This window comes from Phaseolus vulgaris, chromosome 11 (genome assembly GCF_051622355.1).
Source record: "Phaseolus vulgaris cultivar YP4 chromosome 11, ASM5162235v1, whole genome shotgun sequence".
NCBI classification, from domain to species: Eukaryota; Viridiplantae; Streptophyta; class Magnoliopsida; order Fabales; family Fabaceae; genus Phaseolus; species Phaseolus vulgaris.
In genome coordinates, this window is record NC_143508.1 from 45,077,564 (window position 1) to 45,139,896 (window position 62,333).

At 33.7% G+C, this 62,333-nt stretch overlaps 2 protein-coding genes and 1 pseudogene across 7 annotated transcripts; 2 read left to right on the top strand and 1 right to left on the bottom strand.

Moving 5' to 3' along the window:
* The first annotated feature begins 15,997 nt into the window (after positions 1 to 15,997).
* On the top strand, positions 15,998 to 19,940 carry LOC137831242 (beta-glucuronosyltransferase GlcAT14A). Of its 2 annotated transcripts, none has more exons than XM_068638842.2 (5): positions 15,998 to 16,213; positions 17,023 to 17,726; positions 18,122 to 18,197; positions 18,319 to 18,434; positions 19,225 to 19,940. In XM_068638842.2, exons 2-5 carry the CDS (start codon positions 17,150 to 17,152, stop codon positions 19,725 to 19,727), a joined length of 1,272 nt encoding a protein of 423 aa, XP_068494943.1. In that variant the 5' UTR covers positions 15,998 to 16,213; positions 17,023 to 17,149; the 3' UTR covers positions 19,728 to 19,940. The 2 variants fall into 2 exon arrangements, with proteins under 2 accessions (XP_068494943.1, XP_090153806.1); XM_090297680.1 differs by lacking the exon at positions 15,998 to 16,213 and adding an exon at positions 16,339 to 16,888.
* Positions 19,941 to 25,785: 5,845 nt separating this feature from the next.
* On the bottom strand, positions 25,786 to 36,277 carry LOC137831337 (protein SPA1-RELATED 3-like; annotated as a pseudogene). Its single transcript, XR_016517801.1, has 7 exons — positions 35,650 to 36,277; positions 35,333 to 35,490; positions 28,147 to 29,080; positions 27,148 to 27,303; positions 26,758 to 27,069; positions 26,532 to 26,591; positions 25,786 to 26,291 (listed from the first exon to the last, which is right to left on the bottom strand). The product of XR_016517801.1 is annotated as a protein SPA1-RELATED 3-like (transcript).
* A 17,445-nt stretch (positions 36,278 to 53,722) lies between these two features.
* Positions 53,723 to 60,248, top strand: DRP5A (Dynamin related protein 5A). 4 transcript variants are annotated; one of them, XM_068635331.2, is made up of 9 exons: positions 53,776 to 54,234; positions 55,467 to 55,658; positions 55,751 to 55,957; positions 56,469 to 56,897; positions 57,244 to 57,471; positions 57,560 to 57,755; positions 58,470 to 58,781; positions 58,860 to 59,130; positions 59,821 to 60,248. In XM_068635331.2, the coding sequence occupies exons 1-9, from the start codon at positions 53,827 to 53,829 to the stop codon at positions 60,005 to 60,007; spliced, it is 2,430 nt and encodes an 809-aa protein (XP_068491432.1). In that variant the 5' UTR covers positions 53,776 to 53,826; the 3' UTR covers positions 60,008 to 60,248. The 4 variants fall into 4 exon arrangements, with proteins under 4 accessions (XP_068491418.1, XP_068491432.1, XP_068491425.1 ...); XM_068635324.2 differs by having other exon boundaries at positions 53,800 to 54,234; positions 58,482 to 58,781; XM_068635317.2 differs by having other exon boundaries at positions 53,723 to 54,234; positions 58,470 to 59,130.
* The last annotated feature ends 2,085 nt before the right edge of the window (positions 60,249 to 62,333 follow it).

The window sequence follows — 62,333 nt, forward strand, 5'->3', positions numbered from 1 at the left end:
ATTCTCTCTATCCCTTGAACTCTTTAAATTCAGTTTATATTTGTGAACTGGTATAAACAACTGATTGTTTTTCTAGTGTTGTGCTAAATTGCTTTGTGTTTTTTGGCAAACTGATTTCTTAATCAACTTTTCTTGAAGTGATTTCATTCTAGAATTAAAAGTTTGCGAAAACCCTCTTTAAACCGTTCACCCCCCCTCTAGTTTAAAGCCAAACATTCTAACAATATTTTCACCTTTACGTGTATATTTCATGTTTGAACTTGGACGACATTTGGGATGTTAATCGTTTTGTGTATCTTAAGCCTGTGACTTCCTTTTTAATTGTGCCCTTTTTAGGGCATTGATACCTTTGCTTATAACATATAAATGAATGTTAAAAGTAACTTCCAAAATAAATTTTCTCACACTAAGAGTAGCACAGTTAAACAAATTGCGAATTGCTAACCTAAGTTTAAATGAAGCACCCAAGGTGACAAGAATAATTCTTAGCAGCAAGCTAGGTCGTTGTTGGGTTGTCCCTTTCAGGGTCAGCCCAAGGTAACCATCCCCAAGTTAGTCTGACCTTACGGTTCGGCTAATCGGGGTGTATAACGATATGTAGAAGGCGACAGTCCTCGGGTTAGTCTGACCTTAGGGTTCGGTTAATCAGGGTGTATAACGATATGTAGATTTCCAAAAAAAAAATATTTCATGGCGACCTCATTGAAAGACCCCCTTTATGGGAAAAACAGTGTCACAAAAAAGAAAACATAAAATGTTTAAGAAACATCATAAATAAACATCTTAACTGAAATAGAATTTGATACTTGTCGCGTTCCATGTTCACAAGATGGTTCCCTCGTCCAGAGTTTCCAACCTATAAGCTCTGTTATCAAGCACCTCGATTATTCGATCCACTTGGTGAAATATTCAATGGCAACGATGAGGTATATCATTTGACATAAGGCTAAAGGGAATGGGCCCAAAATATCGATACCCCGAGTATGAAAAGGCCATGGACTGGAGATAGATCACAACTCTTCTAGCGGTGAATGGATCTAGTCGGCATGCTTTTGACATTGTTCACATCTCTTAACATATTTCACACAATCCTCCTTCATCATCGGCCAGTAATACCTTGCTCGAATGACTTTCAAAAAGAGAGAGAGCCTACCGATGTAACTGACACAAATGCTCTCATGTAGTTCTAACATTATCCGCATGCATTGGTATCCACTTACACAAGTGAGGAGTGGATAAGTATAACCGTATCAGAGGAGATGACCATCCACCAGGGTGTACCGACTAGCGTTCTTCTTGGTAATCTTGGCCTCCGCCGGTTCGGAAGGGAGTAGTCCATCGGTGAGATATCGAACGTATGATGTTAGCCAAGTGTCTACCGCACTGATCTGCATGATCTCAACGTGGTCATCTTCGGGAGGCCCCTGGATGGTCGTCTTTGGTGACCTCAGGGTTTCCTGGATCACATATCGATGTCGTCCCCCTTTCCCTGAGTTGGCCAATCTGGACAATAGGTCCGCTCAAGAGTTTTGTTCTCTAAGGACATGAACAAGGTCAAAAGTAGAGAAAGCAACTCTTAGAATCTTTACATACCTGAGATATGAGGCTGGCTGCGGGTCTTTAGCTTGATACTCGCTGGAGACATGCCCTGTTACGAGCAGTGAGTCGCAATTTACTAACAAGTGGTGAGCTCCCAATTCCTTTGCCAACAACATTCCTGCTATTAGGGCCTCATACTCGACCTGGTTTTTACTCGCCTTAAACGTGAACCTAAGGGATTACTCGATTAGAACCCCATTTGGTCCCTCCAGGATGATGCCAGCTCCGCTTTCTTGTAGGTTGGAGGACCCATCGACAGAAAGGATCCATAGGAAATCATCTGGATCGGGTTCGGAGCCTTTGGGTGAGAACGTCGTTATGAAGTCTGCATATACCTGGCCCTTAATCGGTCCATGCAGCTCATAGTGTATGTCAAATTCTGATAACTATATGGCCCATCACACCATCCTCCTTGCAATATTGGGTTTCTGAAGGACCTTCCGAATAGGTAGGTCGGTCAATACCACTACGGTGAAACTTTGGAAGTAGTGGCGTAGTCGTCGAGCTGTAAAGACCACTGCTAAAGCCGCCTTTTCGATAGTCTGGTACCGAACCTCCGCACCCTACAACACCTTACTTATAAAGTACATTGGTCTTTGTGCCTTCCCTACCTCTTGCAAGATAACCGAGCTTATGGCTCGATCGGTTACTAAAAAGTACTAAACAAATAGGAAGTCCCAGAGTAGGTTTGCTGAGAACGGGCGGATTAGCCAGGTATTCTTTTAACTTGATAAAAGCCTTTTCACACTTGTCGATCCAAATGAAGCAGTCGTTCTTCTTGAGGCAATGGAAATAAGGATACCCCTTATCGCCACTAGCTGATAAAAAAATGATAGGGCGACCATGCGCCCAGTCAATCGTTGTACCTCCTTTACGTTGGTTGGGCTTCTCATCTCCATGAATGCTGCACAATTATCAAGGTTTTCCTCTATTCCTCTTTTAGTTAGTAGGAAACCAAGGAACTTCCCTGCCTGGACACCGAAAACACATTTGTCAGGTTTTAAGTTGTGTCTTGCTATAGTGGCGAATAACTCCTCCAGGTCGAAAATATGCCTATCCACCTTCGCTGAGGAGATAACCATGTCGCCCACATATGCTTGAAAACGGGATTCAGTCCATGAGTCTCTGGTAAGTTGCCCCTGCATTCTTCAATCCAGAAGGCATGACCTTGTAACGATAACTAGCGGTTTCGGCCATGAAATTCATCTTACTCTCGTCCTTCAGGTGCATCCGAATCTGGTTGAACCCTGAGCACGCATCCAAAAAACTTAATAAGCGACAACCCGAAGCGCTATCTGTTAGGATAGATGGCTAAAATAAGAGGGGGTGAATTGTTTCTAAAACCTTTTCGCAAATATATGTTTAAGAATGAAACTTTACCAATCAATATAGATAAGCAATTCAGAAAGAAAATTCAACAAAGATTCAAAAAACAGTTTTAGTATTTTAATCGGTTAAAAACACGATATAACCGGTTGTTTATGTTACAGATACAAAAGCAGTTTGTAAGGCAGGAATATCAACCGGTTGAAAATACGAAATAACCTGTTGTTTATGACAGAATATCAAACAGTTATGAAGAGAAGAGATAGAGAGATTTACATACAAAGTTTATACTGGTTCACTCAATCCCATAGCTACATCCAGTCCTCAGTCAAACCACTGAGTATTCCACTATGTAATCAATCACAGATTACAACAACACACACCACAAAGAGGTGACTTTGAATCCCACAAAGCCTACTCACTCTCTTTGAACCAGCACACACCTCAAGCCAGAATCACACTGACTTTACAGGATTTTACAATAACATTTACAATATGTAATTTGAACAATTACAAGAAACTAAGAAAGGGTAGAAAACACCTAGATTACAAAAGACCAGAAACCCTATGATCAGTTCTTGAATCACAGCAAAGCTCAAAAGCAATCTTGCTAGACTTGAAAACTTCTTTTCACAAACAGATTGTAATCTCTCTTTTTAATCTCAAATCTGAGTGTTAAAACTTGTATGTTTCTCTATTCATTTGTATGTTACACATTTGAAAGAAGACTATATTTATATCCTTTGAAAAGCTACCGTTAAAGGCAGATTTGAACAACTGAATCAGTTAAAACAGGTTTTCAAAATACTATTATGTAAACTCACTTTTAATCGGTTGAAACCACAATTTAACCGGTTGAATGGTTTCAGCAGTTACACAACTAATTCAAAAAACAGTTTTAAAACTCATTTTCCAGATAAGTGACAAACAACCGATTGTCTCGAAACTTTAATCGGTTGTTTTTCCCTTTGCATGGAAAAACACTTAGTTCTTTAAAACAGATTAAAACAAGCTTTGTGTAGGAATCAAGACTGATCTTACATAAATTCTAAACACTCTAAACTATACCCAAACCAAAACAGCAAGGCTTCAAGCTTCATCTTGGATTTGTAACATAAAAGCTCATATCTTCAACAATCTCCCCCTATTTGATGGAGACAAATCCTTGGTTGCTTTGGGGAGTTGTGTTTAGAATTTAATCATCACCTCCAGTCATAGATAGAAGCAAAAAAACACAGAATATTCTTTTCCCGAGGTTAGAGCACCATAAAATAGTTTTCACAGCCAAACCAGAGTGAAAAACAAACCATAGGTGCAACAGCAGAAGAACAACCGATTAAAACGCAGGATTAACCGGTTAAATTTATCAGAGCAACAAAATAGCTTCTATCTAATGTAGTGATTAAAAGCAAATAAAGGTGCAGGTTATAAATGATTACATCCCAAAGCACTAACTAATTCTCCCCCTATTTGTCTTATCAAATAGACAAAAGGAAGGATTAAACAACAACACATAAGAAACAAAGATAAAGCATTCATGAAAGAAAGCTAGTACACTTTAAAAAGAAGGACTATGGTCCCTGCCAAACTGTAGATCTGAAATCTGGTTTTGTATGACCTCAATCTATTCATCCAGATTTTCAAAACGTACATCTAGACCCTGGAAGTTCTGATCGGATTGCTGAAATCGGTTTTGGCACATCTCGTAGAGATTGTTTTGTTGTTCAACAAAGTTATCCATCCGGTTGAGCATAAGTCTTTCAAAGGATGTCATTGAGGTGATTCTTTCTCCCCCAACATCAGTGCTAGGTCCACCATAATCAGTAGCAGCAGGTTCAGCAACTTCATCTTCATCATTGATTCCACTTGGGCCAGCTTGATCACCATCCTTGCTCACCCATCTCCCACCAATTTTGGTAAATCCCATTTTGCATAGGGATCCATTCTTGATCTCACCTGAGGGCTTGATGGTTTCAGCTAGTTCTCCCTTAACATCTATACCAAATCTGGATATATGTTTCCAGTAAGCTCAAGGAATCTCTTCAATCTTTGCTCCTTGAGGAGACTTCGCACAGTGAACAAATTATGTTGCTTCATCCATATGAAGGAGACAAGCTTGGGTGTGTTGATAGTTTTCCTACTTGTTTCAAGTAGAAATTTGTTGATTTGTTCTGATTCTCCTGAGAACCACCCTTCAATCTTCCCACCACTCCTAACAGCCCTGGTTTTCATCCTTTTTGCCGATCGAGGAGTTCCAACCATTGCTCAAATCAGTGAGGGACTTTGGCACACTGCAGAGAAAACTTATACCAGAGAAAAAGAAGAACAATAGGTTGTTTGTGAAAAACAGCAGGTTAAAATCTTTATTAATATGGCCAGAACCCCTGGTCAAAGATGACATAACGTTGGTTGTTTTCAATACTGAAAAACAAATCAAATCAGAGCCATAAAGTTGTTTGTGTCAGTCAAAACAGAAAGTGCAGAAAATCACATGTTGATTTGACCAAGCTTTAAAAGTAGTTATGATTTCCAAGATTTGAAGGAATCTAAATTGTAAAGAGCAGATACAACAGATGTAAATTGTATTCAAACAAGCAATCAATGCAATATTGACCACATATATCAATGGGTTTGAATAGAAACACAAATCAGATCTCAGAGATTAAATGCAGATTTTCCCAGTGCTAATAGAGAGCAAATAGTCGGTTGTTTCGAGGAAATAACCGGTTAAAATTTTGGGATAGCAAGGAACAACCAAACATCTTTCAAAATGATAAGAAGTGCTAAAGACATTCATACCTTTGCCTTACCTCAACATTTCTATAAGCTCATGAGGCCAAACGAAGCCAAAACATAGAATGATCATGTACTACTTACTTTCCATAGGACATGAGCTTGAGTAAGTTGGATGTTTTTGAACCATAGACATTGCTTTGATCAATTTTCAACATAGCCTCTGTTATTTTGAAAAGTTCTTGCAAAACAGTATTTATGCATGTACAAGACAGGTATAGCAGCAGGATAACAAGTTACACATAAATCAGTGAAATCAATGTTGTAAACCAATGCAGAGTTATTACAAATCAGTGTGTGCACAGATTATGAGAGCGGCATATTTAATCAGAGAGGAGCATCATTTTTTAAAGCTATTAAGATAATCAAAACACATATAAACTTCTTTCTCTATATGACCAACAACGTGATTTAAAGGCAAATAGGTTTAACCATGCATAAGCAAACTTGACAACATTATACAAAGATGTCAGAGGAAAAACAATTGGTTGTTTCGAAGAAACAATCGGTTGAAATTCTGTAATAGCAAACAGAACATAGAAAACCCAAATCCTTCACCAGAATCTGAGAAACACATATACATGTTAAGGAACACATCATTTCAATAATAATAGAGCATATATTAAAAACTTTATGGACACACCAAATTGAACTCAAGAAATATTGTCCAAGCAAAGAAGAAAGATAAGAACATATCTTGTTAAGAACATAGTGCACATTTGATAAATAATTCTACAATCCATAACATCAGTTCTAACACAAGAACCTGCATCCATGAAAGCCAGTTTCAACATATTCTTCATTATGAAAACAAAGTCTCTTGTTGTTTTTCCTTTTAGTAGTCATTCTTCAAGCACACAAGTAATTCTTGGCTGCCAAGGAACCCTAAAAGAAAATATTAAGAAGCAAGATTTGGTCCCCTTATGAATTTGGGTCCATGAGTGTTAGTAGCAACCTTAGGAACCTTCAAAATCTTAGGCACCCATTTTAAAATACCTTTGGAAATAAAAACTTTTCTTATTTTACAAAATCTAACAGAATGACCCTTTTTCATGCAGTAGAAACAACAAACAACTGGTTGTTTCGTACTTTTAACCAATTGATTTTTAGTAAGGTTTTGCTTGAAGGTTGTTTTTGTACTTTTAAAAAGATTCTGAAAAGCTAAAGTTTTTGCTTTGTGGGTTAAAACCCAAACTTGATTTCCCAAAAACACATTGTTGAGAAGCTAAAACATTCTCAAAATTTGATTTCCCTTTAGAAACAATATCAATAGTTTTCACAAGGTATAAAACTTTTTCTTAAAGGGTTTTACAATTTTTACAGCAACTTGAATCACAATTGCAAGAAGAGTTTTGATACTTGAATCACAATTGCAAGAAGAGTTTTGATAAATCAGTTCAAGATTTTCGAAATCAACATTTGTATTACTCAAATCATTTTCCAAAACTGAGATTTTCATTTTCAACTTGTTGTTTTCACATTTCAATCGGTTATTTGAAAAATTTAATCTCTTAGCTTCTTCATGAATTTCTTGGAAAGCATCAAGCAATTGAAAATAACTTTCAAACTTATTAGAGGAGGTTGAACTTACTTGACTCGATTTTGATTCTCCCTTGGTCATTAGGCATACTTCTAACTTGTTTTTAGAAGAGATTGAATCAACAAATGACTCTTCTTTATCCATCAAGTCACTCATTGGATTCTTGTGCCATTCTTCAAGGGTATTCCACATTTCCTTGGCAGAACTGCATTTTGAAACCTTGAGCAATTCATTAGAGTCAAGTGCAGATACAATGATGTTCATAGCTACACAATCAAGATGTTCTCTTTCAAAAGAAACAGTTTTAGATATAGGCATGAGATAGTTATTTGTAATCATATTCCAGATTTTCTTATTTATAGATTCAACAAAGAATTTCATTCTTATGCACCACAAATCATAATTCATACCACATAACAAATGTGGTTTGTTTAAACAAGCACCTTCCCTAAACGAAAACTTTTCAGCCATTAAAAAAGATTTAGGATCAAAACTTGAATAACTTTCAAGAACCTTGCTCTAATACCAATTGATAGGATAGATGGCTAAAACAAGAGGGGGGTGAATTGTTTCTAAAACCTTTTCACAAATATATGTTTAAGAATGAAACTTTAACAATCAATACAGATAAGCAATTCATAAAGAAAATTCAGCAAAGATTCAAAAAATAGTTTTAGTGTTTTAATCGGTTAAAAACACGATATAACCAGTTGTTTATGTTACAGATACAAAAGAAGTTTGTAAGGTAGGAATATCAACCGGTTGAAAATATGAAATAACATGTTGTTCATGACAGCATATCAAACAATTATAAAGAGAAGAGATAGAGAGATTTACACACAAGTTTTATACTGGTTCACTCAATCCCAGAGCTACATCCAGTCCTCAGTCAAACCACTGAGTATTCCATTATGTAATCAATCACAGATTACAACAACACACACAGAATCCCACAAAGCCTACTCACCCTCTTTGCACTAGCACACACCTCAAGCCAGAATCACACTAACTTTACAGGATTTTACAATAACGTTTACAAAATGTAATTTGAACAATTACAAGAAACTAAGAAAGGGTAGAAAACACCTAGATTACAAAAGACCAGAAACCATATGATCAGTTCTTGAATCACAGCAAAGCTCAAAAGCAATCTTGCTAAACTTGGAAAACTTCTTTTCACAAACAGATTGTAATATCTCTTTTTAATCTCAAATCTGAGTGTTAAAACTTGTATGTTTCTCTACCCATCTGTATGTTACACATTTGAAAGAAGACTATATTTATATCCTTTAAAAAGCTACCGTTAAAGGCATATTTGAACAACTAAATCAATTAAAACAGGTTTTCAAAATACTATTATGTAAACTCACTTTTAATCGGTTGAAACCACAATTTAACCGGTTGAATGGTTTCAGCAGTTACACAACTGATTCAAAAAACAGTTTCAAAACTCCTTTGCTAGCTAAGTGACAAACAACCGATTGTCTCGAAACTTTAATCTGTTGAAAAACATTTAGTTCTTTAAAACAAATTAAAACAAGCTTTGTGTAGGAATCAAGACTGATCTTACATAAATTCTAAACATTCTAAACTATACCCAAACCAAAAACAGCAAGGCTTTAAGCCTCATCTTGGATTTAAAACATCAAAGCTCTTATCTTCAACACTATCAACCATGGAGTCTATGCTTGGCAGAGGGTAGGGATCCTTGAGGCAGGCTTTATTCAGATCAGTGAATTCGACGCACATCCTCCACGTTTCACTTGTCTTTTTTACCATGACAACATTCACTAACCACTTAGGATATTGAATTTCCTTTATGTGGCCAGCTGTGAGGATTTCTTGAGTTTCCTCCTACATGGCGAGGCGTTTCTCTTCATTGAACTTCCTTCGCTTCTGAAGTATGGGTTCAAACTTCTCGTCCATGATGAGTCGATGGCACAGAAAGTCTAGTCAATCCCAGGCATGTCGGGGGATGACTATGCAAAAGCATTCATATTCTTTGAAATGAATTCAACAACTTTATCCTCCAGCTTGAAAAGCATTCATAGGTGGTGATTGTGTAGGTCCCCCTATGGTTTTTCAGACTGCTCTCGTAACATTTTCGTGCCTTCTTTTGTTCTACCCTCATCATGATTACTTTTCCTTCAGGTGAAGATAGCTTCATCTTCATGTGGGTGGTAGAGGTCACCGTGCCCAACCTGTTTAAGAAGGGTCGCCCCAAAAGCAGGTTATACGCAGAAGGGGTATTAAGAACAATGTATTTTACCGTTATCCTCCTTGCTACGTTTTCATCAGAGAAAGTTTTCCTTAACTCGACATACCCTCACACTTCCAATTGGTCTCCTACAAAACCGACAAGGCAATTGTAGAAAGGCCTCAGTTAATCAGGGGAGATTAGTAAATTTATGAATGTTCCCCAAAACATTATGTCATCCGAGCTTCCTTAGTCGATGAGGACCTTGTGTACATTTCGTCCTATCGTGATGACTGATATCACCACAGGATCATCTTCGTGGGGGAACACGTCCTCCGAGTCGAGCGATGTGAAACAAAGAGAGGGCTCGGGGACTTCTTTATGTCCAGGGGCATCACAGCTCGGGCATAGCATTTGTGGCTAGACGTCGAGCTCCCTCTCTAGAGAACCCTCCCATGGTATTCAGATCACCAAGGATCGGAGTTTCATGGTTTAACTTTTGGGGTGTGGCTTCCCCCTCTGGTTCCTCTTGGCCGTCTTCGACGTACCTTGTCAAGAACCCCTCTTTGAATAGTTTTGAGAGTTGATAAGCTAGGGTGAGGCATTGTTCGACATTGTGACCCCATGCTCTGTGAAATTCACACTAATCCTCCTTTCGTGATCCCAAAGACCGATTTGTCTTCCTTGGAAAGTTTAGCTTATCTACCACGTCGGCTTTGCCCATGAGCACCCTATAGGATACTCAGAACTTTGGTATGATTATCTTTTCTTTGCTAGCCTGATTCTTTGGCTCATCTTTCTTTGCAATGTAAGGGACGTACCTCTGGTCGAATCGCTTACCTATGGACACATTGTCGCTCCTCGAGGAGTGATCATGCCCATTCTCCTTATACCTTTGTTGTTTTGACCACGAATTGCCTTTTTCCTGAGTATGGCTTCTTCTGCCTCAATATGAGCTGCAACTTTGTCCCCTACTTCGGATAACGACTCCGCCCTGTTTCAGATTAACGAGTCGCTGAAGGGGCTCGTTACCATCCCTTTAATGAAAGCAGTGACCACCATCTCCTTGTTCGGAGTCTAAAGCCCTACCGAGACTTCGCATAAACGATTTAGGTATTCTTTGAGCAACTTTCCTTCCCTTTGCTTGATGTCAAAAAGGTCAGGCAATCACAGGGGGTCAACCTTATTGCCTGAGAACTGCTCCTTAAACATTCTAGAGAATAATGGGAAAGAGGTGATATGGCCATTTGGGATCCCGCTGAACCATTGCAGAGTAGTTCCTATGAACGTGCCCATGAGCTTCTTGCACTGGATGGCGTCTGACCCACCCGAGATGATCATCTGAGCCCTAAATGCTTTTAAGTGGCTCTCAGGATCTTCCACGCCACAAAAAGAGGTGATCATATGCGTGATATAGTGAGGTGGTATAGGTTCTTCCATGATTTGATGCGAGAATGGTTTGGGGTCATCTCTCGAGGATATGTCCGAGGAAAGTGCTCGGACATGGCGTCAGCCATGTCAATGCATGTTCCTCTGCAATTCCTCATTAGCTTTTCGCAACTCCTCATTAGCTTGTGCGTGTTCTTCCATGGTTCTTTGGGATGCCTCAATTTCCTCCATAAGACGTGCTTTATTAAGTCGTGTTTCCTCCCAAAGGCAATCTTGATCAGCTCGGGCTTCTTCTCGCAGTCGTTCCTGCTCGGCTTGAGCTTCCTCCCGAATTCGTTCTTGCTCTTGTTGATATTCTTCATTTGCCTACTGGAGAGCTCTCATGGTCTCCATGATTTGTTGCAAAGCTGGGACCTCGTCCCCTTCAAGCACTTGCGCCCCTTGCCTAATGTTTCCTCATTGCGTCGGGTTACTCGATGCTTCGCGTCTCAACTGTAGAGCGTTAGTGGGATCAGTTTTTACCTGGCCCCATGGTGGGCACCAAATGTTCTCTCCAACTGACTTGGGTTGGATTTTTGGTGGTGGAATCTGGGTTGAACTTTCTTTTTCGTTGCTACTGCTTTGAGATGCTAATAATTCACAGTGAGGGGAGCTCCACCTATTGATGAGACTCCAACGATCAAGTCAGTAAGAGCATATAAATATGAATATGGTGTATGAGAGTGGGTGCAGTATCTCAAAATTGCACTTACCGTTGTTTAGGGTCTTGTGGCCCTTTTTATAGCATTCATATATTCTGTCATTATATCTCCTTTATTTTAAGAGTACATGTAGAACATTATCTCTAACTGATTATATTGTCTATATTTTGTCATGGTTTTTTTTAATAGCTGATTCAATTATTCATTCAATTGTTTTTATTTTAGTTGCCTTTTTAATATGTTTTGCCAGTTGCTTGAGTCGACTACTTGATGCGTCATTGAGTCTATTATTGTTTTGGGCCGAGTTAAGTATTTTGCCTTTATATACTAGGCGGGTCAAGATAATGCGCTTAAGTGTTCGGGTAGGATCTTGAGCACGTCTGACCAGTACAATTATTAAAAATGTTATAAAGTATAATCCGTAGTAAAAATATTTTTTTAATTATTTTTACATTTTGATTCCATTATTAATAAGAAAGAATTAGTGCTTTTTATATTAATTATTAAAAATTTCTATTTTAAAAATTTATATAGTTATTAATAAAATAAATTTTCATTTATTTTATTTATATTTATATTTACTTATTTTTAAATTAGTAAAATTAATTTAAATTAGTAGTAATTTAAATGGATTTTTTAAAAATAAAAATAAAATAAAAAACTCAAATAGCTCTGCCTTCGATTATCAATTTATTTTCAAAAATAATATACTTCATTTTTCAATTCACTTAGTGTACCAACAAAAAAATGTTTTTTTAAAACCAATTTCATTACATTGATGACAAAATATATGTTTGTACCACCGGGTGACCGAGAAGCCGACTAGACGACAAGAGGAACAACTAAACACGTCATTAGACATAAATAAACCAATTTAGGTGATAAACACGGTTAAGGCACAATTGGGCCTTTACTTGGACCCTAAAGCAGGCTCATAACAGTCAGAGCCCATCTAAAGTAGTATAAATAGCAGAGGGGGCACAACATCCAAGGTAACTAACTATTCACTCCCTACTCCTCGGTACCTAACTCTCGAACTGACTTGATCGTCAGAGTGTTTTCGCAGGCACACCCCCCATCGTGTTCAGATCAAGGGAGATCCAGCCGAGAGAAGCCCTATTGAGAGACCAGAAAGACGAGAAGATTGCAACAAGAAGAAGTGTTCTGCATGGTTCTAGCTTTGTAGGAACAATGTTTAAATTTATCAGCACAAGTACATAAACATAAACAACCTTCAACGAGTAACTTAATTATCCTAATTTGCTCAATTATCATCCTTGTCACTTACTATACACTTGACATCATACACAATGGCACCCTAACTTAGATTGAGGGTACAATACAACTTGTTAAGTTCTATATCATTAAGAAATCTATATCTTTTGATTCAAAGTTAATAGCGAGCAATTATAAAGGATTATGAAAACTTTAGGAGAAGCAGCATCAAAGTAGGCACCTTCCACATATTATTATGTTATTGTTCTTCGTATGCACAACTACTACAATCCAGGTATCAAAATTCAATGTATATTTAAATGCCTATTTCATCAATAATGATACTAATCAATCCTATTACATTTTGTATTTTTTTGTGAAAAGTAGAATTTAATTCCATTGTGTTATAATTTATACATGTACAACTCACACTAGAAACAACGATGAAGATTATATTTGTCATGATCTACACATAAGATTCATCTCACACTGAATGAAATAGTGTTCATCATCAGATTTTGTTGAACATTGTCACAAATCATTGATCAGAGTATATCACCCTAAAAACAATGATCAAGATTAAATTTTTCCTCATCAATGCACAAGATTCATCCAACATTGAATAAGACATTTTAACTATCAAATTTGCTAAACATTGAGACAAACCATTGATTAGAGTGTCATCGTAAAGAATATATATTTTTATTATTGACACACAAGATTTATCCCACATTGAATGAGATACTATTAACTATTAGATTTTCGTAAACACTAACACAAAACATGGATCAAAGTGTCACACTAAAAGCAATTGTCAAGATTATATTTGTCCTCACTAACACACAAGATTTATCCCACACTAAACAAGGCACAATTAACTGTTAGATTCTACTAAGCATTGACACAGACCATTGATCATATTTCTAACCTAAAAGCAACAACTTTTTCCTCATAAACGCACAAGATCCACCTTGCACTAAATGAGAATTTTTTAGTTAGATTTTGATGAACACAAACCATTGATCATAATGTAACCCTAAACTCAATAGCCAATATTGCATTCATCCTCATCAATGCACAAGATTCACCCTGCACTGAAGAGACAATGTTCACTATTAGCTTTTGTTCAACATTGACATAGACATTTGATTAGAGTGTCACTCTAAAAGCAATGAGTAAAATTAGATCTAGCTTTATCATTAGTGTATCACCCAAAAACAAAAATTTGAACTAGATCTTACCTTACCTACATACCAAATCAGACTGCATTGAAGGAAACACTGGCGCTATTGTTCAATATATCCATTTTATATAGACACATTTGTTGGATTTTATCAAATTTCTCACTCCATATTTGATATTCAATTACTACTCCGATATTATTATACTCTTACTAACTTGAGCGTGGAAGAGCCTTTTACAGGTGAACTTCCACTCAGATTTATCAATAAAGTTCGACAATCCTTAAAGACGGAGATCAATCATCACTAACAACTTAGATTCACCACCTCGGACGACTCAACACCAAGAATATGAAGGTTTAATTATATATTTAGTCATAAATTATACAAATTTAACATTATATTTTAAAACTTTCAATTTAGTTTCTATATATTTTATTTAATATTTTTTTATAGTACTTGTTCATATTATTCTTAACCTTTTCAGCTTTATCATTTAAATTTATAAGATTAAAATAAATTAAAAGAATGTATAGTGATTAAAATAGTCTTTAGCAAAAATTTCTGTATTCGATTTTCAGTGTGTATGAAAATCTATTAAGTTAGTGATATTCAAATTAATATGAATAAAATTAGTTTTTTGTGAAATAGGGTAAGATACTTGCAAGCAGAAGAAAGAAAAACTAAATAAATAATTTTAAGTATATCAAGTAAAAGTATTTTTTCTCAATCATGAGAGAGTAATTAACTGCATCTAAATGTGATAAGTTTTCATTGAATGAAATATTTACCACTTTTTAAGAGTTGTTAATGCGATTAAATGTATAAGTTTTAATCAAAGAAGTATTTATTACAATTTTTATTATTTGATGTAATAAAACTTTTAATAAAAGGTATTACTACTATATGCTTACAGCCAATCCTAAAGTTTGATGTTAATATTTTCTTTTTAACTATTTAAAAATACATATATTAAATATTTTATAATAAATGGAAAACACGTTCTACTTTTTGTTTTAAAAACGAACCATTTTCCCACATAACGTGCATCAAAGACATGTTTTTTTTTTCTCCCAGAAGATAAACATGTCAACACGACACGAAAAGCAACTTGAGTTTATACATTTTTTAAGAAGTTAATTTAAAAAACTAAAAAATGTAAAAAAAACAGGTTTATAAGGAAAACTCAAATCATGCATTTTTTATTAAATGGTTACGTGTTGACACAAGCACGTATATATAACGTAGTAAAAGAAGAGCAAAGAGTATGGGTGAACTCAAAATGTATAAGATTTACTTTTAAATTCATTTTTTATCTCGTATTTTATTTAATTGGTAACTTTGATTTCTTTATTTAAAATTTAGTTATCTTTTCTCTGTTTTTGAAAATTTATAATTTTAGTAAATTTTCAATTTAACATATGTTTTATTTGGATTAGATTTAACTGATAGCCTAACAAAATCATTTAAAATATTAAAAAGTGAATTTTAAGTCTAACTCAACCTTATAAAACCAATTCAGAAGACGAGGTTTGTCAACTCATATCTGAGATCATATATTATGAATGATCTAATAACAATCGAATAGCGGTTGACCTGAGATCAACAAACTCTAGCTATGATAGTTTTTAGATGACTTTGATACCATATTAAAAAGTAGACTTTAAGTTTAATTCAACTGTGTAAAATTTGGTTTAAAATGAGATGTATTTATCTGTCCAGATGGGTTTCCAAAAGTAATTTAATTAATTAAAATATATAAAAAATTGATGAAAGGTATATATTTTCTAAAATAAAATACTAAATATGTTTATTTTAAAATGAAAAATCAAACTTATATAGTTTGTACAAAATAGAAGAACTAAAATAGTATTAGTAGTAGGATCTTTACATTAACATCAACTTCAAACTATTACACATTATAAATTTGTTCATTTTTACAATAATTATTTAAAAAGAAATCACATAACCAATAATATATTTTTATTAATTAACCATAAACTTAAAAAAGAAAAAGTAATTATATTGCTTGAATTGTAGTTGGCATCTTCTTTCTAGCGCTTTGGAGTAACAGAAATGCCTAAGCTCAGATACAATTGCTTTCTCAGTTTCTTTTACAAATACATGTATAAATAATCATGAAACAGTCACAAACTAACGCCACCCTTACAACAAAAGAAACCCATCTTTCGTTCCAATAAATCATTAAATCTGTCTCTGAATTTAGAGTTTTCCCATGATTTCTTCTTCTGTTGTCCACCTACAGATACAGGTTCGTGTCTCAACTTTCCTTAGATTGTTGTTGTGTTAATTCATCAATGTTATATATGTGTGTATATATATATAGACATAGATAGATAGATAATGATTAATCCTATGATTTAAGCTTTGTTTCATGGATATTTGAGCTTAACATATTCAGCCTTGTGTTTATTACCATGAAGTTTCTGTTGTCCTATTTTTTGTTTTTCTGTTGTTTGTATGTTTCAACGAAACATAAAAGTAAAACAAAAGTTGAATGTTTGATCCGGATGTTTTGTCCATGTTTCTGGTTTTTATTATCATTTTCTTTCTGAACGTTTTTGGGATGCATATGCATTGTTCTTTTCAAAAACCTTTCGAAAACTCAGTTAGGAATCAAATTTCTTTGGCACGCCTTGAGCTGAACTGGTCTTTGATTTTATCCCGCGACGATCTGTTCTAGATCATTATTTTTCTGTCAATTACGATGCAATACAATCACTATTTCCATTTGGACAGTTTCTCTTACACATTTTTTTAAATACTTCATTGACAAGAACTTGTACATTAGTGTTTTGGTTTTGTGTAGTTTTTTATTCCTTTACAACTTTTCGATATCTTCTATCCTCCAGATTTGTCTTTTCTGTTAGGAAAAGATACTGACATCGAATCAGAACACATGCCTACACATGTTTTGAAAATTTTGGTAATTTAAAATGCCTTTTTTTTATTTATTGGGGCTTAATATGTTTGATTTTGGAAACTACAATTCCTTTTTTATGAAAACAATGAATGGCAATATTCATTTATTGAATTGAATACATGGTTTTGATTCAACAGACACTGTTCAAAGGCAAAGTTTATGGAGAAGATATATTAAGAGACAGCAATATGGTTATATCAGTGGCTTCTAGGTGGTGAATTTTATGGAATGAGAGAATTGAATAAGAGCACATGATAAGTCTCAATGATGGGGTCCTTTCACGTGGAGAAGAAATGGCAATTTCCTCTCATTATGATCTCAGTTGTGTTCATATTCTTTCTAGCCACTTCCTTCAACATGGGGCTTGTCTCTACAATTCACAGCTTCAATTCAATATTATTCTTTCTCCCATCTCGCCTAGCCATAAACCAATCTGCTCCAGTTTTTGTGGAGACAAAGATTTCTTCTATAGCTCCAGCTCCTAGTGTGCTTGCAATTCCTCGCTTTGCTTATTTGATTTCTGGCTCAAAAACTGACTTGGATAAGCTTTGGAGAACTCTTCTAGCCCTTTACCATCCCCTGAACCATTATATTGTTCATTTGGACCTTGAGTCACCACTAGAGGTGAGGTTGGAGCTTGCTTCTAGAATTGAGAAACAGCCTATCTTCTCTGAGGTTGGAAATGTTTTCATGATTCAGAAAGCTAATATGGTCACTTACAGAGGACCAACCATGATTGCTCACACTCTTCATGCTTGTGCCATTCTGCTCAAGAGAACTAAAGACTGGGATTGGTTTATTAACCTTAGTGCTTCAGATTACCCTCTTGTGACTCAGGATGGTTAGTGTCTCATCTATATAACTGTTTCAATTTTCTGTTTTCCTCATGTCCAAAATATGCCTACATATCTGCTGTCTAAAACTGAATAGTTTCATCAATTTTTGTTATGTTTCAAACTTTTAGGATGTTAAGATAATGATACCAGTTTTATTCTTATGATTAAGAATTAAGAATGCTATCTGTTTGATTTTATCATTAAGATGTTGTTAGTATTTGAATTTTGTCTTACACTTTAGTTCTACATACAGAGTCCCAGATAAAAATTTAATAAGCTTCAGTACATAACACCACTCTTTTAAAACATATATTTTTCTGATTCACAGTATATGTGGTTGCAAATGTTTATGCTCCTGATTCTTAGATACTTGGACTTATTTGGGTCTATGTTTGTTCAGATCTTCTACATACTTTTTCTGATTTAGACAGAAGCCTTAACTTCATTGATCACACAAGTCGTTTGGGATGGAAGCAGTGAGTTTCTTTTTCTTCCCTTCTGCATCTCATAATCAATTCTGACATGTAGTTATGCACATAGTGATGAATTCTCATATTCCCCTGACATGCACTTAATGAATTTACCCAAACTGTGCAGGGAAAAACGAGCAATGCCTTTAATTATCGATCCAGGACTTTACAGGACAAACAAGTCTGATGTTTTTTGGGTTGGTCCTAAGAGAACTTTGCCAACAGCATTTAAATTATTTACTGGTTAGTTTGTCCCTTTTTCGTTTTCATTTATTCATCCTTAATAATTTATTTCTTGATCACTATTCAAATGGTCCACTTATGTTTATTTGGATTATTGTCTAAAATTTTGCTGTTTAATCTGACTTGTTACTGAAATAACAAGTTTTAGACAAGCCTTCAAGGTCAGTTGTGACCGAGTAGCTTTCATATTTTTTAGGGTTAATACACTGTAACAATAGCATTATCTTTTTTCATTCTTAAATGCATCGGGAACTCTAGTTTTTCATGCGTAAAATATGATGTCATATAGCCATTTTTAATAAGAGTTATGGTGTGTTTGATTTCCATTTTCAAAATGTGGAATTGAGGCAGTGGTTTAACAAGATGTACACAATTGTGTAGGTTAATTATCAAAATAGATAAAAAAATTATTGAAATGATAAATTATGTCACTTCAGTACAAATACACTTTTGACACGTCTTTATAATTAAGTTGTGACAATTTGATACGACTTATTTATTTTAATAATTTTTTAAAATTTTAGTCATTTTGGTAATTAACCTAAATAAATCTACACAAAAGATGTGAAAACATCTCTTAGTTTTTTTTTTATTTTGATTTTGACTACACTTGTTTTGTAAGTAATTCTAAAATTTTAAAAGATTTTGAATGAGAAATTGATTGTTGAGAAGTATGAAGATATGTGAAGAGAAGAGTTTTAAAATATAAAGTAAGAGAATGAATATGCCTTTTTTATATTTGTCCTGTGTTTTTCCTTTTGTTAAATAATGGTGGATATCAACATTGCAGGTTCAGCATGGATGATTTTATCACGATCCTTTGTAGAATATGTTGTCTGGGGTTGGGATAATCTTCCAAGGACCCTTCTTATGTACTACACTAATTTCGTCTCCTCCCCTGAGGGCTACTTTCAGACTGTGGTGTGCAATGAGCCAGAACTAGCCAAAACTGTTGTGAACAGTGACTTGCATTATATTTCATGGGACAATCCCCCCAAACAACACCCTCATGTCCTTACCATCAATGACACAAACAAGATTATTGCAAGCAAAGCTGCTTTTGCAAGGAAATTTAAGCACAATGATCCAGTCCTGGATGTGATTGATAAACAATTACTAAACAGAGAAAAGGATCAACTATTCACCCCAGGTGGTTGGTGTTCTGGAAATCCCACATGTTCAAAGGTTGGGAACATTTACAAGATTACACCTGGTCCTGGATCTCGAAGACTAAGGTTCCTTGTAACTAGGTTAACTTGGATGGCTAAATTTGGACAAAAACAGTGTAAATAGAGATGTTATTGAAAACTTTATATGGCTAATAGTTAGAGGAGTGAAACAAATTAAGGTCACTTTAATGGCCACATATTTCACTCCAGCATCCACTTCCATACTCTTAACTTGCAGGGTGCACAACAGTCGTAGATATGAACATAGTCAAAGTTCACACTTGACACCACCATATTCAGTATAAAAGATGCAAAGAGGGTCATACCTTTATCGGGCTTAAAGGCATTTTTTCTTTGAAAAATGTTAGATTGAAAATTTTCACAATTAGTTAAAAAAATATAATTAATTTCAAATTCAAGTAGTTCAAAGAAAAGTTTGGTAATTAGTTCCAAATTTACAAATAGTTTCAAATATAACTAGTTTGAAATAGAATTTTATCCATAAATAAATTTTTTAAAATCTAAAACCACACTAAATCAAGTTCTTTTAAGGATTGTTTTATTTAAAGGTTACTACTTTTAATTAGAAATATATAGGATTTTTTAAACGAAGACTATAATAATGATATAAGTTTAGTAATTCAAACAACATATTTTAAAATATAATATCATATTACAAGTGTGAAAACAGGTAAAATTCAAGAAGAGAAAGTTTAATTGTGTTTGAAAAACTTTTTGTAGTTTATGTAAATATTGTCTAAATACGTAGTCATACGATAGTTTTATGTTTGACAAACGGTCTATCAAAAGTCTTTTCAAAAACTAAGTTTGAAAGTTTGTCCTTCTTAGGTTATGCAAATATTTTAACATGCAATGTAATAGGATAAGGTAAGAAAAATTACTCAAAATATTTTTATATTGGTTTGTCTGATAGCTTAGACTATATGTTCTAGTTTACTACAATTAACTTCGTTCGTATTTTGAACTGAAATTTTGTAATGATATCTCTTATTGTGTTAGAGGATTGTGGTTAAAATTGGAGCACGAAATTATAACAATTTGCATAATTCGTGGACGCACAACTGCAAATTTGTTTCAGTACTGTTTTGTTTTGTAATCAAGTCTAGTGTCTTTGATATGTTCATTTTGAGTGCTACCTATTATTATTGAACTTTAATTGTTGTCTGTCATTTTATTGAACTTTATTTCAGTCTTGTCTAGTGAATAATCTGAATTAGCCTTTTTCAAATTAGCTTTTGTTGATTTTTCTTTCTTGGAACTCCTAAGTGAGCAAGGTGCATTAACGTTGGAAGATTTAGAGCCAACTTTTCAGCTGATTTTCTTTAGGCTTATTTAGAATTATTCAGTGTTATCAAAAGACAAAGAGAATCCAAGAAGAAGTTGAACCGATTGGAGAGCAAACACACCAATCTTTCACCCAAAAGTTTGAAGAATTGAATCACAACTTGTATTGGCTTACATGAACAAAACAATTGAGTTTTTATCTTACTTTGCATTTTTTTTAAGTCTTATAAGTGTTTGAAAAAATGTCTCTAAGGAAATTCCATTGAACATTGTAATAGCAAGTTGTTTTAGCGTACAAGTGCGTCAATTGACTCCAAGTGTTAATTGCACTTCTACTTAGAACTATCTAGTTTACTTTTCATTGGCATTTACTTTTTTTTTACTCTTTTATTTGTTTCATTTCTTTAATTGTTATTGATTTATAAGTCTTAGTGGTATTATAAGAGTCTTCTTTCTTGATTAGTAAATACTAGATCTTCCTTTGATCTATTAGTTTTCAATTTGCATTACACACAAACACTAGTAAGTCTTAAAATTTGTTTTGAAAATTATTTGAGAGAACATTTGTAAGGACTATCTAGGGTAAACTATGGCTAAGAAAGACTTTGTAATTAAGCAATCCTAGTGACTCACCTCTCTTTCCTGAGAGTGAACTTTGGAGACAATCTTACATTTGAACCTTTGATTAATTTCTACCAAAAAGAAAAAAATTGTGAAAACTTTATAAAAATGTTAGTAATTATTCCGATCATTCCTCAAGTATGCATGGCAGTACTAGAGATTATAGACAAAAATATTTTTGTAGATATGAGGTAAAAATATTTATAGAAAATATGGATAAACAAAGATAAAATATAGATAAACAAAGAGAAAATATGGATAAAAAAATTCGTGACCTGAAGGATATGTTTTCTCATATCATGAGAAATCAAGAAAACCTAGGAGCAAACATGGAGAAAGATCAAATCGAAAAAAGTAAACATCATAGAGACCCTCATTCTAAAAGAGAAGAAGGGGTGTGTAGTAATCTTTGTTATAATAATTTCTATCAACTACCTTTTAAACAACATCACAAGCCTAGAAGTTTCCCTTATTCTACAAAGCCTAAAGTAGACCTCCCTTCTTTTAATGGAATTAAAAATGTTGAGACATATTTAGAATGGAAGACAATGGTTCATTAAATTTTTTAATACCACCAAGTAGATTAATATAGAAAAATATTCATGGCTACATAAAGTTTTCAGATTATGCCTTGTCTTGATGGAAATAAAGGCAATATGATGTTTCAATTGGGAGAAAATTAAAAATAATAAATTGGCATGAATTGAAGACATGTATAAGAAGAAAAATTGTTTTGCCTTCATATGAGAAAAAAAAATTAGAGAAGAAATGAAAGAGCTTGTAAAAATAGGAAGAAAAATTATAGATGGAGAAAAATAATTTAGAGAAAAACTATAAGCTCTTACTAGAGAAAGAGAAGAAAAAGAAAATATAGTGAGATAAGAAAATGAGAAATAAATAATAGAAATAGATAAGAAAGAAAAAATAAATATTAGATTGTTGTGGTAATGATATCTGCAAAATTGCACTGCATCCAGCTGCTAATTCTACTATATCTTCTTATGAAAACTTTCTCTTTTTGTTTAGAACTTCTTTCATGAATTTTGCATAAACTAGCATTTTCTCTAAGGCTTCCACAAATGGAATATTGATCTACAATCTTTTTATAATATCCATAAATCTCAGGAATTGCCTCTCATTGTCCCTTTTTTGAAGTAACCTTGGAATATGGTAGGATGGGACTTTATTCTCCGCAATTCCATTTTTCTTTTCATTTTCTCCACTCTTTCTTTTTTTCCTTTTCCTATTCCTATTTTTTTCCTTTTCTTTTTTCTTTTTCATTTTTAACATTTACTTCATTATCTCTAACATCCTTCTCTTCAATTCTTGTATTTTTTTCAATGTCTCTTCCAATCACTTTGTCACTTGTGGTAATTGATTTACAGTTTTCCTTATTGTGGACTTCTGCTTCAGTAAGAAGTTTATCATGTTCTTGTTTGGACAAGTGTTGGATCACCTGACTCATCTATGTCTACAGATTCTTAATTGAAGTTTCGGGTTCCTTTGCTTTGGAAACCTGCATAAATTTTTCCAACGTATCATCTAACTTTGATGTTTTTTCATTGAATAAAGGATAGTGTTGTTGTCTTTGTTAGTAAGGTCGTTGTCTATTGGATGGACCATTGACTTGTCTCCACCCAAAGTCTTGGTTTTGAATTTTGTTCTGAGCTAGGTGGGCATTAATTGTGTTAAGTTCTAACACTCCTTTCTTTTGAGTAGCGTGTGTCTGTCATGTTTAACTTTATAATCTCTTGAAGCCAAAGCATCAATGATTTTGATTGCTTGCTCTACATTTATTGCCATCATAGTTCCTCTAGTTGTTGTATTTGTGATCAATTTAGTGTCAGACCTTAGACCATTGTGGAACACACTTAGTTAGGTTATGTCTTTAAATCCATGATTTGGACATCTTGTGAGAAACATATTAAAGTGCTCCCAGGATTCATATAAGGGTTCGTCTGGTCCTTGCCTAAATGTAGAAATATCATATTTATCTTTTATGAAGCGAGGGAGTGAGAAAAACCTTAGTAGTTTTTCTTCAACTTCATTCCAATTGTTCAAGTTGTGGTTGGAGTAAGATTTCAGCCAATTTGTTTCCTTTCCAGCTAGTGATAACAGGATTAAATGTAGGTAGAATGATTCCATATCCCTCTCTTCAAATCCCATGGAACCAACTAATTCATAGAAAGTGGATATATGAGTGAAGGGGTCCTGGTGATCCATTCTTGTGAATTGATGTCTATTAATTAGGTTAAAAAATGTTTGCTTCATTTCTAAAGATTTGGTTGCAACTAGCATTGCTATGCTTGAAAAATATCTTGGTCCATGTTGCATAGCATAGTCTCCTAATGTTCTTTTGAGGATTTACAATTATTCCTCCTTCATTGTTTCTATTCCCCATCTCATCAACCATGTGTTCATGTTGAGGTACTTGAGATTGTGACTTGGATGGGTTTGGATTTTGTCTTTCCTCCTGATCTCCTTGGTTTTGTTTGGGCCTATTTTTTTTTTCTTAAGAGTTTCTCAATATACTTCTCAAAAAACAAGTCTTATGTGGAGGTTTTCTCTCTTGTTAGCATAAATATAAAAAAATCCTTAAGGAAAAGAAAAAATAAACTAAAACAAATTGAAACAGTTAGAAAAAATAAAAGGCGGTTAGACTATTCTATAGTTAAAAAATATATCTACAGTTAGAAAGTTAGTTATACACAAATATAACAATATGTACTTCTTCAAAATGAAAGATATGACTACTAGTATACAAATTAGTCCCCAGCAAGGCGCCCAAAAGATGGTGGGATTATTTAAATCTATTCTCGTCAAGTGTATCAAGTCAACTGTAGTATAGTTGATAAGTTGGTGACTTTTCTCCATAAAGTAATAATTTGTCCCTAAGGACGGATATCGAATCTATAAGGAACAATTGAATAATCAAGTAAAAGATCCACTAAATATAAAACAGAATCATAAAATTTTTTTGCGAGTTGTTATGATAATAATGGTTAATAAGAAAACAAGTCAAAGAGTTTGTTGCTTCAATGGGAGAAATATGGATTGGGGTTCACCTTTCTCACTCTTTTGTATTTTGATTAGCATAACAATATTGAGTCCTTTGATTGATATTGATACCCGTATAAAAATCATTTATATCGATTTCTCGCATATAAAATTATTAAGATGCTTCCTAAATATTGATTCCTCGCATGTTTATAAAAACAACTTATCATTAAGATTAGATGTTTATAACAATTAATATTTCAAATTTATTCCTAACATTCAAATATGTTAAGCATTATCGGTTGGGTCATAACCTTAGAAGTACTTTCCAGTCAAATCTAAGTTTCGAGATCATGGAAAACCAAGCATTACAAACAAAACAATAATACCAATCATCAATGAAGAACAAAATATTATGTTTATATATCACCTCAATACATTTGAACATATTACTCCCAAAACCCAAAGGGTAAAATTACCCATATGATAGCTGTTACAAACATGGAGAGCAAGAAAAGAAGATTCTAGATGTTTCTCCTTGACGGCTACCTCCTCTAGGGTTTCTAACACCTCTTATTCTCCCAATTGGATTACAATTTACTCAATGGTATTTTCCTCTCAATCACTGATTCACTAGTGTAAAGGGTTGTGCCTCAAGCCTTCTATTTTAACCTAATTTGCTTGGGCTTAAGTAGCTTCTTGCTTGGGCGCTAATGGGTTCACTGGGGCAAGTAAAACGTAAAAAGGCCCAACGTTACTGGAGCAATCTTGCTCAAGAGAGAATGAGCTTGCTTGAGCGAGATCCACTAGTGGTGTCTTGACTTTTTGCAATTTTGGGGCAGCTTTGGTGATGTTGGTGCATTCCAACTTCCTCTTTTTAGCTTTGTATATTCTCCTTTTTCCCTAGAATCCTGAAATTAACACTAATTTGAAAATAAATCGTTCTTATTTAAATTAAAATCACAAAATATGTAAAAGAGGTATAATTGAATAAATTAAGGGTTATTTTATACTTATTTTATCAATCAGTGCCCATATGTACTCTCTTATGCCAATCTGCTTAACCTTTTATACATGCATTGGGCGGATTGGCTAATTTTTCTGTTTCTATTTTGTTTGTTGTTTTCCTCCTTTTTCTACAATTTCCTTCAATCTTCTCTTTTCTTCATCTTCATCTTCTTTTGGGTCAAGCAAAAATTGAGAAAAATGACATTATTTTTACAATATTTTTTATATTAATCATCCATTATGCATCATAATTTGATATGAAAAGAAAATTTGACACTTATCCATCATTAGGTTAAGAAAATATAGTATAGTACAACAACAAAAAAGGCAACCTAATATCTATTTCCACTTTTCGTTTCTTCCATTATAGAATACACTTGAAGAGATCAATCACATTTTTTTCTCTCTCCACTCACTCTGATCTAGAGCAAAATAAAATTTGTAAGTAGCCCTGAAATTCACAAGACTTCTCTATAGCCTATTCTAGCAACACAAAGCTACCCAATTGCAAGAACAATTATCTGTCACCTCATACATCTTTGTATCATTATTTCCATCAAAGACCAACTTAAGCCATCTCCAAAATTTTGACATTCCCTCTGGAGTTTGCAGCAACTAAGGTTGGGGACTGACCACGCCAACAAACAGAAGTGATGAACTCAGAAGAATCATCCTCTTCATCCACAGACAAAGGGTCACTGCTACAAAATTTGAAGGACAATGCTGGCATGGGGAAAGCCTTATGATATATGAACACCTAATTTAACATAGAATAAGACCATTGATACAAAATTCAAGAAAAATGCCTATATAAAGTTAGTAGTTCATACCATAATATCATCATAATTCCTATATTTTAACAACTTTATCTATAATATAATCTAACAGAAATGTATGCAAAAGCAATATTCTTCTAAAGACAACTTCGGAAAAATACAATGAAAGGAACTCCTTAAATGACAAATTATTAACCAATGCTAAGGGACAAATGAAATACCTCGTTTGTCTCTGAACCAGTAGCAATGTAACCATCAGATACAGACAACCCCACAAAGTTCTACAACAAAAGGAAGATGAATCAGTATACTACTTCAGAAATTAAAACGCCATGGTTGTAAGAATCATAATCTTTAATGCAATAGTAACACCATTCTTTAAAATATTTTTCCTTATCTTCTTCATTTTCAAGTGTAGAGACAAATAACTGTTGTCAAGAAACATACCTTAATATTCATGTGACCAGTGAATGATTGGACCGGTGAATGTATAACCCCATAAACACACATGGACAGATCCCAAAGCTTCAAAGTGTTATCTGTGGATGCAGAGACTAGGCTCATGGTGTCTGCAAACTTGATGTAGCTCACTGTTTTATTATGTCCAACTAATGTACAAAGAGGCACTTTTAAGTTGCGAAGATCATAGTAATATATGTGATGATCTGCTGAACCAAATGCAAGGAAATGAGCAAAATCAGGGTGAAACTGAACACAACACACATTTGCATTTGTTTTGATGGTACCAGCACTAACTCCCTGCAGTGATAGTACAAGTGAGGAAAGCACCCATCAAAAATCTATAGCTAGACACAAAAAATGGAAAAGAAGGCTTACCTGATTGATATTCCACAGCTTCACAGAACCGTCATCACTTGCACTTGCTAGTAATGTGGGGTCTGCTGATGAGAAATCAATGGACCATGCTCTTTGCTTATGCTCCCTCATCTCAGACTGCACTTGACTTGTTGTCACATCCCAGAGCTGAAACAACTGAGTTCACAATAACTTCTATGGAAATCATAGACAAAGTATATTTGACAATAAATTATTATATAATCCAATAACCTATGTAGTAAAAACACTAACACAGATACGGGATACGATATGGACATGGACACGGATACTTCGACATGTGTAATTTTCAAAATGGAGGATATGGGGATACAAATCTTTTTAAAAAGATGTTTCACATGACTGGTTCAAGATGTATTAAGGAAATAATAATTATAAAATTATATGCAATTATTGTATGCAATATTTGACGATATTGTACCTAATTATATGCAATTAATTTTAATAATTATAGAATCTCATGATTAGTATCCTACCTAATTAGATTGTAATTTGGGAGGATTGTAATTTGGGAGAGAGGAACTCCCTATATATTTTATTTTCTATACATGAGTGATGTAATATAGAGAATAAGAAACATCTCTTCTTCTTATTACCATTTTTTATCATTTTCTTATAAAATGGGTTGTTCCTTATTTCTATAATCATAATAAAAACTTATACCATAAGTTTGAGTTTTTAGAAAATCACTATATTGGTCTTTTTTAAAACTGTGTTGGAACCGTACTAGAATGATGAGAAATCCAAAAGATATTTTTTGAATTAATCACTTCATCAATACGTGTTGTACAAATATCGTACACGTATTAGTATTCGATAATCGGACACATCATTTAAGAGATGTGTTCGAGCTTCACAGACAAGAACACTACATTTTATCATCCATACTAGTCTCTCAAGTTCTATGATGTATCATGAGCAAATTGATAAAAACTATAATGGTTTCATACCATGTAATAATTTTTCTGATGTTCAACCTACCTGAACAACACCTTCAAAGTTACTTGAAGTAATTTGACTTTTGATGTAAGTATTCCAGCATGTACTACTCAATGTTGATCGGCTAACCATCTCCACTACTGGATAGTGGATATCACAATCCTCATTTATGGTTGTGTCATATTCAAATACTTTAATCTTCTTATTTACTCCTGCAGTAGCAAAAAATTCTGCATCGCGATCAAAACTGAGTGAACATACAATGTTGGAAGAATTCAAAAGATCCCCTTGTTTCAGGTCAGCCTTAACCTTTAACTCACTGAAAGATAGGTACTTGCACAAACCCTCAAGGAAAGGATTTGTCCAAGGACTTTTTCCTTCCCTTAATTTTTCTTTTGATGTTGCTTTATTGACACAACTCCTTTCAGTGACAACAAAAGACCCTCTACCATTAGTAGATATAGGTGTATGTTCAACCACATGTTTCCCAGAAGAATAGGCTGATTTGCATCGAGTCAAAAAGTATGCTGACTCTAGTTTCTTGAGGTTCTTCAAAAACCTTGGACTTTTAGAAAGAGTAGTTTCATCATTGTTCTGATCATCCCATTCTGCAGTGTCATCAACACACATGTCAGTTCTGACTCGTTTTCTGGTCCTTGGACTAGTAGAATCCTCATCATTATCAACAACTATGGTGGATGGGAAACTTGATGTTGAACAATCATCACTCCTTAATCTTGTGCCAGTTATCTCTATAAATTCAGTTTTTTGCCTAGTCGCTTCTTCAATATCTGAACACAGAAATGAAATAGCATGTTGCAACTTCTCAGCAGCTTCCCTTTTTTTCTTCTGAATTAAGGAAAGGAATTCTAGCAACACCTCCTGATTATATATCCTTTCTCTAAGTTTTTCTCCTGCTGCACACTCTTCAATATCATGTCTTGGTTCCTTAAGAAATTCACTCTGCAACAAATCCCTGCAACAAATGTTAATTTATAATCAATCACAATTAATTTAGACGAAAATTGGTGAGACATCACACGGTTGGGACGATGAAAATTGTCATTTGATTTGATTATTTGTACAATGTACATCAAACAACACATTTATAATTTTTGTGAAAGAGATTTTCACTATAGCTATCTTTGATAGAAAGAGAAATAAAGTATATTAGAATAAAATAAAATAAATTAGTGAAATAAGTGAAAAGAAAATGGAAGTTAAAAGTGTTTTTGATTGAAAAAAAAATATGAGAAAGATGATGCAAAATATATAGGTGTCTAATAGCAAACGAATTCCATTATTTTTAAAATTATTTTTTCACCCTTTTCTCTCAACTAATAAGTTCAACTTAATTTCATCTTCTCTCTTTTCCTAGTAATTGAATGCATAAAGAGGATCTATTTCAATACTAATATTAGTTATAGTGTACAAATTTTTTTCATTTTTAATTCTAGAATACGTTAGTTCTATTCTATTTCTTTGAATTGTAATTGTAGTTTATGATTTTAAATTCGTCCTCAATTTAAACACATTCAATCAAGATCTAAGCGTTTTACATGGAGAAGCAAGAAAAACATGTGTAACTAAAGCTATGTGACAAACTTTTTAATTTTCAATTTTTAGGTCCCCTATCTGTACAACAGAGTCTTTCTCTTTCCATCAAAACTTTTGAATGAATAAACATTCTTTATAAAATTTGTGAGAGTTTATCTCATGAGACAGTGATTCTTTTTATCAAGTAGTGTGTTTTTCATTTCTATTCTTCTCCATCTTTTCTATTTTCTTTGTTATATTTTTTACGCATTAGTCTTCATATATTCTTATATTGATTTTCTTGACATAAAACATAAACATGAGACATTATTATGTTTTATAAGGTTATGATTTTACAAGAATGTTGAACTAATTGATTTGTATTTGTTTCTTTACTAATTGGAATTGACTTGATAGTAAGTGGTAAGCAACTTATGTGAAGATAAATCTTCCATACTCTTTATGACACTACAAGAAAATCATGAAATAGAAACCCATTTTTAGAGACCAAAATAATTAGTTACAATAGGAACTAAAATAGAGACCATTTTAGAAACTAAAAAAAAAATTGGTTTCTAAATTAGTTTCTATTATTTTCTTTTATTGTTAAATAGTTTCTAAATTGGTATCTAATTAGCAACTAAGGTTTTAGATACCAATTATTTAGTTTCTAAATTTAGTCTCTAAAACCTTGGTTGCTAATTAGATACCAATTTAAAAACTATTTAACAATAATAGAAAATAATAGAAACTAATTTAGAAATCAAATTTCTTTTTAGTTTCTAAAATGGTCTCTAATTTAGTTACTATTGCAACTAATTATTTTGGTTTCTAAAAATTGGTTTCTATTTCATGATTTTCTTGTAGTGTGAGAGTTTCATAATTTGATATGTAGAGTAAGAATCCATGACTTGTATGAATAATTTAGTTTCAATTAATAATATAATGTTTTAATTTTGAAAATTGAAAATTGATAACAAAAAGTATAAAAAAATTATTACAACTTTTCTCTCACTTATCTTTAGTTTAACTCGTGGCATGTTCTCCATTTATATTATTCTCCATTTACATTATTGGAACTTTATTTTTTATGTCTTCTTACATTGTTCTTATGTTCTTAAAACTGAAAGCATAAACATTTTATGTGATTATAGAATCAAATCAAGAAGGAAGAAAGGATTTTAAAGAAATTAAATACTCCTAACAAGAAGCATGATGAGAAAAAAGCTAAGAGGAAAGAACAAGAAATAAATTCAAATGAAGATATACAAAAGGAATATTAATCAAATGATATTTTATAAACATTGGGGATGCAAGAGTGGATGCCTAAGAGAGAAAGAGACACACATACAATTGTAACTTCTTTCAACATGTTACTTGTAAGTTCATGTGCTAGTTGTAACTACTTCAAAATATCACTTTCAAGTGCATATGAAGATTGTAACTACTCTCATGTTACTTCTAAGTACATGTGAAGATTGTTACTACTTCATATGTCTCTCCAAATCTCTTGGATGTCCCATGTGTTGATAAGAGACTAAGGATGTTAACTTTTCCTAATCATAAGTGCTCACATTAGGTGTAATCATTAGCTTACTATAATCATTATGTTTGTATTCACACTAATGTAATCATTATTTTTGTGTTCATACTTAAAATTTCTTAATCTTATGTTCACATTGATTTTACCTATTTTAGTAAGTGTCTTGGGCACACCTTAGCTAGAAAATAAGGTCATCATCTCTTATAAAAATTACCCTTGAACATTGAATGCAAATAACTCTATGAGAATATATGAGTTTATTAAGAGAGTGACATTCTTGCCTTTGGTTCTTACCATGAAGAGTTTTTTCAAGTGATGAATCTTCATTGTACTTATCTTTGAAATTCTCTCTAAGTTGGCATGTTCCTTTTCTTGTTCTTACTTGTAATCCATTTTGTAAGTTTGTTCATGTTTTGCATTGTTTTTTCCATTTTTCTGCAAGTTTGCTCACCTTTTAAGGAACACGTCAAATTTAGATGTTCTCATATTGTATAGCAAAAAGGATATTCAATCCGCTAGTTATTATCTTATAAAGATATTAAACTAAATAATTTGCTTCAATTTCCAAATTGATTTGATGGACTATAGGTGAGGAGTCACTTATGTGAAAGATCACCCTTTCATTACACTCTATGAAGTTGCACCATTCCCCTTTATATCTATTCAATCCCTAAACATGTCATATATGTTATTTACATTGATATCATGTAAACTTAAACTAAATTATGCTACAAGGTTCTATGTTTAAATACTTAGTGGTACAAAATGTAATTGTGACAATGGTTTTCAACATCGATTACATGACAACCAATATAGAAAGATGCATAGTGGAAAACTTATAATATTTTATGTTAGAGCAAAATTCTAACATTGTGTTATTCTAGTTAAGTGTTTGAGACAATAAAGCTCAAGCATGAAGAAGTTGTGTTTGATAGACATTGAATAGATCATGAGTGCATGTGTTTCGTCTGACAAACAATATAGCACCATGCAAATTTCCACTATGTTTGATAATTGAATGATGATGATCACACGATAAGTATTAATTGTCAAAGACTTTAAGCTAACATGAACTTAAACAATATTCCTAAAGTTTAAGTTTTTTACGCATGGAATGTCTTCACCATCTGTTTAGAGATTCGTGTCAAATACAAGCTTCATTTAAATATCTCTTGGGTTTCGAGATAAAGGTAAAATGACCACCAACTCTTTCTCACACAAACATATGTTAACTTTGACTCAACTATCTACCCAATTAAGTGTGCAATTAAAAGAATACTTGGTTGAGCCAAAAGTGACTTGTTGAAAGAATACTTGAATAGAGTTAGCCATAAGTAGTTAAGAGTCGAAGTTGATGAGAACCATAATACAAAGTCTTTAATTAAAGAAGAACTTTGAGAATATTCCTCAAGAAGACAAGTCAAAGAATATAAATATGAAAATATTATAGAAGAAAGCCTTTCATATAATGAGGACCTCCAGAACACACTGTATCATGGAATACAAGAAGAAAAGAATAACAAGAGTGGAGAAGAATAAAGAGAAATACAAGGAAGAAACATTAGAGAGCTTAAAGAAGACAAACGAAAACAAAGTAATTTGTAAAATTTTATAACATTCTAGAATGTTTTAGAAACTTCTAAAAAAGGAATGAGTGGAAATTCAAGTACACTAAAGAAGTAATTTATGATTACTCATGATGAAGATATTTAAAACATCCATCTACCTCATCATATGAAGGTTGTAGCTTTCTCCACATGTCACTTTCATGACGTGTGATGGTTGTAGCTTTCTCCACGTGTCCACATCAAGTGAACTTCCAAAGGAGCTTGAAAGTTCAATATATATTTCCTTTTCTTACTATGTTATAAAGAGGTGGTTGAACTCTCATCCTATATAAATAAGAGTTCTCCCTTTGTACAAATTACAATTGAGATTGAAATAAATAAAGTTGTGAGAATTTTTATTGTCTTAAAAGTATGAAACTCTTTTACATAGGTTTTTATCTTGGAGAGCTTCTTCAAGTGGTGAATATTCATAGAAATTATCCTTGGTTCATTAACTAAGGTGACCTTTTATTTATATTCTACCTTGATCAATTTTTTTATTTTCAAATTTACCTTGTTTTGTTGTTTACTTTTGTATTTTCTTAGAGCAATTTTTTATCATCCATGGATTTTTCCTGCATCAATTCCTTATTGAGTTGATAGATCCTTCCATCTTTAAGGAATCAAAATAAACTCAGATCAAAATTATAAAACCTTACTTCAATTCATTTCCTTGTGCACATTAAATCATTGTTTTTCCATCATAAAAAATAAACTATCGATAAAGTTTTATTAGGATGCTTTGTCTCTTTTCAAACTTCACATAAGTGCTTGGTTATTTATTCTTATTTCAAACTTTGTTTTGTTTTTACTGAAAAACCTAAATAGTTTTTAAGTGAAAACACTAAGGAGACGGGTGAGGAACTTTAACTTTAAAGAAAAGAAAGAAGAGAACAACTTGACCAAGAAAGGAGAAATAGAATGACACAAATATATTCAAGAACTCCTTCTTAGTATGAAATTATAAAGAACATAAATATAAAAGATATCATGCTCCAAGGTTAAAACTACATGATAGCATTAGGAATGAGACATAATAAAGGACCACCAAGGAGGTTGGACGCTAGGATAATTTTTTTGCATTTTTTTATTTTGGACCTTGGAATTTTTTTCTCATTTTTTTATTGGGCCTTTATTTTGTCTTATATTTATTTTTTTATAATTATTTTAATTAGAGACCTTTTAGAAATTAGTATTTTAAAAGGGTGATTAGGTGGACCTTATTAGTAATTAAGTTCGTGAATACAAGGTTAATAGTATATAAGACTTTTTTTTTAGACTTTTGTACATATAATTGCTCCATTTTAAAAATTTGAATCATTTTCTTGAAAGAGAATTCTCTCTAAGTTGTTCACCTAAGAACTTTTGGTTATAATATTTGAACTTTTAATTAAAAGTGACGAATCTTCCTTTATTTATTAATTCCTTTACTTATTAATTTCTCTGGATTGTGATGTCAATCAAATCAAAGCAGATGGAAGTTTTTTCATTTATTATTTGTTAGTTATTGGATCCAACACAAGGTTAGTAAGTCATCACTATAGATATACTTATCATTAATGTCCTAATAAAGAAACTAATATGTGAATAAGACATGAAGGATTATTACAATGAACTTAAAGAAAATGAGGAGAAAGAACTCAAAGAAAAGAAGAAAAAACAAAAATAAGAAAAGTATTTGAGAAGAGAAGAAAAGGAGAAGAATTATATTCCAAATCATATAGTGAAATTGTTCAAAAAAGGATATCTAAAGAGAATATTTGTTATGGTACAACAGTTCAGTTGTATTGAACTTCATGTTTTTCATATAGGCATCATAAAACAGGCAACTTCTTTTAAAATAATCGTACTTTCAATATTAACATTATCCAATGTTGAAGTTTGATCATGTCACTTTTAGGATTAATGTTAAAACTGACTTTCAACTACATTAGAATTGATGTTAAAAAGTTTAAATAACTATTGTACAACTATGTCCGAGTGTACCATGTGATTGTAAATGCTGTCGGACTTTAAGCAAAAACCTAGGGGGGAAAATGAAAGTATAAAAATTGAGAATGTTAATATAGGTTTTTTATCATAGAAGAAAGTATACAAAATGACTACATTGAAGAAAATATTGATCTAACTCATTGAACAAACGATCAGAAAAACCACTTAAGAAGGTTTGTGATTCTGGGAACAACTTTGTTTCCAACTCAATCTCTTTATTCCTTTATCCCCATGGTTTTGTTGCAGCCCTTTTTATCTGTGCATGTAAACAAGACAAACTTCTTTCCAAGTTTAAGGGGAAATGAAGATCACAAACCTTAAACCATAAACAATCTTAAGACATAATTGCATTCTTAGCCTAAGTATCCTAAATATTTATTCAAAATATTCAGTGATAGGTGAAGCACAACCTTCTGATCAGAGTTTAAGGAAATGGATAACAGAAGGGGAAAAGAAACAATATATACACAAGTGGCAAGGTGATTGGAACATGTGCAAACAATTTAGATATTTTTTTATATGTAAAAGGAATGTGATGAAGAGAATTTACCCTATTGTTGGACGATTACTAGGTTCAGGTTGTAACAACCATAAGCAAAATGAAGCTTCTTTAGGCCACTTTAGAAGTAACTGTGGAGGAAGAACTCTATGTCTAAGGCTTGACATGGTTCTGCTCTTTTCTTCTGTTGAGCTCAGTGGACAAAATAGCTGCTCACAAAGTAACTCACCCAAGTTAGAATAACATGAAATAGAAAATCTGCACATTAGATCTTTGAAAAACTTTTTCTTACTTCCATATTGGAATAATTAACATGGTAAACAACAAAAATCAAATAAAATAAGAATGAGTATATTTGTGTTGTGAACCTCAAAAAGGAGAACTCCTAACTGGTAAATGTCTGAAGCACAGGAACTTAGAGCACCAGCAACCTCTTCAGGACTAGTATACCAACTCGCCTCCATCCGCAGTTCTTGTTTTTCATTTTCTTTCCTTCTGTGTCTCTCATTAATGATGCAGGTGCCACAAACACCACACTCGACAACAAGCAAGTAGAGTTTGACAAAGAAGCTATTGAAGTCTTGGCAGACACAAAGTCATCACTTCCTAAACATCTCTGCTGGTGCGTAGGGGTAAGTGTTGTAGTTTTAATCTCAGCATCTGAACAAATTGCTGGATCCATAAACGAGGCATGGCTGAAAGATGACATGAGAAAGCAAGAGGGCATCACATTATGAACAGCATTTCCTTGAGAATGAGCCACATGAACAATTTCTACTATTTGCCTAAATATGTTCAAGCATTCAAAGCAATTCACTGTTCGTTGAGATTTATCTAACCATTGCCTCAAACTAATATTATCACCCATTATAATAGCACAAACAGAAGATTCAATTCTCCCAAGGTTTTTATGCTGATCTCTTTCAGCAAACACAACCTTTTTCTGAAGCTAGAAAATCACCATCATGACTCAAATACATTTCAGTGGTTCCAAGAATGCCACATAGATACTCATGATTAGTTTCTCAACCTGATGCCACACCACGCATTCACCATTTCCTGCACAGTTACGAGAGTTAATTCACCAACTTCATCACCATGCAGTTCATCCTGATAAAGAAAAACCAAATCAGCAGAAGTCAAAAAGAAAGCTTTTTATAGGCAACAACATTCGAAAATGTTACAAAACATACATGTTTTCTTAAAAATACTGCTAGATTTCTCAATTATAAGCATCAAAATTTTCTCATTGGTTCCAAATGTCTAGCAGATTGTAGTAGGGCTTCAAAAAATACATATAAAGAGAGAGAGAGACTATGGAGCATATTCTGTTTCTAATAGAGCAACCCATACAAATCTTTCTACTAGAACAACACAATTTCAAAGGATTATTTTATACAAAAATGAAAAGTAAATTAGAAGAAGCAAAAGCTCCCCATGTGAAAATAAATAAATCAATAAAATTCAAATTTGATCATATCTCACTACCTGATACGGATGAGATTATTTATTCTTATGCAGCACATTTTCATTACATACTCAAAGATATTATTTATTACAAGATAATTGTTTAAAATGTTATGAAATATTAGTTTTGGAACCTAATTGAAAGTTTTAGATAAATTGGAGAATTGTTGGAAAAATAACAACATTTTATAAGATTTTATATTTACAAATTATTTTTTATATAATATTAAAGTATATTCCAATTATCACAATAATTATTTTATTTAGTTTTATATGTAGAATATGAAGAAAAAAAAGAAAAATGTGATGAATTTTGAGCATCGGGTTCTCTCTTAATTTGTTTTAATTTTGTTTTGTTCTCATTGTGGTTTGCTTTCTCACCCATCACGAGCATGAGCTCTTGGTGCTATTGGTTACGTTTTCTTTAAGCGACGTGGCGATACCATAGCCTCTCCTCTCACTAACGTTAAACAATTAAAAAAATAAGAAAAAAGTGTAAACATTAATAAATTAACGTCCATGCTAATTAATTTAATAACCCAAAAAAATTGCTTTGTTCCAAGGTGTACGGCTGCATAATATTTTATTTTATTAATATCTTGTGGACGTGACCAAATACAAAGAATGATCAAATTTGGAAAAAAAATCACACACCAGCTGATGAGATCAAATTTGCTAATGGGATGACAAAAATCATTATCAAATTATGATATTTTAATTATTATATTGTTATGTAGAAAGTGTTCTATTCTGATTACTTTTTACTTAAAAATAAAGGTTTAATCTAATAATATATATATATATATATATATATATTATAGTTTTTGGATTAACTAATGATAATGGTTCAACATATATTGAGTAATTACAGATTCAGATATTTATTTGGCGAAGTTAGTATACTAAAATTTTCTTTCAACCCTCTTTTCAAATATTTGTTATTAATTGAAATTAATTAACACTTAGAAATTTTGATGTGTCTCATTCTTTAGTTAATGAAATATATCTCTTATTTTAGTGAATTTGGAATTAAACAAATAATATAGTGTCTGGAAAAGAGTATTTAAGAAAGTATTGGTAACATTTTTTCATATTTTAAAATTACGTCACAATGGGAACTTGTACGAAGATTCTTCGTATGTGACTACGTGCAATTTCCTTGAGCAATGTTCTTGGCAGCACAGCATCTTATGTCATTAAACAACTGATTTTTATTTTCAGCCAAGAACTATAAGCTATTTAGAAATTCTACACTACTTTTGTACGATCTTTACAAAAATTCCTAAGAAAAAAAATAATTAGTTAATAAATTAAAAGTAGTTATGTACCATCTAATTTTATTTTTTTTAGATATTAGGTTGAGACTAACTTGGCGTCTTCTAAAAATAGTTTGTAAGAGTGTTTTTATTAGAAAAAATTCACTTCATCACTTTTTTCTTGGCACAAAAGAGGATTTCGGTTTTTTTTATTCCATAATTTAGCTAAGTGGTTTCCAAGTTTTTTTCAATTTTACTCCTAGGAGTGAATTCCTCAACATGGGTATTTCTTGACTCCTAAATCCTCTTGGCTGACCTCGTTCAAGTATTTTTTTTTAAGCCACTTATGTCTTAACTAAGTATTTTTTTGACAACTTACTTTTGACTTATACAAACACAAGATTTGAGTGATCAATAGATCACGATTTCAGCTCAATAGAGAGGGTAGCATCTTTTGGCATATACAATGATTAAGTTCTCTCAACTAGTTTGCTAATATGACCACAAACAATGTTCTTACAAAGCTTTAGGGCACATATAAATTCAACAAAGTTTTGACAATTGTAAAATGATCACTCTAATCCTTATCTTCTTCTTCTAAGAGAGTCTTTATATAAGCTCGAGAATAGATGACCATTGTAAACCCTTTTCAATCGATTGAGTAGCTTTTAACTCACTTGAATGTATTATTCTTCTTCTTCTTGATATCTTCTATCAAGCTTTGACATAGAAAAACATTGAATGTGCTCCATGTACCATTAAATTCTATTTTCTTCTTTACACATGACAACTCATGAAGTTGCCGAAACTTTTGATCTTCTTGTATTATTACAAGAAAGTCTTCACAAGGGTTTTTAAGAAGGTCTGGTTCAGTTCCAAATAGAAATTTTTTTTCAACTAATTCCTCATAAAAGTGTTTTAAAAAGAATAGTACATTTCAATGTCCGATTCAACTCCATACAAAGAATTTTCTATTAGTTCATTTTTTGTTTTAGATTCGAAAACTTCACTTCACTAAGTTTTACTTTAGAAATAGTTGTATCAAGGCCTGATTCGGCTCCAGAAAAAGATTGTTCAAAGTGCAGTTGTGTTTCTATTAAGGAAGGAGACTTATCATGTGCTTTTATGTTTAGTTTTTCTTGAAGAGGTTCTAGTGGGTGTTTGTATATATTTTGAACTTCCTCATGTGGATTTTCTTCATATGAAGATTGTTCTTTCTTTTTGAGAGATTCTAATTTTTCTCTAAATTATGTCTCTATCCTGACATATTCCTTTTCTCCATCTATATAAATTTCTTCCCTATTTCCTAATTTTAAGAAAGTGTTTCATCTCATCCCCGCGCTTCTTATTTCTCTCATGCTCTTCAACATAGTTTGTTTTTGTTTTTAAATCTTTAGATTGTGGCTTGGAAGGGTAACCCTCACTTTTGCAGTCCTTCCTAGGGTAGGAGGAGCTAAGGTATTGATCCATATTATGGTGGTGATGGAAGACCTCTTCACTTGGAGAATATGACTTCTTATAAGGTTCTTTGTTTCTATGATACCCTTCCCCTTGTCTGCTCCTATGGAGTTGTTACATTAATTGCCTATCATAACATGAAGGGGCATATTTCTTTCTAAGCCCAATTAGGTTAAATAGAAGGCTTGAGGCATAACCCCAAACATCATTGGGAGGATATGGAGAGATAGAAAATCTTAGAGGAGACTACCGTCAAGGAGAAACATCATGAATCTTCTTTTCTTACTTTCCATGCTTGTAATGGCCAATATGAGTGGCTAATTTTTTTTCCTTTGGGATTGAGAGTAATTTGTTCGAACTATTATGTATTGAGATCATATTTATTTATAATATTTAGTCATTGATTGATGATTGATATTATCATTTTATTCTCAAAGCTTGAAACTGTTCATTATTTTGATCCTTAAATTTAACTGGAAAGAACTTCTGAGTAGGGGTGGGCATGGATTGGATTTTCCAAAATCCAATCTAGATCCAATCTAAATCCAAATAAGTGGATTGGATTTAAAATCCATATCCACTTTAACTAGATCAAATATATTTGGATTTTTTTAAATCCATTTAAAGTGGATTGAATCCAAATTAAATCCACTTTGTTAATTATATTAAATCCACTTTGTCAATTACATTAAATCCATTTTGATATGGATAAAGACTAACTTGGCTCGAACTGGGCCTAAGCCGACTCAACTTGAACACAGACCAACTTGGCTCTACATCGGCCCCAACCCAGACGACTCGACACGGTCCGGGCCCGGACGACTCGACATCGGCTTGGGCCCAGACAACTCAACAGCGGCCCCTACCCGGACGACTCGACATCGGCCTGGGCCCGAACGACTCGACATCAGCCTAGGCCCGAACAACTCGACATCAGCCTCGGCCGAACGACTCGACATCAGCCCGTGCCCGTCGACATCGGCTCGGGCTCGTTCGGCTCGACATCAGCTTAAGTCCGCCCGGCTCGACATCAGCCCGGGCTCGATCGGCTCAAAATCGGCCCGAGCCTGGTCGGCTCGACATCGGCTCGGGCCCACTCGCCTCGACATCGGCCCGGGCCCCCTTGACTCGACATCGGCCCGGGCCCACACAACTCGACATTGGCCCAAGCACGCTCGGCTCGACAACGACCTAGGCCCCCTCGACTCGACATCGGCCCGGGCCCACTCGCGTCGACATTGGCCCGAGTCCGGTCGGCTTGACAACGGCCCGAGCCCGATCGACTCGACATCGGCCCGGGCCCGATCGGCTCGACAACGGCCCGGGCCCGGTCGGCTCGACAACGGCCCGGGCCCGGTCGGCTCGACATCGGCCTGGGGCCGCCCGACTCGACAATGGCCCGAGACCGCTCGATATCGGCCTGGGCCCGCTTGGCTCGACATCTGTTCGGGCCTAGTTTGCTTGACATCGGCCCGGGCCCGGTCGGCTCGACATCTGCCCGGGTCCGCTCTCCTCGACATCGGCCCGAGCCCACTCGCCTCGACATCGGCCCAGGCCCGCTCAACTCGACATCGGCCCAGGCCCGCTCAACCCAAAATCGGCCCAGGCCCGCTCAACTCGACAATGGCACGGGCTCGCTCGACTCGACATCTGACCGAGCCCAGTTTGCTTGACATCGGCCCGGGCCCGGTCACCTCGACATCGGCCCAGGCCCAGTCGTCTCAACATCTGCCCGGGCCCACTCGCCTCGAAATCGGTCTAGTCTCGCTCGCCTCGAAATCGGCCTGGGCCCGCTCGAGTTGACATCGGTCAGGGCCTTCTCGACTTGACATCGACCCGGGCCCAGTTGACTCGACATCGGCCCGGGTCCGGTCAGCTTGAAATCGGCCCAGGCCCGCTCGCCTCGAAATCAGCCTGGGCCCGCTCGCCTCGACATCGGTCCGGTCCTGATCGTCTCGACATCGACCAGACCCGCTCACTTCGACATCGATTTGGATTCGCTCGGCTCGACATCGGCCTGGGCCTGAATGACTCAAAATCGGTCCAAGCCCGCACGACTAGACATCGGCCCGGGCTCACACGACTCAACATTGGCCCAAGCTCGAATGACTAGATATCGGCCCTGGCCCCCTCGGCTCGACATCGGCTTGGACCCGCTTGGCTCGACATCAGTCCCGACCCGCTCGGCTTGACATCGGTCCCGGCCCATTCAGCTCGACGTGGACTTGGGTCAACTTTGCTCAACCTGCGCCTGAATTGTCTTGGCTCAACCTGGATCGGGCCAAGTCAAAATCCAACACAAAATACAAATTGGATAATCCAAAAATGTATCCAATCCATATCTAATCCATATCCAATTAAATGGATTGGATTTAAAATCCAAAAATATGGATTTGGATTTGAAATAAATCCATTTAAATGGATCAAAACTAATATGGATTTGGATAATTATGTATTGGATTTTGTAATTTGGATTTTTTGCTCACCCTTACTTCTGAGTATCTAACCTAAATGATGATTCTTAACATATTTGAATGCAATGAATAAATTTGAAATGTTAATTGTTGTATAACATTTGTTCATAATGATAAAAAAAATTTATGAATGCGAGTAATTGATATTTAAGAGACTCTCTTAATAATTTTGTATGCAATGAATTAATTTAAACGATATTTATATGTGCATCAATGTCAATCAAGATTGAATGTTATATGTTTTTATTCATTGAAACTATGAGAAAGAATGATTAATCCCATTTTCAATTTTTCCAATTGACTCATCCAAATCATTTACTTGCTTTTATTTAATTTTCATGCAAACTTATGTCAATATCCTTCAAATCAAATTATTGTACATATTCTTATACTTAGTGAATGGTACTATTAGGGTTTTAAATAATTGTTTCTTGTGGGTTCGATATTCGTCCTTAGAGATAAATTATTACTCCTAACTCGATAACCTTACTGTAAAAAAGAGTCATCAAGTTTTTTACTCCGTTGAACATTCTTGTTTAAAATTTGAAAGTATAATTTGTTAAATATTGATAATATTTTTAATGTTTTTGTTTTTTTTATATGTAAATACTTTAAAAAGTTGTTGGTTTTTTTAGATGTGAATATTCTTTTTTATGTTTTTCTTTTTTTTTAGATCTCAATATTTTTTTAAAGTTTTTATTTTTTTATTTTGGCTAGTGTATTTATTTTATTTAGTTTTTGTTTAATTTATTTATTTATTTTATTTAGTTTTAGTTTTAGTTTTTATTTATTTTTATTTAGTTTATTTTAGTTTACTGTATTTATTATTTTATTTTATTTAGTTTTTGTTTAGTGTATTTATTTTATTTAGTTTTTATTTAGTGTATTTATTTTATTTAGTGTATTAGATTTTTTTTTGTACGTTTATTTTATTTAGTGTATTTATTATTTTATTTTATTTATTTTTTGTTTAGTGTATTTATTTTATTTAGTTTTTGTTTAGTATATTTATATTTATTTTGTTTAGCTTTCATTTTTGTTTTTATTTTTATTTTATTTTATTTTAGTTTTTTTTATTACATTTTATTTTATTTTAGTTTTTATTTTAGTTTACACAGTTATTTTAAATTTATTTTAGTTAGTTCTTTATTATAAGCTACTGTTTTATTTTATTTTATGTTTATATTATTTTATTCTTAGTATTTATTTATTTTTTATTTTAAGTAAGTTTTCACTTTTTTTTTAATATTTTTCTTATTTTGTTAAAAAAAATAGTTTTATTATTTTATTTTATTTTAAATTGTTTGTGTTTTTGTATTTTTATTTTTTTTAAATTTTGTTAATTTTTCTTTATTTTAATTTCTTTTTACAAAAACAAATTAGTTTTTCTTTATTTTAAATTTTAATTTTTTTGGTTTTTGTTTTATTTAAAAAAACAAATTGAAATATTTTTTTTTTATTATATGCTTTTTGTGTTAATCCTTGCTTTAGTTGTCCTATGATATATGATGTTAAAAGAACAAGTTTCTATATATGAATTGCAGTTAGATTTAGAAATTAAGAAAACAAATAAGAAAAATAGAAGTAAGAAAAGAAAAGAAAATAAGGAGAAGTAAGAAAAGAATAGAAAAACAAGGAGAAGTTAGAAAAACAATTTACAACTACGTCTACCTCTTATATTGATATAATTCAAGAAGAAAGTAACATGGATGAGGAAGGACAACCAGAATAACACTTGTTAAATCCTATGGAGCACTGAAGTTGAAGGACCTAATGTCACACAAAAAGTTGGGTTATCAATGGTCAAAGATTGAAGTCTTATTTAGGTGGTGAAATTGAAAGGCTCATCACCGTGATTTTGTTGAAAGAGATACAAAGAAATAGGCGTCAAGCTATATGAAGTTAAACAAGCGTTTGTTGGGAGTGAACTCAGTATTAATTACTATGTTTTACTTTTGTGTGTTTTGTTTAGTTTTTGTTTAAGTTATGTGTTGTGTTGAAATCAGATTTGATGACCCCAGAACAATTCAGATCGTTGATGACATTTTACGGCAAGTGCACCGCGTTGTCAGAAGTAATAATTTGTCCCTAAGGACGGATACTGATCCCATAAGGAACAATTGAATTATCAAGTACAATATTCTCTAAATATAAAACAAAACAATAAAAAGTGTGTTGAAAGTGTTGTGTTGACGATGATTAATAAGAAAACAGACAAAGAATTGACTGCTTCAAGTTGGAAAAATAGGGATTAGGTTTCATCTTTCTCACTCTTATGTATTTTGATTAACATGTTAACATTATGTTCTTTGATTGAAATTGATGCCCATATAAAATTCATTTAAATCGATTCCTCGCATATAAAATTATTAAGAATGTTTCCTAAATATCGATTCCTTGCATATTTATAAAAACAACTTATAATCAAGCTCAGACATTAATAGCAATTAACATCTCAAGTCTATTCCTAGCACTCAAATATGTTAAGTATTGTTGTTTAGGTCAGAACCATAAAAATACTTTATAGTCAAATTTAAGATTCTAAATCAAGAGTTAGAAACAAAACAACAATACCAATAATCAATCGAGAACATAACATTATATTATATTTAAATATCACCTCAATGCATAAGAGTTCGAACAAATTACTCCCAATCCCAAAGGATAGAATTAGCCACTCATGATGACTAGTACACGCAAGGATGACATGAAAAGAAGTTCCAGGATGTTTCTCCTTGACGTCTGCCTCCTCTAATATTTCCTAACCTTCTATTCTCCCAATTGGATTACAATTCACTCAATGGTGTTTTCCTCTCAATCTGGCACACTAAGATCGAGCCTCAAGCCCCTTATTTAACCTAATTTGCTAGGGTTAGGTGACTTCTTGTGTCGCACTGATGGGCTTGTTGATTAAAACATAAAAAGACCCAATGTTTCTGACGCTCTCTCGCTCAAGCGAGATATAGCCTGCTTGAGCGAGATGCTCTGATGCTGATTTGGGTTTTCTGTGCTTTTGTGCGTTATGAGCCTTTCAGCTTTCTCCTTTTAGCTTATATTATTCCTCTTTAGCCCAATCATCTCCATTCTTCCCTAAAAATCTGAAATTAATACCAAATTTGGAAATAAAATGTTCTTATTCAAATAAAGATCATAAAATATGTAAAAAGGTATAAATTCATAAATTAGGGATTATTTTATACATATATATATATATATATATATATTAACAATTAATATTCATAAGTGCCTATATTTTTAATATGAAATATTACTGAAATTATGCACTTATCAATCGTATGTTGCATGACTTAGGGACATATATTATTTGTTCTCACATTTTTTAGTCTCTATACTTTCTATTTGTTCATTAGTAAGTCTCATACATCAATTCTTTTGCATGTCTTGTAGTTTTGTTCATTAAATTGGATTCTTTAGGATTTTATGAGTTTCAGATTTGTAATACTTTGACCTAGTTTTGAAAATTTACATTGAACTCATTTTATGTTCAAACCTTGTGAAAAATTTACTATAAGAGCCTTAACATGTTGAAAAGTTAAAAAGGAAAATCTTAATATCAAATACAAAAAAATATATAAATCATAAATGTCAGAACGTTAACTTTGTTTGCACAAGCATTCCAGTGTATCATTGTTTTTGTTTCCAATTTATTTCACGTCATTCCTTTAGTATTTTATGCTGAAACTTTTACCATATTTTTCTTATTATGTTACCTTTCTCTATGTAAAATTTGAGATTCAAATTCTTGGTACAAAAATTGTCATAATATTTGGCATAACCTCTGTAACCGCGGACCATAACGCTCTTTTTTGGTGATTTTTTGCTTGTGGTACAACACATTGTTTGATTTATTTCTCAATGAATACACATCCAATTTATCTCAAATTTGTTGAATTTTGTCACTTGTTGAGTTGATTTTGTACCTAAAAGTTTCATCTACCAACTACTCTATATTTTTTTGTTTTCTAATCTAGTCTAGAGCATTTCATAGGTTTCCTTTGTATGTGCTAGCCTTTACTATGTAGCCTTAATTTTTTCTTATCAATTTTTGGTTTTCCTTTTTTTTGTCACATCTTAATCCATTTGAGTTTAGCTTCCAAATTTGTACCTTTTATTGCTTTATTTCTTGGCTTCATTTAGTGCAAGACTTTGTTGAAATTTTGATGCTGAAACTGGTATAAGAAGTGGTTCAAAGCAACTATTTTGGGGTGAAACTTTTTCAAAAGGGGAAATAAGGATTAAGAGAATTAAAGTCAATCTCATTCATTGCCACACCATCCACATATTTGCTACCAGCCAAACACACCAAGCATTTTAATAAACACCTTTCCTTCAATTTAAAAAAAAATGTCATCATATTGTATCACATAACTTTGTGTAGTTTTGTATTCTGTTTATTTTTCTTTACTTTCAAATGTTTTGGAAAATTCTCCAAAGGAAATCCTAATAAACTCTGTAATAATCCACATGCATTAATGTATCAATGAGTTCTAAGTGTTCATTGCACTGTCACTGTAGGACACGTCTAGTTTTAATCTTTCCACTTGCTTTTATTTCCTTGCTTTATTTTCTGTTTTATATTCCTTTCCTTTATTTTCTTGCCTTTATGTCTCTGTGATACGTAGGGTTTATCTTTTTTTGTTAATAGTAAACCTTCCTTTGGTCTTAGGATCTTCAGTGCATTCACACACACACTTCAACTTTAAAATTGTTTTGAAGTTCTTTAAGGAGACTTGTGTTAGGCCTATCTGAGGTAAGCTTTGGCTAGGAAAATCTTGGTACTTAAGTAGTCCACTGTGACTCACCTCACTTTCCTGGGAGTGAACTTGGAGAATTCTCATTTGAGGTTCCTCAATTAACTTCACCCAAAAATAAAAATGTTGCGAAAACATTTTTCTTCACCCTAGTTGAATTTTAAACTATTGTGAAAACCTTTTTGTTTTCAACTTTAACTATGGCTTATCATAGCATACATTTTTTGTTGGAAGAAAGAAGTAGAGACCTTTATGAGATAAAATGATTATGTACTAAACTTTTCAATATTCAATCTCTTTCACACAAAAATACATCTCCTAGAAAAAATTCTTTTATTGACCCTCCAAGTGAAAAGGTCTTCCATACCAATTATAATGTGGATGAATACCCTAGATCCTCTTACCTTAACAATGAGTGCAAAAGGGGGGGTTACTCCTCCAAACCACAATCTAGGGATTCAAGAAACACATCAAACTATGTGGAGGAACATAAGAGAAATAAGAAGCTTAGGGATGAGATGGAAGAGTTTCTTAAAATAGGAAAGAAATTTATAGATGGAGAAACAAAAATTATAATCTCTTCAAAGGAAACAAAAATCTACATCTACAGAAACTCAACAAAAGGTACCTCAAACTTTAGACACACCAAATCTAGAACCTCCTCCATATTGAGAAAAAAAACATGGCAAAGAATGTTCCACTAAAACTACATCATATCCTAGTAACTATCAATTTTTGGACTATGAAGAAGAAAGGAACTCAGAGATAATTCTTTATTTGGAGTTGACCCAAACTTTGAAATTCAATTTGTTTCTTTAGAAACCCGTTGTAAGGATTTAAATGAAGAGAATATTATGTTTGAAGCTGAACTAGACCTTTTCCTTTTGAGATTGTTTATGTATTTAATCCTCTCACACCTCTTGATTTACTACCACTTCTAGAAACTTCTTCTAAAGCAAAGTTTATCAAGAAATTCCATGAGGTTAAAGCTCAAATTGAAAAACAAACTAAAAAATATGTTGAACACAATAACAAAGGGAGAAAGAAAATAATATTTGGGGAAGGGATTGGGTTTGACTACAACAGCAATAACAACAACACTAAACAACTAAATAGCAGCAACATCAACACTAAACAACTAAATGATAAGTTTCAAGTGTTAGCAACAATTCATAGTAAAAAAAACATGTAAAATAGGAAGAATATGTGCAATTATCAACAAGAAAGCATGCCAAACCACTCAAACCACAATTGCACATAAAGAACATGAAGGAAAGAAGGAAACCAATGAAGATTTTTGCAGAAAAGTGAAGAAAAACCAGCAAATCAAGGGTGGAGCAATAGAGCCAATTCGCCCAACACAGGGAGAAATGCTTAGCAGAATAGAAAACTCCAAAACACTAAGCCAATCTTCATTCGTTGAGCGAATTGAGACCATAACAAATGAAGAATCCAGAGAAAAAGCATTGAGTGAATCATGAAAGGTTGAGCGAATCAAGTACTTAACCATGAAGAACCCAAATTCGCTCAGAAAAGGCTCAAACCTAATTGCACCAATAATGGGATTAAGAGGATTTCACTTGGAGCCTTAGCCAAGCCAATCCTATGTCATGATTAAAGATTTGGAAAAGATTGGGAAGATCTAACGCCAATCTCTAATGAATCCCTGATTCTGAGATCCTAAGAAACTAAAAAATTGAAGATTGAAGCCAAAAGAATTCTTAAGGATGAAGAAAGCCAACCCGCTGCGGATTGGCCTGCGTTGAGAAAAGAACCAATCTCCTTGGATCCCTTTGAATCCTAGGTCTAAAAATCTATAAATAGGGACCTTGAGGTAACATCCAAAGCACCGAGAAGGTATCAAGAGGCTTTGAGAGATGGTAATAAGTAAGAAAGAAAGAGTAATCAAATGCTAAAAAGTATTCAGAGGTTTAGGAGAAGGAACAAGTGAGATATATAAAGGCTTAGATAGAGAGGTTCTACTAGTTTAGGCTGAGAGAGTATGAACTTCAGAATCCAATCAGGTTAAGAAGGTCAAAGCCTCAGAAGATGTAAAGACCAATGATAAGTGCCAAATTTCAGTAATATATCATATTAAAATACAGACACTTATGGATATTATTTGATAAAATAAACATAAAATAACCCCTAATTTATGAATTTATACCTTTTAACATATTTTGTGATTTTAATTTGAATAAGAACGAATTATTCCCAAATTTGTGTTAATTTCAAGATTCTGGGGAAGAATGAAGATGATGGGCAAAAGGAGAATATACAAAGCTAAAAAGGAAAAACTGGAACACACCAGCACTCACCCAAGCTCGCCCAAACTCGCCTAAGCCAAACGCCCCCAGAGGATCTCGTCCAAGCGAGCTTAATCTCTCCTAGGCGAGCCTAATAACACCCAAGCGAGAAGTCACTAGCCCAAGCCCATCTAATTTAAATATGAGGCTTGAGGCACAACCCTAAGCATGAGTGATTGAGAGGATCGTAATCATATATTGGATTGGAATCCAATTGGGAGAATAAAAGGTGTTAGAAACCTTAGAGGATGCATTCGTCAAGGAGAAACATCCTAGATCTCCTTTTCTTGCTCTTCATGCTTGTAACAACCAACATGAGTGGCTAATTCTACCATTTTGGATTGGGAATAATTTGTTCAAACTCTTATGTATTGAGGTGATGTTTAAATATAATATTTTGTTCTTGATTGATGATTGATATTGTCATTTTGTTTGCAATGATTGTTTACCATGATCTCGATCCTTAGATTTGACTGAAAAGTACTTATAAGTTTCTGACCCAAATGATAATGCTTAACATATTTGAATGTCACGAATAGATTTGAAATGTTAATTGCTATCAACTTCTGATTGTAGTGATAGGAATATTTTATAAATATGCGAGGAACCAATATTTAGGAGACATCTTAATAATTTTAGATGCGATAAATCGATATAAATGATTTGTATACGTGCATCAATATCAATCAAAGGATAAAGTATTATCATTCTAATCAAAATACAAAAGAGTAAGAAGGATGAACCTCAATCCCTATTTTCCCAATTGAAACAAAAAAAACTCTTTGACTTGTTCTTTTTTTTTTTTTATAAAGTTTTCATGTTAGGCATCACTATGCAACTTGACATCTCAGCTAAGCTGACACCTCAAGAAACAACAATCATCTGCCATCACATGAAAAAAAATATTATTAAAAAAAAGAAAAAAGAAAGAAAATACAAAAATATGGGGGGACTAAACCAAAACCCATATGTTAACACAAACGATACATAGGTAGATTATACCTTTTCATAAAGAATTCTAAGAACAGACTAGCTGGGAGTCTATTATACCAATGAAAAGATTCTCTATGAATAAATCCTAAATTAGCCAACTTATCAGCACACGCATTCCCTTCACGAAAAATATGAGTTACCCTAAACCTGATTGTCCCACAAAAATTAAGATAAGTATTCTATCAATTCTGAAGCATCCACGGAACATTAGTCCTAGCAGTAAACGCAACACAAACTAAGGCAGAATCACATTCAAGCCAGACATTAGTAAGTCCCATTTTTTGAGCTTCCTCCATAGCATGTATAACTCCATAAAACTCAGCAACCAAAGCAGTTTGAACTTCAAGAAACGCTGAAAAAGCACCAATAAATTCTCCCATACTCCCACGAAAAATACCTCCACAAGTAGCAAGACCAGGATACCCCCTAGCAGCCCCATCAATATTAATTTTGACCCAGCCTGGTGAAGGAAATTCCCATCTAATAGGAAGAGGACGAAGAACTTTACCACTACGAGTCTTAATACCGAAAAACTTAATCACGTTGAAGTCCAACATATCATTCTTCATTGAAGCTTTAGAAGAATTTCCCACTAGACAAGTTAAATCTTTAATTATCGAAATAGCCTTAGAAACCCCAATCTTATCCTGAAATCTAGCATAATTCCTCATACGCCATATCATCCATATAGAAAAGGTTATCACCGCAAGCTTAATCAATGACTTGTTTTCTTTTTAATCATTGCAATCATAACAAACTCCAACAAACTTTATTATCTTGTTTTTTCTATTTAGTGAATATTTTACTAGATTATTCAATTGTTCCTTATGAGTTCGATATTCGTCCTTAGGGAAAGATTATTACTTCTGACAACACAGTGCACTTGCCATAGAAAAGTCATCAACCAATCTCTAGAGGAGGGAGCTCAAAAGCCAAGCTGGCCACAACATCAAAGGATCCTTGGTTATTGAAATTTAGCTTTTCATCTTGCTTTGTACTGTAAGATCTTATCATGAGTTGTTAAATCTATTTTGTTGGTATTGGATGACACTGTGATATTTTTGGAGTTATTATTGTTTATGGATACATGTTTCTATGTTTTATTCAAATTCTTTGAGTCTGGTAGTGTGCTTAATGCTCAATGGTGAGGAACCACCGTTGAATGTCCATAGGACATGAATGAGACCGGAAGGTGATTTCATGTTTCTGAACCCTATTTAGCCAGCCATAGGATTCAATGGTCGTAGAGCGCGAAGCTGAGACTATGGTGAATTGTTCTATCTTAATGTAGAGGTAAGGTAAAAACAATGACTTACTACTCTAGATAACCTTGCACGAGGAATCAACTTGGTTTGGCCAAAATAGGAATAAGGATATTGAATAAAACATTGCATTTATAAATAATAAGAACAAATGAGATTCACACGGTTATTCCAATTCCAACATCTATGTTATCTTGTCACCTCACTATTTCAGTGATTGTCTAACACTTCACCTCTCGATTTAAATATTTAGTAGTTACTATTATTGTTATTATTAGTATTATTACTTACATGAAAACCCCCTTCAAAATACAAATCACTTCATTATAAAAGATAATCATATTTATATAAACCCACAACCACTAAACAACAACTGCAACACCACTAACAGCTAAACAGTAGTAACATCACTAGCAACAGTAGCACTAACAACAAAAGAAATTAAAGAATGCAGTGCAATGGTTGAAATTGTAAACAACACAACTAGAATGGTAAAACTATAACTAAAAGATTTGAAATAATTGGTTGTAAAGTGAAACTAAAAATAAAATAAATAAAGTGCATGAACTAAAATCATAGTGGTAGAAGAATATAGAAAATTAAAAAAAAATGAGAATAAAATTGAAACAATAATGCAACCAAACTATTAGGAGAAAATGTACAGATTGAAAACATATTGTTTTTTTTATTAGTTTGCACTATTCAGAAAATTTTGTAAAATTCATTAAAAATAGGTAGAAAATGATTTTTGATTCACTTTTTTTTTATGCTAACTTCTTTTAGTGTAGGTTAGATAGAGGAGTCCTTATATTTTCATAAAATAGTAATAGATTTTGAGTTGTCAAAATTTAGTAGGAAAAAAAATTAAATGATCATAACTTTTGATAGAGAGTTCGGATTGAGATGCATTAAATCTGAAGTTGTTCGAAGTAAGGAATGTCATGGTCAATACTAGAAAGAGATTGGGGACCAAAATTTTAAAAGTTCAATCATTTACTAATATATTTTTTTAAAGTACTTTTTAGGTTTTTTCTTTTATATATTTTAGGTTTTTAGTTCACATACCTACATTTGTCAGAAAATTGTAAATTCTTTTGTGGTGTTTTCTTGTATCAATTAGAGATTTATCAAACACACACTGTAATTTTATCAAACCATTAGACACTGAACTATAGTCACCGAGATAAAAAAAATCTATTTTAATTAGACAAATCACAACAACAATACCAATAGCCTACTATAGTTATGTACTTGAGTTTTGTCCTTCTAAAAAAAGTCTCCAACCACAAAGGAATGGAGAGAATAGTCTATAAAAATCATAGCCCATCGATAACTAAAAAGCAAATAAAGGTTACACATCCCACTTTTTGAATTTCTCACATATTATCTTTTCGAGACAGTCTTATTGGAGACACTGTCAGAATATAAAATATAGATATTAAAGACACTATCAAAACTAAATGAAGGTCTCTCCCATTCGAGATTCCATTAGAGATTTTGAACCTTAGATTGGCACGTTAGGGGAACAAATCAAACAGAGAGGAATACAAACCATAACAAATAAATCTTGTTAGTTACTCCAATTCTAATATCTAATCAATCAATACACAAAGTTCTCAAATATTGAGTTCATCGTTCCCATTACAAACATGGAAACATCCAACAAAAGAGAAAATAACCCAGTCCATCACATTCAAATAGATCAAAACAAAAAAAGATGTTACAGAAAAGTAATAGCCAAATAGAACATAATGCAAGAATAAATCCTAGAATCAATTACTACCATATAATGTGTACCTCCTCAAACATGAATGCAAAACCCTTGCCCAAAACCCTCCCCAAAATAAATCGCGATGGCATCATGCCGCCACCATTGAATGCCATCTGGAATAAGGGGGCTAGCACCCCAACCATGTTGTTAATGAAGAACATTGTGTGTCATCACCATTGCCAAACACGAACCACCGCCAAACACGAACCACTACCAAACACGAACTCATTGTGATCACAATTAGCAGAGAAGAAGATGAGGATGAGGAGGAGGAGAAGTTGAGAGAAAGTGACAGTGCAGTTGTTTTTCGAGGAAGACGAGGGAAGACAATGAGGCACAATCAAGGAGAAATTCAAATAGAAGTGAGGGTTTAAAGAGAGAAAAAGGAGGGTTTCAAAGTCAAATATACTTTTAGGAAATAAAAATTTTCATTTTTAATGAGAATGCAAAAGAAAAAGTTAACAAAAATGTCACTTTTTGAATAAAAATTATGAAATTTACAAACATGTCATATTATAAAGATAATTATAACTAAAACTGAAAATAAAAAATCAAAAGCACAAGTACCACTAAGCACCACCACAAAGCACACCACAACCTTGACACTAAAATACAAACACCCTAACACCATTCAATGCCTAAATATACTTCGAAGGGTAAAATTGATATTTCCAAAATTATGGAGGTGGAGGAAAAATGGGCTAATGTACTTTCTTTTGGGTCTTTTGTAACCCAAGCCCATTTTCAAATCCGCATCAACCCATCACAAAATTCAAATTCAAACTCATGTTTCTCCCCCGTACTTTCCATTCCACTCCACACCAGCACACCTCCGTCACCGTCGCTACTATGTCGTCCTCCACCGTGGCCGGTTCTGACACACCCCCCTCATTCACAGCGACTCCCTCGAAAACCCCGTCGTCCAAGGCGAGCAGCCGGCGGAGCCAGGCGGAGTCGAAGTCCCGGTTTGAGGCGTACAACCGGCTGCAGGCCGCGGCTGTGGCGTTCAGCGAGACGATGTCGATCCCGGAGATCGTGGCGGTCGGGGGCCAGTCAGACGGGAAGAGTTCGCTCCTAGAGGCGCTCCTCGGATTCCGGTTCAACGTGCGCGAGGTCGAGATGGGCACTCGCAGACCCCTCATACTCCAGATGGTTCACGACGCCTCCGCTCTCGAACCCCGATGTCGCTTTCAGGTTTTTAATTTTCCCACTCTCTTTTTATGAATTGAATGTTGCAGAGTGGTTCTTCTTTCAGGAATCCATGTATGGTAGAGACAGTGTTTAGTTCGGTCGGGTTTAAGAATTTTGAATGTTTCTTTCATGGTGCATGAGTCAGAGTGGAGAGTGGCATTGGGTGTAGTATAACAATATATTTATACTTGTTTGGATTAAAGTTGGGAGAGTTCATAGTATTTTTAATCTAGAAGGAACATATATTTTCTTCTCGATTCATGCTTTGAAACGCGCACATTTCTATTATAATTTCTAAGAGTACTTTTGTATCTTTTAACCAAATATGTACTTAGTTCTTGAAATTCTAACTATTGGTGGATTTGGTTTCTGAAGTTGTGGAAGAGAAACTTTGGTGCCCGATATTGAAAATTCCAACAATTTGTTTAGAGGAATGGAATATACTGCTCTCACGTTCCATTATTTAAGGAGTAGTACCGATGGAGGAAAGATGATAGAAAACTGGTGTCTGGTGAATAAAAAGAAAGTTGTCTAAAGCACCAGTGAGTATATTATTAGATGGCATAGTTTTTAGTAATGTTAAAAGATGGAGAAAAAGTCCGTGAAGAAGAACATTGGAGGAAGTTGTAAAGAGGGATATGATGGTATTGAGTCTAATGAGATTGTGTATCCATGTAGTTAACATCAACTAATGACAAATGTATTTTTGTCATATGAATTGATAAAATGAGGATGACATACAATGGAAAGATCTATGTGTTTAGTTTCTAAAATTTGGGATGAATTCGGTTTTAATCTCTCAAAATTAAGAAAAAAAATATAATTTCTCAAATTTGAATAAAACACTGCTTTAATGTAGATATTTATTCAATGGTTACCATTGTGTCGTTCAATGGTAACACGTCCAAAAATCCAATGGATAATTTTGTTTCATTATATTTTAATAATACATTCCATTTAATTCGTTCTCATTCTATAACGAAGAAGAAAAAATTAAAATGGGTTCTTATATTTTGTATTTTTTATACGCCTAGCCAGTTTCGGCTTGATTGGTTTTCAGCTTTAATTGTTTTAAAAGGAATAACTTAATTTGGTGAAGATTAAACAAAAAATTGGTAGGTGTTTGATTCAAAGTTAGACTATTTGGATGTGGTCTAGCTTTGACAACATTGGTTTTGAATTTACAATTTTTTTGGGTTGCCAATATGTTTTATTCTCGAGTTTTGGAAACACAGGAGGAGGATTCAGAAGAGTATGGAAGTCCCTTAGTTTTGGCATCTGCGATTGCTGACATTATAAAGTCCAGAACTGAGGCACTTTTGAAGAAAACCAAGGCAGCAGTTTCTCCCAAGCCAATTGTAATGAGAGCCGAGTATGCACATTGTCCTAACCTTACTATTATTGACACACCTGGGTTTGTTCTTAAGGTGAGTTCTTGGAATTTTTGCCCAGTGAGAAGTGAAGGTTTGACATTTATCCTTGCTGAATTGTATTCATGGGAACTCATCTGATCCTGCAGGCAAAGAAGGGTGAGCCAGAGAACACACCCGATGAAATCCTTTCCATGGTGAAGTCCTTGGCTAGTCCTCCTCATCGCATACTCTTGTTCCTTCAGCAAAGTAGTGTTGAGTGGTGCTCTTCGTTGTGGTTGGATGCCATTCGCGAAATTGACCCAACATATAGGCGGACAGTGATTGTTGTCTCCAAATTTGACAACCGTCTAAAGGTATGGATGAAACCTTTTTATTGCAACAGTGAAAGTTTGACAATCTATTATTGGTTTTTTGGCAGAAATTGTTAAAGAGAGATTTGATGTTGAATGATATTCCTTAGAATTTAGTATTTATTTTAATGTGATCCATGTAGTTGATTTCACTTAATGGGATATGACTTTTGTGGTGGTATTTCTTTTGTTGGGGACTAAATGAATCACACTAATCATCAAGTTATGAAGGAAAGAAAAATAATCTGTTAGTATGTAATCCACAATCTTTGTATATCTTGAGGTTCATGATATTGCCATTAGGCTAAATAAGAACGGATTTGAATTGTGATTGCATTTGTGGTTGCATTGTGGCCAATGCAGTCAGCCGTAACGGCCACTTGAGGTGGTTGTATTAGTGGCAGCCACTAAGATGTTGCATCCTTCATCACACCATAGTTTGAAGTATATAATGGTGCATAGTACGTTGTATTTTAGAGACTGGTTTTAATGATCAGCTATCCGATGCTTGCAGGAATTTGGTGACCGGTGGGAAGTGGATCGCTATTTGAGTGCGAGTGGTTACCTTGGAGATAGCACTCACCCCTTTTTTGTGGCACTTCCAAAGGATAGGGGTAATGTTTCAAATGATGAGTTCAGGAGGCAGATTTCTCAGGTGGACTCAGAGGTTCTTCGTCATTTGCGTGAGGGTGTCAAGGGAGGTTTTGATGAAGAAAAATTCAAATCCTATATTGGATTTGGTCGTCTGAGAGATTTTTTGGAGTCGGAGCTTCAAAAGAAGTACAAAGAAGCCGCCCCAGCAACGCTTGCTTTGCTAGAGCAACGCTGCAGTGAAGTGACTTCTGAACTTGCTAGAATGGATTCGAAAATACAGGCCACTTCAGATGTTTCCCATCTCAGGAAATTTGCAATGCTGCATGTGGCTTCTATCAGCAACCATGTGGTGGGTAACATTATGTCAAATATACTTTGCCAGGGATGAACTGATGTTGATGAACCTATTTTTTGTGATAACACTCTTCTATTGAAACATTTTCTTCATTGATTGCTAGTTTTATTTAACAAGCTTCTTCGCGTTTTCATTTGTTTTCTCCTGATGGATAACGTACGAATAATAGTTTTTATTGCATTACACCTTTCACTTTGGACACTGGTTCAAAAGTAAACTATAGTCATGTAGCGTCTTTGCACACAAATGACCCTACAATATTAAGCATCCTTTTAGAAAGATGGTTTCAAAGATTGCGAACGTTTATTTGAAATTAACCATTTCGTTTGCACTTCTCCAGGGTGCATTGATTGATGGTGCTGCAGATCCTTCCCCTGAGCAGTGGGGGAAAACAACAGTAGAAGAGAGGTCACAAAGTGGTATTGGGGTTTGGCCTGGTGTCATTGCCTGTGTAAACCCCCCCAATGCTACTCTTCGTCTTTATGGAGGAGCTGCATTTGAGAGGGTGATGCATGAATTTCGCTGTGCCGCATATTCCATAGAATGCCCGTCAGTGTCGAGGGAGAAGGTGATTTACTTTTCATAAACGTGTGAGGAACATCCTATCTTTTTCATTCAATTTTCAACTTCCAATTCTTGGGTATCTTTTATAACAGGTTGCAAATATATTACTCGCCCACGCTGGTCGAGGTGGGGGAAGAGGAAGAACAGAGGCTGCTGCAGAGATTGCTCGAGCCGCTGCTAAATCATGGCTTGCTCCTCTTCTTGACACTGCTTGTGACAGACTTGCTTTTGTCTTGGGAAGTTTATTTGATTTGGCTTTAGAAAGAAACCGTATTCGAGATTTAGAATGTAAGTGAAGCTCCTTAGTTGTTAGGTTCTGTCTTCGTTACTTGAATGTTACAATTTTCTTGGATAGTTTTTCCTTTTCCTGTTCGAAATCATGGCATCATTGTCATTCTTCGATAGTAGCTATTTTAGTCTCTGAAATAAAAGGGTTATTTAATGGAACTGCAATTGATTAGGTCCAATTGACGGTGGGTTTTTGTTAGTAGACCAGCTGTATATAAATAAAAGATGGATGCCATCTTGTCAACTGTGAGAGAACTTAGGCCTTTGGGTTGGGAGGGGTAGACCCTTGCAGTTCTGCAAGTTAGACACTGTATTGAGGGAGAAATCCCATATTCTTTCTAATAAGATACCGTTTTGTATCACGTTCCCCTGAGAGGGTATGGTTTCTTCAGCTTAAAGATCTTACAAAATGCCATTTGGGAGGAGTTGAAACACTAATTTGATTTGTTTAGGTAGTTGGATATTTTCTTGTCCTCCAAGAACTGAAATGATACAATCATACAACAATAAAAAAGTATTATTCTATCGTTTTTTCACTATGTTCTTGTGGTATAATAATTCATTTTCATTTTGTCAATTTCATGGAATTACTTTAATTATCTCTTGTCTATTTTGAGGAATGATCTTGTTAAATTTTATCTCCTAGATTTTGCATATATGCTTCCCTGTAACTGATTAGAAAATGACTCTGACTGGTGCTTTTGTTCCTTGAAGGTGGGATTACAGGGGGAAACATGGATGGCTATGTAGGTTTCCATGCTGCTTTAAGATGTGCTTACAATCGCTTCATAGGGAATCTTGCCAAGAATTGCAAGCAGCTTGTAAGACACCACCTTGATTCAGCTACTAGTCCATACTCACAGGTCTGCTACTTCAATGACTATGAACCCTCTTATAACAAATTCAGCCAGGCTTCAGCCTCTTCGTTTTTCCTTGAGCTAAGTGATACTAGTTCAGCTTCCCGTGACGCAAGGAGGGATCAGGAAAATATACCTCCAGAAAACAATGCACAAGAAACCACACCAGGTAAAGCAGCAGAAACTAGAGATGCCTTGAGAGAAAGTCACATAACTATCCCTGAGACCCCATCTCCTGATCAACCAGGTGATGCAGCATATGGGGTGGTTAAAAAGGAGCTTGGAATTTGCAATGACGTGGGACCAAGAAAGAGAGCGTCCAGAATGGGAGGGAATTCCAAAAATTCTGACTATGTGACGTTGCAAAATGGTGGCGTTTTATTTGGAAATGGAGAGAGATCTGGTTCAGCTTACACGGATATTTGTATATCAGCTGCCCAGCATTTTGCACGTATTCGTGAAGTTCTTGTTGAGAGAGGCGTGACATCAACATTAAATTCTGGATTTCTAACCCCTTGGTAAGCTTCTGCCTTGTTTGAAATCAGTTTATGCCTGTAATTTTATCCAAATGCGGAACTTAAACTAGATTTCGTTTCAGGTAGCATCTTCTCACTTCAGTAGTACTCCACAATTATTTAAATGCCCTTTGTCCAAATTTAAGCCACTTTTTCATTTAAGGCATCATGCAATTCTCATTAATAATAAACTCAGTTGAATTTATTCTCATTTTCTGGTTGATTTAATTTGTTTTACAGAATTTAGGCTGTTACTCAATAACTTCATCCAAGTAAATAGTCCAGTAGCTTTTATTTCATATTCCTTCATTCGATTTAGTTAGTTAAACTATTCACTCGGTCCTTATAATTATCTCTATTCTAATTTCTATTCCCTGAGAAATTTTAGTCAAGTCTTGATTCTTAACACTTGTACTAGAGAAGAGTTGTCGATGGTATAAAACTGTTACAACTTTTTTCTAGTAACGCAAACGGCTATAAAAAATTATGTAATGACTAAAACTTGAAAAAGGAACAACTACAGGGGCTGCATATAGTTGAACCCTGAATTATTTTAAGTTTGCGTACACTTCTGCAATTACATGACATAATAAATCAGTATAAATGGTCAACATGGTCCACATACCTTAGTACATGAAACTTTCATTTCTAATGGAACAGTAATTCCTTATTTGTTCTGCTTACTTTGTGCAGCCGAGACCGGATATTCGTGGCTCTTGGGTTGGATTTATTTGCTGTGAACGATGAGAAATTCATGGACATGTTTGTAGCTCCTGGTGCCATAGATGTGCTACAAAGTGAACGAGAGTCTCTCATGAAGCGTCAGAAGATACTCCAATCTTGCTTGAATGAATTCAAAACTGTTGCTCAGGGACTATGATCAGTTACTAGCTTTCCAAGGAGCCAAGATTTTTTGGCTGTGCTTTCGGCAATTTATTATGCTTGTGATTTAGTGTGCCAGCAGCTCTTAACCAATTGGACAATAATTACAGTAAATCAATGTATCTAGTTTAGAGAAAGCTTTCCCTCGACCTGTATTTTATTGTACCCTGCTTTGGTATAACGTTCATTTAAAGAATAAATGCAACTTGAGCAAAGCCTAGCTTTGGTTGCTTCGGGAAGCATTTGTGTAAATGTTTGAGAGTTTCACTTTGAACTTTGTTTGCATGAATTTATTAGAGAAAAAACTAAAGTAAAATGAATTATTATAAACCTCAACTTTTGAAAAAGTTTAATAAATTCTTCTATAGAAGGTACAAGATCATATAGCGTGCCAAAAGCCAATATCATGGCTATTCTCATAGCATGTTTATAGAAGGGGTATGGAGCTATTACCCCTTGTAGGTTGAATTGCATACTATCAACGAAATAAGTGCAAGCTTACGTTTCTAAAAATGGATGACCATATGGAATTTTGAATGTTTTCTTGTTTGTGATGATGATAGTATCATTCTCGAAAGAGAAAACAAGCCAAATAGGAGACAGCCATAATGTAAGCACGCTCTTAACACAGTTTACGAGCCAAATATTAAAGTTAGTTTGAAGTGATCCTGCCTCTTCTCTTTTTTCCCCATTATGAGCTATTCTTGAAAGTATAAGAATGCTTTCACAAACTTGAAAAAGATACTATATCTAGATTTGAGACAGTTTTTTTTTTCAGCAAAAGAAGAATAAGATTATAGGAGACACTTGGTCTCAATCCATTTACAAAATAGACAAAAAATACATACATATACAAAGAACAACTCTTTTTGTCTGGCCTCATTATTTTGGATGATTGAAATATTTGGAATAGTATTATCAACAAGGAATAAATTTATAAACTAACCTCACAACATACATATGCCCCTTTTTGTTCAAGTCACTAATTAGTAGTGGTATGCCAAACCAAAACTAGCCACGGAATAATTTTCATCATAAAATACTTAAACATATTTCTTATATTTTCTAAACCATATACATCTGGTGAGAAGTCGAGTTTAATTCAAAAAGAGTAGAAACTAAATCATTGGTAGTCGAACTAAGAATTGATTCCACATAAATAAAATTAAGTTCTAAGGATAAAGTAAATAATATAATACATAAATGTTCTTCATTGTGAGTATACATCATTTCCAAGTTTCCACTTTTTGTAGTATACCATACTAGAATAAATCAACTAATAATTATAAACTTACAAATAGTCAATACATATATAATTGATGAGCATAATTTTATTCACACTTGAAACCTTTAATCATAGTTGTCTTGGACTAAAATCATGCATAAATCCACTGCTTTAAATAAGATTCATCTAATTGAATTTATTTGAGACTTAACTATTATTTATGCTAATCTTGTGTTTCAGTTGCAATAGACAGTTCGATAAAAGCGTTTGAGTAGACAGTTTTAAGGAAACATCTACCACTACGAGTGGGCTGAATCATGCGATTCAGGGAGGGTGATTTGTTTGAGTTATAACTTATAGAGTCTAAGTTTTCTGAGAGATTAGATAGTCATTCACTCTCCTTTTCTCAATAACTTAACTAGTATCTTAATGACTTGCTCTTTGAGTTAGTACCCAATCATCCTCGTCAATTGTTTAACCAACCTCATCAACCTTTGCAGCAGTGGTGATTTCTTCCAACAAACCCTTTTAATAATTTAAAAATAAAAGTTTGGAAGCTTTTTAAGAAAATATTGGTTTGGTTTTCAATAAAGATTCTTGGTTTGAGTTTTCCTTTTTTGAACCTTACTTTGATTGATTGTAATATCTTTTAGGGAATAAATAAATAAGTAATTTGGTTGATATATCTTATTCCACTTGCATACATTGATAAATACTTTGTGAATGATTTTTCATTTGATTTTTAGTTTTTGTCATCATGAAAAAGGGAGAGATTGTTAAGTCAGTAGACGATCTATCCCCTAGTAGAAGATCTCATATGAGAGTCTATGTGTTTTGATGATAACAAACACTATAAGATGTGTTATGGCATAACAAAGTTCACTCGTATGCAATATAAGATTAGACAAAAACATTAGAGAAGATGAACAAGACCCACCAGCTTTAATGTATCTGATGATACAACAACAAAAACCCGTTAGACAATGTTAAGGAACAAGTCAGACGATGTCGAAAAACTGCATTAGACGATCCCTTTGTAATGGATTAGATGAAGTAGTTAAGAAGATCTTATTAGACAATCCTAGTGCTCACGACTCAT

Coding starts and splice junctions, on each gene's coding strand:
- LOC137831242 (XM_068638842.2), top strand. CDS start 17,150: ATGATGGGGTCCTTTCACGTGGAGAAGAAATGGCAATTTCCTCTCATT. Junction 18,198..18,318: donor AGTCGTTTGGGATGGAAGCA/GTGAGTTTCTTT, acceptor CAAACTGTGCAG/GGAAAAACGAGCAATGCCTT. Junction 18,435..19,224: donor AGCATTTAAATTATTTACTG/GTTAGTTTGTCC, acceptor TCAACATTGCAG/GTTCAGCATGGATGATTTTA.
- DRP5A (XM_068635317.2), top strand. CDS start 53,827: ATGTTTCTCCCCCGTACTTTCCATTCCACTCCACACCAGCACACCTCC. Junction 55,958..56,468: donor AATTTGACAACCGTCTAAAG/GTATGGATGAAA, acceptor CGATGCTTGCAG/GAATTTGGTGACCGGTGGGA. Junction 56,898..57,243: donor CTTCTATCAGCAACCATGTG/GTGGGTAACATT, acceptor GCACTTCTCCAG/GGTGCATTGATTGATGGTGC.